The following is a 71,563-nucleotide window of genomic DNA, read 5'->3' on the forward strand; positions in this document are numbered from 1 at the left end:
TCAAAAAAAAAAATGTAATTTTAGCAGGTTTTCCTTTTTCGCAGAAACTCAAATGTTCCTCACAGCAAGCTCGGACACAGAGCCCAGCGAATACCATTACCCCCACTGGAGACAGACATCCAAATCCGGCTCGCGGTCCGTATTTAAGCACAGCCGAACTTCCCGCTCCCACGCTACTCTCCCAGCAGGCTCCATCCCGATGCTGCCGTGACGTCACATTGGCACCGCACCTTCTGATTGGCCGACGGGAGGGTGACGGCGCCTGCGCGTCGCGTCTCTTTGAGGGTCGTGGGGCAGACGCCATTTTGGCCCCAGAGGTGCTTCTGGGAAGTTGAGCGCCGAGCTTCACTTTGCCGGCCTGTGAGGTCCGGCCCTGGCTGCTCGTTGCTGGGCTCTCCGGGGCGAAGCCTCACCTTGGCCCGCCGCCGCCGACTTCTCCGGGGCTCCGGGACCGGGCGGAAGCGCGGCGCCGCCGAGGGAGGTCACCCCGCCAGGAAGGACGCGACGGGGGCGGCGCGTGTCGCGGACACTCCCCGCCGAAGAGCCCGCCTGCCATGGACTCCGAGTACTACAGCGGGGACCAGTCAGGTGGGTCGGGGCGGCTGGGACCGCGCTGCGCCAGCCGGGAGGGCAGAGGAGGCCCCCCCGGGGCGGGGGAGGGAGGATGTCCCCTTCCTGCCTCCTCCGGTGTCCCGGCGAGGCGGGGCGGGAGCTGGAGCCCCGCAGAGGGACGTCCTCAGGGGATGTGTCGTCCCGGGTTTTCGCTCAAGTTGTCGCGGCTGTCTCCCAGGGGGCAGGTCTGTCCTTTTACGGGGATTGTCAGGAGTTGAGGTTTTTTTTTTTTTTCCCCAGGATCCTAAGAAACTGCTCGGTGGGGGACGGGGATCCTTCCTAGACTCTTTTTTACCAGTTAGGGCTAGTTTAATGTCTCCCGTAATACTGGCTTCCCGGGAAGAAAGCGCAGGTTCTTTAAGTTACATACGTATTTTTAAAGCAAAGGGCGAGTCCCTGGTACTTAGAGTGACATTCGTGCCTTCTGCACTAAATCGGCTCCACTTTTATGCTAGGGCACGTTAAGTGTAAAGATGAACAAGGCAAGGGCCTGCCTGGGGTAAAACAGCTGTGTGCTGATTTCTTTTGGACTTTCTGTATGGAAAGTACTGCAATAATAGATGGTTAAGAATTAAGCTGTTCTCTGTTTTGACTTCAATTGCTAATGACCTAACAGTGATGACGACAGACTCTGTCGTCCTGGACCTCCGCTGCCGTTTTGCTTAAAACATTTTTTCACGTTTTCAAAATATTTTTCAGTTCATTGGCATTTTAAAATGAAGTTTAAAAAATTCAGTGTAAGCCGGGCGGTGGTGGCGCACGCCTTTAATCCCAGCACTCGGGAGGCAGAGCCAGGCGGATCTCTGTGAGTTCGAGGCCAGCCTGGGCTACCAAGTGAGTTCCAGGAAAGGCACAAAGCTACACAGAGAAACCCTGTCTCGAAAAACCAAAAAAAAAAAAAAAATTTCAGTGTAATATGGTTCGTAGGTAGGTTGTGTTAGAAGAAAAATTGAGGTAGCACAAAGACAGCAATTCCCTAATACACCATTCTTTGTTTTGGTTGTTGTTGGTTTTGTTTTTGTTTTTGTTTTTTGAGACAGTCTCACTCTGTAGCCCTGGCTGGCCTGAAACTCACGTTGTAGACTAGACTGGCCTGGAATCCTCAGAGATCAGCCTGTCTCCACCTCCCTAATGCTAGGATTAAAGCTGTGTTTTTAGCTGTTGTTATTATTATTAATTATTCATGTCTGGCTTTTTGTTTGTTTGTTTTTCAAGACAGGTTTTTCTCTGTGCAGCCTTGGCTGTCCTGGAATTTGCTCACAGAGATCCTCCTGCCTCTGTATCCACCTCCCCAGCACTGGGATTAGAGGCCTGCGCCATGCCCAGCTATAAACTTTACCCTTTAGATGAATAGACTATCTCATCAGTATGAAAGTCATCCATTTTTATACTGCAGTTTTGGCTTTCTTATAGTTGACTGTTTCATTTAATTTTTTTTTTTTTTTACTTATTTCTTAAACTGCTAATCAAGTCGTGTCTTTTAGTATCCCTAAATACCTCTCGGATACTTTTACTTTGTATTTTTAAGGTGTTGGTTAAGGTTAGGTGACAGTTCATATTTACTATTTATTCTATAAAATTATAGTTTATAATTAATTGAATTTTCAGTATTTCTGGGCTAAAGTTCCTTGTGCTCTCCATTTATAAATAAGCACTTCCTGTATACCATGTAACACAGTATTCTGGCCTCCAGAGATTCAGTTATGAATCAAAAAAAAGTCCATCGTAAACAAAATAACTTGTTAAGTCATATAGTGCATTAGAGCATGGTCAGTGCCCTGGAGAGATAGACAATAAAAATTGAAACTATTATTTAGATGATTTTGACTTGGCATTTGGTGGTTTTTCTAGACTTCGCCTTTATGAAATGTTTTCATTGCTCTATGTGCCGCATTACATGGTATTAGTTGTTGGTGTTTATGTGAGTGTTCTGTGGTTTTCTTCAGAACATTTGCTTCAGTAGCTATGCTTCTTCAATAGTAGTAACTTTTGGCTTTTATATTAGGTGTGCTCATCTTAACTGTGGATGTTCATTTTAACTGTAATCATAAACATTATTACAGATATCGTCTATCTTACACCCTAAGTGAGGTTTTATTTTTTTTTTAAGCAGATGATGGTGGTGCTACCCCAGTACAGGATGAGCGGGATTCAGGATCAGATGGTGAGGATGATGTAAATGAGCAGCAGTCTGGATCCGACACTGGAAGTATAGACCGGCATTCAGAGGTACAGTGTCTTTGGGGAGGCTTTTCCTTACATTTCTGTGGCACCTGTTTTATTTGGGAGTTTTAGAGATTGCCTCAGCCTTTAGGCTTTCATCCCTGAACGTAAAGGGTATAAATTAATAGAAGATTATTTTCAAATGAATAGGGATGGTCTGGTCACTGATAATCACGGGAAAAAGTTGTGGTGGGTCAGATTTTAAATACTAGGCAGTTTTTTCAGCTATGCCTGTTTATTCAGAGTATGATCTGTTAGTAGGCTTCACCATCCCTAAATAATATCTGGCAAGAGCAGTAAGCATTTGCAGTCAACAATACCACTTGAAATAGTCAGGGGAGATAAAATTTATTAGTTTGTGTCAGGAATTAGACTTGTTGGATCTTTGGCAAGGTTTAGGGCTGTAACTCAGATGTACTGTCTTACTGTGTTTGTTTTGTTTTGTTATTGTGTTGCTTGGGATTAAACCCAGAGCTTTGCATCTGCTAGGAAAGTAAACACTACCACTGAGTTACCTTTTTCTTTTTCATTGTATTTATTTAGGGGTGAGGGCTGGGCGTGCCATGCTGTGGAGGTCTGAGGACAATTTGCAGGAATTAGTTCTCTCCTTCCACCAAGTGGAATCTGAGGGTTGAATTTAGGTTGTGGCAAATGAATGCCTTTACCCATGGAGCCATCTCATACCAGCCCTATTTTTACTTTTAAGGCAGACTCTTACTAAATTCCCCAGGCTGAGCCTTGAACTCTCTTTATGTAACCCAGGCTGGTCGTGAACTTTTTGATTCTTCTGCTTTAGCAGCCTTCCATGTAGCTGGGATTACAGGTATGTCAACTGTACTTATGGCAAAAGTAGTTTTAAAAGCTGTTTTAGTTTAGTGACCAAATAGTGGTGAATTTTGTATACATTTTAATATTTGTCCCAAATATTTTTTGAAACTACTTAATATACCTTTCTAGTCATATAGCCTCTCTTAGTATTAACAACATAAAATTGTACCTTTCCAATAAATCAGTATAAGTCTTCAGTAGATGTACACTAAAAGAAATAGGAATGATAAAGGTGGATGTATTTTCCAAGAATTTTATGACTGACATTTGTTACATAAGCATAGAAAATGGTCTAATTTTACGTAGTAGATATGTCTTAGAAATTGTATTGACTCTCATTATAGTTATGTCATTTTTCAGTTTATACATTAACATTCATGTATACATTGAACTTAATTTGTTGAGCACTTGCTGTGTGTGATGCTTTTTTTAAAGGTGCTTTGGACATACTCATGACTAAAAGTCAAAATTCCATTATTGGGCTTATTTTCCAGTAGAAAGAGACATTAAACTATATATGTGTGTGTATACTCTATATGTATATAATGTGTATGTATACATAAATTGTATAGTTTGTTAGAAAGTGACAATTAGAACAGAATTAGAGCAATGTAGGGTACAAAAATGGAAGGTAGTCTTCCATGTTGAGTAGGTCCATGTAGGCCTTAATACAATGGAGTTCTATTTGAAGGGAATGGTTGGGGAAGGAGGCCAAGGAAATAGCCAGGTAGGCATGTGTCTCTAGGGGAAGAACATTCCTGCCATTGCCTCCAGTGACAGTATGTTTAAAGTCCTCAAGGGACACCAAGAGCAAGTGTAGGGATTGTAATCTCTAAGGGGCATGGAAGGTCAGAGAGCAAATTACAAGTTCTAGAATGGTTTCTTATTTAGGTATTTTGATGTCATTCAGTGTTTTAGAGACTATTAAGTAAGTTAAGTTCTATTTTAAATTAATGACAGGTAAGAATTATTAATAGTGTAGGGACTGAGAAGATGGTGCAGTGGTTAAAAGAACCTGCTGCTATTCTAAAAGGACCCAGGTGGCATACCCTTGTCAGGTGTGCCTTTAGCTTCAAGGAATCTGGGATCCTTTCTGGCCTTTAGAGGCGTGTGTGCACGCGCACCTACACACACACACACACACACACACACACACACACACACACACACACACACAAATAATAAAAGTAAGATTTCTTTATATTTTATGTGTATGGGTGTTTTGCCTCTGTGTATGTCCATGCACCATGTGTATGCTTGATGCTTTCAGAGGCCAGAAGGGGTCATCAGGTCCCCTGGAACTGGAGTTACAGATAGTTCTGAGCAGCCAATTGGGTGTTGGGAATTGAACCTGTGTCCTCTGGATAAGCAACTCATGCTCTTAACCACTGAGCCATTTCTCCAGCCCCTAAAAGTAAAAATTTTAACTTGTTTTGTTTGAGACAGGATTTCTCTGTGTAACAGCCCTGGTTGTCTGAAACTTGCTTTGTAGACCAGGGTGGCCTTGAACTCACAGATCCACCTGCCTTTGCCTCCCGAGTGCTGGGGTTAAAGGTTTGTGCCATCACTCTTGGCAAGATTTATTGACAGTGGGGCTGGAGAGATGGCTCAGGGGTTAAGAGCACTGACTGTTCTTCCAGAGGTCCTGAGTTCAATTCCCAGCAACCACATGGTGGCTCAAAAACCATCTGTAATGAGATCTGGTGCCCTCATCTGCCCTGCAGGCATACATGCAGGCAGAACACTGTATATGTAATAAATAAATCTTAAAAAAAAAAAAAAAAAAAAATTGACAGTGTAAATCTTTGCAGTACTTTTAACATGTGGCTTTTTTTCCATCTTAGTGTGTGTGTGTGTGTGTGTGTGTGTGTGTGTGTGTGTGTGTGTGTGTATGGGTGGTTTGCCTGCATGTATGTCTGTATACTGAGTGTGTGCCTGCTGCCTGCAGAGTCTGGAAGAGGGTATTAGATCCTAGGACTATAGAGGTACAGACACCATGTGGGTGCTAGGAATTGAACCCAGGTCCTCTGAAAGAACAACCAGTGTTCTTGGCTGCTGAACCATCTATCGTGGCGTTTTAAGTTTCTGCCTTGGGACAGTATTAACTGTGTCAGCTTGGAACCTGTTAAGATAGATATTCTCAACCTCATACTTAGTGGTAAACAGTGACAACTGCTTATCTGTACTAGTACGTATCCTAAATAAGTAAATGTACATGTGAAAACTTGGAAATTAAATCATTTTAAAGAAGAAATTAAGATCAACATGCTACTGTCTCAGAAGTGACTTGTAGAGATTTTTTTTTTTGAGGTTATTTCTCCTACATATTGGCCCCCTTCCTGTGCACATAAGTTACTTAAGTACTTTTAAGTTACTTAAGATATTATGTACATTTTGTGTCTGTATATTATCTCTTTGCTTAAGATAGCATATTAAGTAGTTTTCTATGTCATTAAGAAAATCTCACTGAGGGTAGTTTTAATGACTTCATAATATGGATATAACAGTACAGTCATCCCTTTGTCCATGGAAATTGATCCCTGCCATCAAGGATGCTCACATTGCTTATTATATAAATGACACCAGTGATGGGGATAGCTTAGTGGTGGTGTGAGTTCTTGCCATGCGTGAAACCTTGGGTTGGAGTTTCAGCTCCAAAAAGTAACATATTTAAAATAGCAAGCCAGGCCTGGTGGCTCATGCCTGAAATTCTAGCACTTTGGAAAAGAGGAAGGCTACTAGTCAGTTCCCCATCTCAAAAATAATTCTTTTTAAGGTATAGTTTTTGTGTAATAGGCACTTTTCTCTATGCTTTTGGTTGTTGCTAGACTACTTTCCATACCTATACAGTTGGAATGCTATGTTTGGGAAATAATGACAAAGGCCCATTCTGGACCTCGCTACATAGTACATATCCACAAGGTACTGTTAGTTTCTTCATGTTTGCAGTCGAGTGCTTATTCAGCGATCCTCTAACTGTTGGCATGTAGAGGGTCAAAGCTCCTTTTTTTCCTTCACTACACCAGGCTACTGAACTTCCTTGTTGTCCCTTGTTTACACTGTTTTGAATAATGCACTGTGGCATATATTGCTTTATAAAATAATCCCACCAAATTCTGGCTCTTTGGAATGAATAATTTCTAAGAACAGTGTGATTCCAGAATGACAACTCCTAGCTGTCTCTTTTTGTTATTATTTATGTGTGTTTTGCCTGCACCAGATGCATTCCTGGTACCTGCAGAGCCAGAAGAGTGTATCGAATCCCTTGGAATTGGAGTTTTGAGGCAGTCAAACTCAGGTTCTCTGGTAGAGCACCAGGTCTCTCATCTGCTGAGCCATCGCTTTAGCCCCACTTCCTGGCTGTAGTCCCTGGTGCAGCCCTACAAACTAACTGGCCTAAGTGTAGCTAGTGTAGCCTCTGAATCCCTTCCAAGTGCCTTCTGCCACAATTTCCTCAAGTCTGGTTATATATAAAGTCCATTTCTTTGGGAGTGACCAGGAATGATTTCGTTTAAGACTGTGTTTTCTCTAGGACTCTGAAACTAGTGGTGGGAAAATGGTGAATTTCCCCTGGCTGACACCACAGCTATGGAAGCTGAGCTCTCAGCAAGAGCCAGGGATGAGGTAGCTCATTGTCATATTCTTACAAGCTGGCGACAAGAGCCTTTATATTTTCTAAATGCTGTGCCAAAGGTATGGCCTTTGATTAATGATGAGACAGAAGATAGGACCCCTGATCTGGAATGCATTCACCCAGGATTTAGCCTCCACAAAGTCATCTTAAGGCAGGGTATCTTGCTTCCTCTAAAAAGAAAGCTGTCCCACTGAGGGTGGGAGTAGGAGGGCCTGAGTATGTAATTGGATGGTCTAGAATAGAATCTCTATGTTAGAATCATAAGCTTTGAGACTGGAAAGAAAGTGGTCTTGGTTCAGGTATTGCGGACTCTGGCCTCTTGCTGATTTTAGGAATTTCATGTCTCTTTGCCCTGGAGACCTTTTCCAGAGACTTTAAATTTGATCCCACTGCTTTCACTGGGAGGTCAGTAAAGTTTAGTGCCTTCTGGAGGTCCTCATTTGACTTTGTTTCTACTTTTTTTTCTGGCTCTCAGGACCTTTCCATATTAAAAATGATCTCTGCAAACATTTGACAGGAAATAAAGTGTCTGGTGTCATTAATGCTCATGGGCCTCCCCGTTCAGTGTTGGGCCCCAAACCTTCCTTACCTTTTACTTTTGAGAGTTGAGTGTATATCAGTAGCAACAGTTATCAACCAGTCAATGGGATTTAATCAGTGGTGACCAGATTGGTCTGACCACACCATGGAGTGGCCACAGGTTTCTGTGAAAATAGCCTTAGTTACCATCTCCACCATAAGATTTACTTTTTGCCTGATTGAGAGGAGACTGGAGATTCCTGGCTGAAGGTCATTGACCTCCACTGGCCCATTCTGAGGAGCGAATGAGGACACAGGGTAGCTACTGCTGTTTGAAACTCTTCTAGATCCATCTTAATGGCTTTCTGAAAAACCCGGGATATTTTCAAATTGTGTACTCCCTGGCAAGTTTGAGTGAACTTTGTATTTGAAACAGTCTCACTCTATTGCTAGCCTGGAACTTGCTCTGTAGAACAGGCTGCCCTCAAATCATTGAGATCCATCTGCCTCTTCCCAAGTGCTGGGATTAAAGGTTTGTGCCATCACCCAGCTTAAATTTTTTTTTCCCCTGAGACAGGGTTTCTCTGTGTAGTTTTGTTGCCTGTCCTGGATCTCACTGTGTAGACCAGGCTGCCCTCGAACTCACAGAAATCTGCCTGGCTCTGCCTCCCAAGTGCTGGGATTAAAGGCAGCATGTACTACCACCGCCTGGCCCTAAAAATTTATTTTTTAATTTTATGTGTATGTTCAACTTCCATTTATGTTTTTGTAACATGTATGCAGTGCCCTTGGAGGCCAGAAGAGAGCATCAGATCTCCTGGAACTGGAGTTACAGATAGTTGTGAGCCACCATGTGAGTGCTAGGAACTGAACCTACATCTCCAGGAAGTGCTGTTAACCATTGAGCCATCACCCTGACCCCCTTTGTGTGGTGTTTTATATAAGTACTGTTCCATGAATTTTATAAAATGTTGTCAAAATGGGTGTCTAGAGAGATGGCTCAGTGATTTAGAGCACTTAATTGCCTTACAGAGGACACAGGTTCTATTCTCAGGACCCACATGGTGGCTCACAGCTGCCTATAACTCCAGTTCCAGGAGATCTGATGCCTTCTTCTGGCTCTGCAGGCGCGCGCGCGCACAGACACACACACACACACACAGAGCCAATGCATATAAAATAAATTTAAAATTTTTGACTTTGAAAAGAGGTGGAGTCTCATTTTGGGTGATGTAGAAATAGAAGATACTGTAGGGGGATATGACAGGAATGACTAGCTCTACTATCATAAGATAAGTTTGTGCTGTGTCTTGAACAATTGTATAATTAATAATTGTAAGTAGTAAGGTTTTGTTATTAGCAGCTTTTCATGCATTTAATGTTCAGAGCAGCCCTTTAAAGTATAATTCCTGTTTCTGACAGAGACTCTGAGTCACTAAGCATGTTTTCTTGGTCACACGATGGAAATTGGCAGTTCTGTGGTTTCCCAGGTTCTGTGACTCTAAAATCTCTGTTCTTATCTTTCACATTATGTTGCACAAAATCTATTCTGTGCAGAGAGAAGGATGGAAAAGGCTTCATGAGTGTTTTTGCCAAACTTTATGGCTGCCAAGTTTTTTGTTTGTTTGTTTTGTTTTTCAAGACAGGGTTTCTCTGTGTAGCCCTGGTTGTCCTGGAACTCACTCTGTAGACCAAGCTGTCCTCGATCTCACAGAGATCCACCTGCCTCTGCCTCCTAAGTGCTGGGATAAAAGGTGTATGCCACCACCACCCGGTTGGTAAAACTTGAATTTTTAAAACATTGCAATTCTCCCTGGGAGCTTACATTGGATTGATAGAATTGTGATATTTAATAAAGACTCTCCCTTCTTTTCCTTTCCCTCCCCTCATATTACAAACCATTGCTTTACAGCTATTTTCTTTTCACTTTAAGAATGTTAATTCAGGCTGAGAGGTGGCTCAGCAGTTAAAGGCTGAGGCTCACAACTGAAATGTCTATTATTTCTGTTATGTGCTGTGGACCTAATCTGTAACAGCATGATTGCTATTTGAATGCTGAAATGAACAATATTGTTATGATAGATAACCAGTAGTTATTTATAAATGCAGTGTGAAAGGTTGCAAAGAAAACTTGAGATACAGACATTTCTAAAGCTTCGTAAGATCCTCAAAGTGCTTGGTTTTCTGACAGTTCTAAGTGGGAATTTTTTGCTTGTTAAAAAGATGACATTTGGTCTGGGGATGTAGCTCAATTGATAGAGTGCTTGCCTAGAACGTTATAATCCCCTCCGGTTCCTAGGAGTACAATTCCTAGTACTGTATAAACTGGATGTAGTTGTGTGCGATTGTAATCCCAGCCTTCAGGAGGTAGAATCAAGAAGGATTAGAAGTTCAAAGTCATCTAGCTACATAGTAAATTTGAGGCCAATCTTGGATACTTGGCCCTGGTTGGAGTGGGGGTGGGGTGGGGTGGGGGTGGGTTGTGTTTTAAGAAAATTTGGCCAGGCAGTGGTGGTGTACACATTAATCCCAGCGCTCAAGAGAGGGAGACAGGCAGATCTCTGTGAGTTCAAAGCCAGCCTGGTCTACAAAGTGAGTTCCAGGACAGCCAAGGCTGTTACACAGAGAAGCCCTGTCTCAAAAAATCAAAAAAGAAAGAAAGAAAAGAAACTTCGGTGACAATTTGTAATGTTCTTATACTTGTTTCTGATTTCTATTAAAAAAAAAAAAGTTTAAGTTTTCAGTTTGATTGCTAAAAATGGCCCAAAAATTTAAAGTATTTTAATAACTTTCAGACCTTTTAGCTATATAATGTTTAATACAGTCTTCTCAAATTCTGTAATGTCTTTACCCTCTGCTTGAGTCTGTTTACTAGTTCTTCCTCTTTTTTCTTTTTGGTTGTGTTTGTTTTGAGACAGGGTCTCACCATGTAGCTCTGGCTAGCCTGGAACTCCACTATTTAGATCAGGCTGGCCTTAAGCTTACAGAGGTCTGAGTGATTCTGCCTTCCAGGTTCTGAGATAGAAGATGTGTTGTGTGCCTATGGCCAAAACTAGCTTTCTTGGCTGGGGCTATTGCTCTTTTTCTTCCCTTCATGCTACATAATGAATGAATGCCCAGGTGTTTATGAAGCTAAAAATGATAGGAGCCAAGTGTGATGAAGCACACCTTTAATCTTAGCACTTAGGAGGCACAGACAGAAGCGTCTCTGAGTTCAAGGCCAGCCTGGTCAACATGGCAAGTTCCAGGACAGCCAGAACTACATAGTGAAATCCTGTTTCAAAAAAAATAAGTAAAATTTTAAAATGATAGTAATTCATGTTTCATAGTTGGTATCCTGTGTAATATCCTTGTAATAGTTGCTTATTTTGTGAGTATTCAGAGACGGGTAATTCCTGGGGGGCACTCACCAACCTAAGACAGAGCACCTGTGTGGCCTGGGCAGGCGTCTCCATGACAGGTAAGGTGACCTGCTGACATCCCACGCAACCCAAGTCAGAAGCTTATTTTTTAATAAAAGGGGACCTGCAGGGCCCTGGCCCCCGTTTTGGGTAACTGTTGCCTTGCTTGCACACTTTGACCCTGATATCCTCCCAGTGCTAATTCCCTACCAGGTTCCACCCTCCTGAATGCCTAAGGGAAGTTCCTTGTCTGTGAATAATGGGCATTAACAGCTTAGATGCAAGATTGTAAACCATCAGTAGCGAACTTCTGTCCTCCGGGGTCCTCCCATTGTGCTTTAAGCCTGTAATTAAGACCTCCTACACCCTTCAAGAAATGACATTTGACATTTAAAATTTTATATATATATATATATAATTGAATGAATACTGCGAATGTAATCTATGAATACCACAAATGTGATTAATACCATGAGTGTAATTTAAAAAATAAATAAATAAATAAAATAGTTGCTTATTTTGCAGTGCATATCCCATGTGTTAGGAAATCTAGGCTAGAGGGTAGCAGATATACTTTGGGAAGGCTACCCCACTCATGTTGTCTCCTAGTGCTTCTGTGTTGCCTGTTAACCGCTGTGAGTTAAGTCACATCCAACTTCCTTGGGCCAGTTAGCTTGTCTCTCTGAGGTATTTAAATTTTAGGCTTTTTATTTATTTATTTTCCCTCCCAAATCTCAATATGTAGCCCTAGATGGCCTCAAACTAACCACCCACCTCTTCTTCCTGAATTCTGTGATTAAAGGTACATGCCACCATGCACAACTAAAATTTGGGTTTTTTGTTTTTGTTTTTTACGTTGAAGTTTAGGGTTTAGTAGTTAGAGCCATGTCACACTATTGATGGTACTTCAGGGAAAGACCCAATTATCTCTGTTTTGAAATAACCTGTAGCATGTTAATCTTGTGTTAATGTCCTGTGGTACCAACTGCTACATCTGTGCACTTTAAGACCTAGCTCTCTTACCTCTTTTGGGGGATTTTGTTGTTATTGTGTGTGTGTGTGTGGGGGGGTATCTGTAGGTTAGAGGACAAGAGGACAACTTGGAGAAGTCAATTCTCTCCTACCATGTGGATTCTGGGGACCAAACTCAGAGTTACTAGGCTTGGTAGCAAGTGACCTTCCCATTGAGCCATGCTACTGAGCTTCTCCTTACACTTTTTAGGACAGAATATTTTATTGGAAATTGAGGTTCTAGACTATAAATCTTAAAATACTTGTTTTTGGCATGCTTAATTTTTATCTTTTCATCATTTTTATATGATGTATATATCACGTTTGTAACTTGAACCTTGTTTCTCTCTGTGTCTATTGTGGTTTGACTTATGGTGGTCCACTATAACTCTTCAACACTTGGTGCTCAGTTGGTGGCTATTTGGGAAGAAGTAGACGGTATGGCCTTCTTGGAGGTAGTATGTCACTGGGGGTAGGTTTTGAGGCTTCATAAGTCTCGTGCCATTTTGAGTTAGAGCTCTTTGCTTCCTGTTTGTGGGCAGAGATGTGAGTACTCAGGTGCTGCTCCAGTGCCTTGCATGCATGCCTGCTGAAGATGACGGTGCTGGAATCACAGCAGAAGAGAAGTAACTAATATATTGTTTGTGTCTCTCTGGAGTCTTGCTATGTAGCCCTGGCTAGCCTGTTCTTCACTGTATATCCCTGACTAACCTTGAATGTGTGGCTCTCCTTTACCCCTTAGTTCTGGGGTTTCAAGTATGTTCCACCATGGCTGGCTTGGACTTTATTTTGAAAGAGTTATTCAAAAAGAAATCCTGTTCTTGGTACTGGGTTTTTATTTGGTAGCATGTGCTAACCAGTTAGGGTATTGTCACACTGTTATATACTAGTTCCATTTAAACTCTTCTTTATATGTCTATATATTCTAGGAAGCTTCCACAGTAGTAGATTTCCATATGACTTTTTCTTTTTTTGTTTTAAGATCTATTTATTTATTATGTATACAGTGTTCTGTCTGCACATATCCCTGCAAGCCAGAAGAGGACACTAGATCTCATTACAGATGGTTGTGAGCCACCATGTGGTTGCTGGGAATTGAACTCAGGAACTTTGGAAGAACAAGCAGTGCTCTTAACCTCTGAGCCATCTCTCCAGCCCCTATATGACTTTTTCAAAAAGCCTTAAGTATTAGTTATCCCTCCCCATATTCCTTCCTCTTTACCATTCCTTCTCATCCCTGCCCCCCTCCTTTTTTTTTTTTTTTTTTTTTTTTTTTTTTTTTTTTTTTTTTTTTTGACACAGGGTCTCTTACTTTACTTTATAGCCCAGGCAGGCCTCAAGCTCATATCCGTCCTGCCTCAGCCTCCTGAGTGCTGACAGGTGTACACCACATCCTCTGTTTACAAGGAAGCCTGTTTTCTTGTTATGAAGAAAAAGTGAACCAACAGGAAACAGCCAGGTGTAATGCTGGCTTTTAGTTTGTTGAGATTTTCATGGGTGAATGAATATATTCTGTTTGACTATTTGAATAATTAAAGTTTTTATATTAAAGCTTTTTTCCTTAAAATAATGCTAATTTTATAAAATTCAGGATTATACCTTTGTGAAAAACTTGGTTGTATGTTTGCTTATATTTCTATGGGTAACTAGAATTATATGAGGAGTTAAGGCTGTTTTTAAAAATAGAGACCTCTCCATATAGGAGTATGCTTTACAGATTTGGTTATACTTCTTTTTGGGAATCAGACTATGACAATCCATTTCACAGACTGGCCTTAGGTTAAAGTGATGTTTCTTTATTGGTATAGGATGAACAATCTTCTTTAAGTATACACATATTCCTACATTTTAAAAAAACTGCTGAAGAATTTTAAGGTTGCACTACTTTTTTTTTTGACAGTGCTAATTTTTCCTTGTTTTCAGAATGAAACTAGTGATCGAGAAGATGGCTTGAACAAGAGACATAATGGAACAGACTCTGAGAATGATAAGCCCTCCAATCTTAATGCCAGTGACTCGGAAAGTGAGGAACTTCACAGGCCAAAGGACAGTGACTCTGAATCTGAGGAGCATGCAGAGTCTCCTGCCAGTGATTCTGAAAACGAAGATGTCAACCAGCATGGGAGCGACTCTGAAAACGAAGAGCTTCTTAATGGGCATGCAAGTGACTCCGAAAAGGAAGAGGTTAGAAAACCTGCTGCCAGTGACTCTGAAGCCGAGGACACTCTGCAGCCTCAAGTCAGCGAGTCTGACAGCGAAGACCCCCCAAGACCCCAGGCCAGTGACTCAGAAAATGAGGAGCCTCCCAAACCTCGGATCAGTGATTCAGAAAGTGAGGAGCTCCCCAAACCTCGGATCAGCGACTCAGAAAGTGAGGAGCTCTCCAAACCCCGAGTCAGCGACTCGGAAAGCGAGGATCCTCCAAGGCCACAGGCCAGTGACTCAGAAAGTGAGGATCTCCCCAAACCCCGAGTCAGCGACTCGGAAAGTGAGGATCCTCCAAGGCCACAGGCCAGTGACTCGGAAAGCGAGGATCTCCCCAAACCCCGAGTCAGTGACTCGGAGAGCGAGGAGCCTCAGAAAGGACCTGCTAGTGATTCGGAAGCTGAGGATGCCTCCAGACACAAAGACAAGCCCGAGTCAGATGATAGTGATGGAGAGAATAAGAGGGAAGATTCGGGAATGCAGAATGAGTCAGAGGGCCATACAGACAGAAAAAGACTCCACAGCTCAGACAGTGAGGAGGAAGAACCGAAAAGGCAGAAAATGGACAGTGATGAAGATGAGGAAAAGGAGGGGGACGAGGAGAAAGTAGCAAAGCGGAAGGCTGCCGTGCTCTCTGATAGTGAAGACGAAGAAAAAGCATGTAAGGAGTTATATCGGGCCATAGCTGTCCTTATTGTCTGTATTTGTAACTGAAATATTGGACCCTTTTCTGGTATATTTTATTAGCGTATATCAGTTGTAATGTTAATTTCATCCTGGCCTTTTCACATACAAGTATATAGTATATTAATCACACTTAACCTTGTTATCCTGTCTTGTCCCGCTCCCTGCTCCCTCATACCTTCTTATGGACATTTTTTGTTTTTGTCCTGTTTTTATAACCAAATGAGTTTTATTAGGTTTACTTTACAGAAGTCACGTACCTTACCAGTGGCTCCACCACTGAAGAAAATAGTTCTGAGCTGAGGTTCTCTGTGACTGCTAATTCACATTTCCCTTGGACAGGAAATGAGCTTCAGAAGTCCTTGTCTTTGTTAAATGTTAAACCTTGTTGAATACCCACATACAGGAGGGTTTGGAGGGATTCTGTTTAGAGACCATAACTTTGCTACCCCAGACTCCATTTTCACAAGTGACACTTAATACCCTTTTATGCAACTTGCCTTTAGATAAAGAAATACATTCCTCTATAATGACAGTTGTTAGACGAGAAAACACTGTACACACCATCATATTATTTGATTCACTGAGTTTGTGTTTCTAACATCCCCCCTCACACACCTAAAATCTCAAGTTTTCTTGCTTTTTCTTTTTCTGTATTGCTTTTTCCATTCAGATTTCTCATCTATTTTGTAGACTTTTTCTCCTGTGTGTTGCTGACTCAGCTCTCTGGGAGTGGATTTAATTTATCTGCTTTGTATCCTTTCAGGTTATTGATCATTTTTACCAGAAAAGTTTTGAAATTTTTGTCTGGCATTTTAGCTGCTTCAGTATGTGTATTGTATTTCTGTAGTGATTTACGGACTTATTGGTTTGGATGTCTTTCTTAGTCTGGGGACGGCAGTCATTTTACTGAACAGTCTACTCTTGAAGGCTCAGTCCTGTATCAGTGAGTGAGAAGGGGACGGACTGCTGTAGCAGTGACATCATCAGACCACATGAGATCTAGAGAGAGGCTTGAGATTAGCCATTGCACCTAATACACCAGTGGGCGGAGGGTCTGTGAAGTGGGAAACTCCGTAGGGCGAGTGTGGAGGGAGTCAGTGAGGTGAAGGAAGGCATAATAGACAACACTGAAGACAAAACAAACGCTTCAGTAGTGAGAACGTTCAAAACAAACTCAGATCAATGGAAGAATGGGAATTTTAAAGGGTGTTGGGTTTTCTTGTTTGTTTGTTTGTTTGTTTGTTTGTTTATTTAAGCCAGCGAGGTAAAGCCAGAGCACTACTACTGATGGGGTAAGGAAAGGCCGAGACACAGGGGCCAAGCGGAAAAATAGGAAACTAAGGAAAAGAAGAAATGCTGTTCAACAGTGGTGATAAAAATGCATAAACAAATTAAATGAATATGTAAAGGAGAATAACCGAAATTAAAAATTCAATGCAATAAAAAATCCTGCTTAAATGTGGAGGAAAAAAAAATTACATGAAAAAAGATGCCGTATGGGCATAGTTTTTTAATGGCTCCTTAAAAATTGAAGATTGCTTGAACTTAGTTTATGGTGTGTGTGTGTGTTTGTGTGTGTGTGTGTGTGTGTGTGTGTGTGTGTGTTTTGTGTTCTATGATTTGTCTGGGTATCCGATGTCTGCCAGAGTTATCTTCAGTTTTTCATTTTGGTTTATCAGAGCCTCTGATTGGCCACACTGAGCTTGGCATACCACATAGTCTGTAGACTGGGCAGGTTCTCTATCTTCACCAGATTCTCCAAACATTCCACCTAGATTGGCTGCCTGTTCTGGCTTGGAATGGGGAAGGCTCCATGTTCCTTGGCAGTGTAGAAAGCAACCACAGCACTGACATTTTCTGTCATGGTTTTTGTTTGTTTTTCAAGACAGGGTTTCTGTGTAGCCCTGACTGTCCTGGAACTCTCTCAGGCTGGCCTCAAACTCAGAGCTCAGGTCCACTTGCCTCTGCCTCCCTAGTTCTGGGATTAAAGGCATGCCTCACCACTGCCAGGCCAAGTTCCTATTTTTAAGGCCTCCTGAGTACTGATCACACTGCTGGACAGATGCAATTGTGGCTCTCAAGTTCTTGGCTTTCAGAGTTCTTGGACTCTAAAGCAGGGAACAACAGATAAATGGTTCCACATTTGGATCTACTGCTGGCCTCTAGCTCAGAGCTATCATACTCTGGGGCAACTCTCACAGATGAGATCTGTTCCTTGTCTTTTCTTATGCACTTCCTACCCTGATGCAGCCTTCTGCTGCCTGCACCCTTTGGTCCATTACGATCCAGCTCTCCTTTCCACCACTGCCTCTCTGGGCCCTCCCTCAGCAGGGGTGGCGGCAAGCCAAACCGCAACTCCGAGACCTATGGGTCTTCCTGATTTCAGGCCCCTGGGGTAGCTCAGTTTTTTAACAAAGATTCTCTGAAGATTATGCCTGGCTGTTGCCCTATGATTCATGTGTTCTCTTCCTCTGGAAGAATCATTGTCTTAATAAACCCCAACTGATTTTGGGGCTCATAAGAGCTGTAGATTGCCCTGAGGGTATGGCTACCTGGCTTTCATCTAGCTTGCTTTTTGGAAGTGTTTGGCTGGCTGCTCTGTATTCTTTGTCTTTGTTCCTGTTCCTTCCAGAGTCCTGTCTTACCTTCAAGGATTTCCCAAGCTTTCCTTTATTTCTCTTGTTGAGGTACACTCGGCTTTTTCTTATGTAAATCTGGGCTTCACTGGTTTTCAAAGAAGCAGCCTCAGGTCCACCATCTGACCCAGAAGTCTGATACTAACAGAAGGAACATGGGGAATTGGCAGTTTAGATTGAAGGCTGCACAGCACAGAAAGGGTGTACATTCTGCCCAGCAGACTGTATTCAAGTTTTCTCAGTCCCCAAAGGAAAGGTGCTTACTGACGCTCACTTACATTGATGATTTATCATTTAGCCTCTCCTTCTTAGGTAAAGTAGCAGAAAATGTATAAAATGACTATCATTGTGCCTTTTTACATGTTTTTGAGCCAAGAATAGAACCCCAGGGCCTTGTGCTTGCTAGGCAAGTGCTTTACTACTGAGCTACACCAGTTGTTAGCTATTTGATTTTTTTTCCCCAGTGCTCACATTTTCACAGCACATTACAATTAGTAACACATAACAAAATAATGTGAATGATTGTGTTTTCTAACAGCGGCAAAGAAGAGTCGAGTTGTCTCTGATGCTGACGACTCTGATAGTGATGTTGTATCAGACAAATCAAGTAAAAGAGAGAAGACAGTAGCATCTGACAGTGAAGAGGACGTGGGGAAAGAAGAATCGTCTGTAAAGAAGAGTGAAGAGAAGGATCTGTTTGGGAGCGATAGTGAATCAGGCAATGAAGAAGAGTAAGTGAGAACGGGGTTTCTAGGGCTCTTCAGTAGTAAAGAGGGGCTTTATGAGGTGCAAAACCTCAGCTGCCTAACTGCTTGGCTTTGACTTTAGGACTTCAGTGCTGAAGTGTTACCACACACTACACCATGAGTGGGTCTCAGTTAGGGTCAGGGTCAGTGCTGAAGTTTTACCACACACTACACCATGAGTGGGTCTCAGTTAGGGTCAGGGTCAGTGCTGAAGTATTACCACACACTACAACATGAGTGGGTCTCAAATAATATGTTGACTAGAGGGGATTGAAAGGAATCTGTTATGGCTCCAAATACATGACATTTAAGAGCTGGCAGAATTCATGGTGCTAGGGTCAGTGATCGTATTACCTCTGGGTGTTGGTGGTGGAGGCTCATTTAAAAGGGCTGTAAGGATGCCAGGCGGTGGTGGCGCATGCCTTTAATCCCAGCACTTGGGAGGCAGAGGCAGGCAGATCTCTGTGAGTTCGAGGCCAGCCTGGGCTATGAAGTGAGTTCCAGGAAAGGCGCAAAGCTACACAGAGAAACCCTGTCTCGAAAAACCAAAAAAAAAAAAGGGCTGTAAGGGGCTGGAGGTGTGGCTCAGTCAGTAGAGTATTTGAAACAACAAAGCAAAACACCCTCACCTGTGGGTTGAGTACTACATGAGAAAAGGCTGTGGGGAAATGGGCTTCTTCGATTAGGGCACTGGTTATGAGTGTATACATTTGTTAGAGCCTGTTGAATTTGATGCCGAAGGTCGCTCATTTTATGACCCATAAATAATACCTGGTTTGTAAAACAGTACATATGCAAATATAAGAAAGCTGATGAGTGCTTTTATATTTGGTTTTCTAGAAATCTTATTGCAGATATATTTGGAGAATCTGGTGATGAAGAGGAAGAGGAATTTACAGTAAGTATAAGACTGTTCCTTTAACTGTGAATTGTTTCGTTCTGTGGTAGCAGTTCTCTAATACTGCAGTGAAATAGTACAAAGTGAAATAGCCTTACAAAGAATAAAAGTATTTCAGGTTGTAGAATTTGGAAAGTGCAGGACCGTATCTCCTCCTCTCTGTGAATAGTATGCTGACCTCTGCATACTAAAAGGAGACACTAAAGCATGAAAGTGCTCACATGAGTATGGGCTTTTCGAGAACCAAGCAAACTCCCCACACTGGTGCCTAAGGAGGGAGCTTTTGCTACGCCCCTTTTGATACCTAATCAGTACTCGCTGTCCTTTGTGGATATATTATTTAATGTGACAAATCGGGAGTTGTTTGCAGAAGGAGATCTGTAGGTGGTTATGGTAACTGGGCTAACTCACTACTGTACCTTTAGGGGTTTAACCAAGAAGATCTGGAGGAAGAGAAGAGTGAAACACAGCTAAAAGAAGCAGAAGATTCTGATTCTGATGATAACATAAAGAGAGGAAAGCAGTGAGTGTTTTTGTTGTTAGTTTTTAGAAATTTCAACCCCAGAAAGGTCTTGACGGTAGAGACTATTGAGCTTTCCTGTTTCTCATCTAGGTTTCCAGACTTGGAAGTGTTGTTTTTTTTTTTTCCCTTCACTTCCTCAAATAGTGTCAGGGAGTTGTTTGCTGTTATTTGCTGTATGCTCAGATGTCTTAAATTATAGGTTATATGACATTTCTAATTTATTTCTTATAAGATAAACTCTACTAAAAAATAACAATATAAAAATTTTTTCAGGGAGGGGAAGAAGTTCATTTTGGGTGGCAGGGGAAATAAATCTAAAGTTAATACCAAAATGCTTTTTAATTATAATTGACTTACTTTTGTTAATATAGTTGTGAACCATGTCCAGAAAAAGATGATGCCATGAATAGGGTAGTTTTTTGTTTGTTTGTTTGTTTGTTTTTGGTTTTTCGAGACAGGGTTTCTCTGTAGCTTTGGAGCCTGTCCTGGACTAGCTCTGTAGACCAGGCTGGCCTTGAACTCACAGAGATCCACCTGCCTCTGCCTCCCGAGTGCTGGGATTACAGGCATGCGCCACCACCGCCTAGCCAGGTGATTTATTCTTTACAACTGCTCACAGTTGTAAAGCTTATACTTTAAGAAATGTATGAAATACTTTCAGTGATGTGCAAGAATTAAGAAGCAGGGTGCTGCTTTTAGAAGTTTGAATTTATTAGCATGTGGCAGAATGAGGTAACATCCTATCAAGTGTAAGTAACGAGGGCTGTAAAGGTCAGGCACTTAGCATGCCTATAGTCAACTTTGTTTTGAGTTGTGCTCTTTATTACTAAACAGCAGCAGTTGATTTTTTTTCCTTTTTTTTTTTCCTAGTCATGGTTCATAAGACAAAAATATTCAAATAATCGAACATTTTCTATTCCTAAAAAGCAGTATACCTCAACTGAATATGCTCCTGACTGAGGACTTGAAATGTTCGTTCTCAAGCTAATAGGTGACAGATGTAAATGTGGTGTGTGGAAAACTGAGACCTATTTGTGATTCATATTTATCAGTATTATAGAACAGAAATTGGATATAAAGTGTAAGGTTCGTTCACTATTCTTGTGGTACTAAGTTATGCGTATTTGAGCTTTTTTAAAAAGTAGCACTTCGCCAGGCATGGTGGCACATGCCTTTAGTCCCAGCCCTCAGGAGGCAGAGGCAGGTGGATCTGTGAGTTTGAGGCCAGCCTGGTCTACAGAGTGCGTTCTAGGATAGCCAGGGCTATGTAGAGAAACTCTGTCTCAAAAAAAAAAACAAAGTAGCACTTCTTTGACTGAAGACTAGACAATTGGGTGTTCTCGGTTGTAATTAAAGGTGAGTGATTAAAGAGCTTGATTTTGTGTTTCTGCCTAGTATGGACTTCCTGTCGGATTTTGAGATGATGTTACAACGGAAAAAGAGCATGTGTGGCAAACGCAGACGGAATCGAGATGGGGGCACTTTTATTAGTGATGCAGATGACGTTGTAAGTGCCATGATCGTAAAGATGAATGAAGCTGCGGAGGTAAGATGTCCCTTCTAGGTTACCTGCTCTTTCCCCCACCAAATGGATGGTGTGGCATCTTCTTTCTTTAAATGTTTAACCTTAGGCTGCTGTAAAAAGTATGTATTGCATTCTGTAATAAAGTATGTACTTGCTAAATTTTAATCCTGTAAATAATCTTAATTTCCAAAATTTAGCCACATGGTTAGAAAAAAAAATGGTAAGTAAAACTGAATCTTTTTTAAGTGAACGGGAGGTTTGTTGTCATAGCTCCTGGTCCATTACCAAGGTTGATGTCTATTCAAATATAAAATATGCCATAAAGTTATTTGTTGGTTTGCCCCTGATCAAGAGATTGCAGCGGACTCAGTGTACTGGGAAATATATATCTGTATCCATCCAAATTATTAAAAATTGGCAAATATTTTTAAAAACTAAATTCTGATCCTTGAGAAACATTTGCAGAGGTACTTTTGTTTTTTGTTTTGAGGCGCTGGGGACTGAACCCAGGCACTTGGCCGCCAAAGGCAAAAGGTCGATGACTGAGCTTCACCACCAGCTCCTTGCTGAGATAGCCCAGTGTTTTGATGATTTGTCTTGTATTTATTTGAAACAGTTCAAGGGTGAAGGGAGAAATAGGTAGACGTATAGTTAAATGAAGACCAACCCTGTGTTTGTTGAAATGAACATTGGATACGCTGTTGTATATTTGTAGAATATAGTATTTTATGATTTTTAAAAAAAAGTAGAAATTACCCAAGTAATATTTTTGGCAATAGGTCCGTCCTACCCTCCTACTTATGGAAAGATAATTCTTGACGATAAAGCAGACTTTCCCAGGTGTATTTTGTTCCTTGAGTGAATTCCAAAACCTTGAAGACTTGTCAGTACTATCAATGAAATTGTCCCTCTCTGTTCTCATAGTTAAAAAAACAATGTAACTATGGGTTTCATTGACTAGACAGATAAGGAGTTTGGCTTTGTGTAAAATAGCTCATCCTTTTCTTTCAGGAAAATTATACTTTCTTTGAATAACTATTTTGAGGTCCAGAATTGTAGTGGTTGTTATAATTGCATATTAAGAGTAATGCTGCTTTATTTTAAACCTTTTTTTTTGTGGGGGGGGTGTTCTGTTTTCTGAATAGGAAGACAGGCAATTGAATAATCAAAAAAAGCCAGCACTGAAAAAATTAACTTTATTGCCTACTGTGGTTATGCACCTTAAAAAGTAAGTATTTTGTTTTCTTGGGGAAAAAAAATTCCTTTTAATAAAATGATATTCAAGTTGGATGATTGTGGTGCCCTCCTTTAATCCCAGCACTCTGGAGGCAGACAGGTAGATCTCTGATTTTGAGGCCAGTCTGATCTATGGAGTGAGTTCCTGGGCAACCAAGGCTACAAAGAGAAAAATAACAAGAAGAAAGCAAACAAATTCTGACCTATAAAATTATATTCAACCTGTACACTATTGTTTTAGAACTATTGAATAATTATGGCCTTCTGTTGGACCACAGAAAATTAGAGATGGGTAAATTTTCCTCAATTATGGTTCTTCATGAATCTTTGTTTTTTGAGACAAGATCTCTCTATGTAGACCTGGCTGTCCTAGAACTTCCAGACTGACTTCAAACTCACAGATATCTGCCCACCTCTGCCTCCTGAGGGCTGGGATTAAAGGCATGCTCTGCCACCACCCAGTTCATGAATTTTTCTTAAGTCTTAGTGCTTTTTGAACAAACAGAAAACTGGTTATATTAAAGAAAACCTGGAAATTTACTAATTTTATCATTTATAGACAATTGAGACCTTGTAAACTTTCATGTATTTTTCCCAAGGTAGTAGGAAACAGCAAGCCTTGGGAGCTATTGCTTGCAGCTTGTCTGTGCTGTAGATTTATCTGACCCTGTTCCTCAGTCATTGCTCTTCTTTAATGGCACTCTTCCCAAGTCCTTGTTGGGCAATTCTCTATAAAGTCACAGCCTTGTTTTGATAGTTGAAGAAATGCCTTGGCACATTGGGGATCCAACTAGAAAACTTCTCCATCGCCAAATTTTCTAATTCATTCCATTGCATAAAGCAGAATTTAAATATGGTATTCGATTGAAATATTGTTCCCCCTGCTAGGAAAACTATATTTTCCTTGTTTTCTGTCAGAGAACAGCACAGTTCTGTTTTCCCCACTCTGAAATGAACTATAGGTTGATTTTTTTTTTAAATAATTTATTTAATTCTACTTTATGGACATTAGTGGGAGGGTGTCAAATCCCCTGGAACTGGAGTTACAGACAGGTGTGAGCCACCATATGGATGCTGGGAATTGAACTTGGGTCCTCTGGAAGAGCAACCCGTGCTCTTAACTGCTGAGCCATCTCTCCAGCCTCTTTTTTTTTTTAAAGTTGTAATAATTGGGCTTTTTTTTTTGACTATCTGTATCATTGATACCAGTTTTAATCTGTTTTGTAAAACCTGCATATCTTAGTGAGTTACCTTTGAAGTGTAAGCTAACTTTCATGCTGCTTTTGAAACTAGGAAAGGGGTTAAGTAAATATTGAGTATATAAATAATTTTTTTAAAGCAGTTTTTTTGAAACATCACTATGTAAGTAAACTCAGAGGGTGATAGACTTGGCATTATTATCACGTTTGTCGTCATTATTTCAGACAGGACCTTAAAGAAACATTTATTGACAGTGGCGTGATGTCTGCCATCAAAGAATGGCTCTCACCTCTACCAGATAGGAGTTTGCCTGCACTCAAGATTCGGGAGGAACTCTTGAAGATTCTGCAAGAGGTTAGCACAGATGATCTAATTCATTAAATATCTAATGTGGTTGCTTTTCTGTGGTCAAGACCTGTATTTTGTACCATTTCCTTATAAATTTGTTTAGCTACACTCTGCCAGAGAGGGGGTTTTGGGAAAAGAGACTATACATAATAAAATGAACATAAAAAGAAAAACCTTGTAAAATTTGGTTAATGACAGTTTTCAAGGAAAGAGTTCTTAGTGTAGCCATGGGTTTCTTGGTAGAGCAGTCCAGTAGTGAGCATGTAGAGAGGTCATTGAAGTAGAAAGTGTACTACATTTAGAGATTATAAACTTGAATTGGAATCTCTAATTGGGTTCCCTTTTTGTATGATTAGGATACCCTGCTTAACATCTGAAGAAACTTGAAAGGACCTCTGTGTGTCAAACACTGTGTTAGATGCTTTGTGTTTGTATTGGCTTATTGGTCTTTCACAATAAACTTGTAAGATAGGGATATTGCCTCCATTTTGTAGATGAGGAAACTAAGACAAGGTACATGATTTATCTAAGGTCATGCAGCTAGCTGGCGGTTGTGCATAGATTCAGGCTTAGGTATGTTGGATTCCAAGGCCTGGGCAGAACTGCTGTCCTCTTAAGTATTCGTAGTTGGTATTTCTTTGCATTATTGTATTTTACTTCACTAATACTGAAATCTTGACTTTTGATGTCAGCACAAAGGATGTTCCATGTCTTTATAGATCCTGAAATTGGAATTTTGTGTTAGTTCTAATATGAACAAATAAGGCCTTGAAGATCTCTAAATTAGCATGCCTCCTAGCACCTGAGTAATTAATATGCATGTATTTTGTTAATATTGTGCATGTTTTATGTTAATATGCATGTTTTTGTTCCCCAGCTACCTAGTGTGAGCCAGGAGACCCTGAAGCATAGTGGGATTGGACGAGCAGTGATGTATCTGTATAAACACCCCAAGGAATCAAGGTCCAACAAGGATATGGCAGGGAAATTAATCAGTATGTAAAGTTTGCTTTTTATTTGTCTATAGAGGGAGAGATGTACATGTGTAAAAACTATTTTTACCAGTGTTTGTTTAAAATGATTTAGTAAAGTGGAATGGAAGAGTTTTAGTGCCTGTGTACAGGTACTAACTTGTCTCTCTTAGACTTACAATGCTCTTAGGTTTATTTAAATATGCTTTCCGGTATTAACTACAGCAATTAAAAGCATATGTCTTCTAGCTGTGCAGCAAGAACATGGGGAGAGGAAAATGCAGGCCCTGGAATTAACCATGCCTAGTTCACAGTCTTGACTCCACCGCCTTCCTGCAAATCCTCGGCTAGTGACTTAATCTTCAAGCTTGGCCTCCACCTCTGTAATAAAGAAGTTTTAGTAATTCTTTGTTTTTTTTGGGGGGGGTTATTATAAAGATTAAATGAGAGGCTATATAGAGAGCACTACTGTCAAGAAAGCCATTGTTGCTGTGGGTTGCACCTGTTTATGCCAGAGAAGTCTAGGTCCTAACTGAAGTACATATTGATTTTGAACTCTAGGTTTGTTTTCATCCTTCCTGTGCTCCACATTTTAAAAAGGAATGCTCTATAAATGCCTGTAATACTGCCCAGTACTAGGGTGTGATTATTTAACAACCCAGGAGAAATGCTGTTTTGTAGACTAAATAATGACTATTTTCCTTACTGCAGACGAGTGGTCTCGGCCTATATTTGGTCTCACCTCAAACTATAAAGGAATGACAAGAGAAGAAAGGGAGCAGAGGGATCTAGAGCAAATGCCTCAGCGACGGAGACTGAGCAGGTATGAGGGAACAGGTAGGAATGCACGCGTGGAATCTCATGTAGTGTGTGGGGGAGGACCTTCCTGGGACACAGTGCTGGAGTGCTAGAGATTGGAGTGTTCTAGCCATTTGCAGAAAACAACTTTCTCAGTCCCAGTTCCAAAACTCTAGGGGGGAAAATGTTGGTTCAATTTTTCAGTTTTCTGGATACTTCCTTGAGGGCAGGGTTATCAGTTACAAGTATAGTTAGTGTAGATCACCCAGAATGAAACCTGCTTCATGAATGAGTATTAAGGTGAACAGTACTTTAAAATGATTACAAGTTTTCAGGCCAGCAAGACAGCTTAGAGGGTAAAGGCAGTTGCTGTGCAAGTCTGGCAGCCTGAGTGATCCCAAGAACCCAAGTGAAGTCAGAAAGGAAAGTTGCCCTCTGACCACCACTGCACTCCCGCACATGCACACACGTTTTCTGTGATTCCGTATAAAGGCACTTACCTTGGTATGGATTTGATAGTTGGATGTGCTTTTCCTAGTTGTGAGGATTTAAGATCCCCGTATCTCACTGTTTGTTCTTTTCCCAGCACTGGTGGTCAGACACCACGAAGAGACTTGGAGAAGGTGCTGACAGGAGAGGAAAAGTAAGGGTTTTGCCTTGATTTTCCTTAGCATGTATAGAGGATCTCTGGTTTTACTTCATTGTAAGAACAGTATTAAATTATGTGTTCCCATTGATAAAGGGTGATTTTTTTCAATTTATATTGGGTGCTCTGAAAAATTAATAGTTCATTTAACAAGTATTTTGTGGCTGCTTGCTAAGTACTAGAATTCTTTTAGTTTAAAGCTTAAAGAATACAAAAGAAACTTAAAAATTTCCCGTGTTGTCACGTATAGTTTCATGAAGGGAGATAGACCAAGATTTGTAGGCATATGTGCCGTCCTGGTTTCAGAATGGCGGGGGTGCTGAAGCAGCGGCAGTGTGAGGTAACAAGTGTGGTAAGAGACAGTCCTGGAGATGCAGGTGTGGACCAGCAGGAGCCCAAGGTCAGGCTGTGGAAGGTTTGCTTCTCTTTATAATTCAGCAGAAGGTTTTGAGCCTTTGTGAGAAACTGTCACATTTGATTAGAAGGCATCGTTTAGACAGCTAGAGCAGTGGGCTGAAGGCAGTGATACAGCTAAATGGGGTTAGTCAGAGGGTAGCAGAAGGCTGAGAAGACATTCTAGAGGCAGTGCTTAGAGTTGGTGACATGTTTAGGGAGAAGTTGGCTTACAATTGAAGATTCTAACCAAATATTTAAACCGGAGTATGGAGACAGTGATTCTACTGATCACTAAAACTAAGGATAAGTAGATTTGAAGAAATCAGTAGTAAGTTATTTTTTTCAAGCAATTCACTGTGAGTGAGATATTTAATGAGATACTCTTCAACACCATAGGGTCTAGTCATGCTAGACACGACACAGATTTGATGGTTATCTCCATAGCTGGGGGGAATGTTCGATTTAGAGCCTAGAGTAAGAAATGAACTAAGCAGTTTGGCTGAGGAGTGTAGCCAAGAGCCAGTAGAGAAGATGTGTTCTTATACGCTGGGACAGCCTGGAGGTAAGAGGATAGATGTTTGCTCCCTACTCCCAGCAGGTGTAAGTCTGCTCTCCATACATTTAGGGGGAGTTCCTAAAGATTGAATGGCTTAAATGCCCAGGCACTGACAGAAGGGCTTTACTTACTAAGAATTGTAATCTTAGTGTGGCATGGTTATTTTCAATGTTGTCTGAATATAAGCATGAATGAGTACAAGAAAAACTGAGAAATGTGAAGGAGATAAGATAAAAGTGTCAGTGTCCTCACTGTGATACACTATAGTTTGGAAAGTTGTTACTATTGAGAGAGACACTGGGGTCTCTATTACTTCTTATAACTGCAAGGGAATTTGTAGTGACCTCAAAAAGTTTTCTCCATTAGGTTGTCATTTAGACAACCTAATTTTTCCTCATCACCTAGTGACTCTTGAGACTAGGTTAGAGAACTTAGGATTTAGAGTATTTGCGTTGGAGAGATGGCTCAAGAGCGCTTGCTGTTATTGCAGAGGACCTACGGTTGGTTGCCAGCTCTCACATTGTGGTTCACACGGTCTGTAACTCCAGTTCCAAGGGACCTGACTTCCTTTTCTAGTAGTACATGAACATATATGAAGGCAAATGCTCATACATAGAAATTTAAAAACGAAGTTTTCTTGAGACTAGCCTTGGAAAGGACAGGGCATGATTACATCTGAAGCCAAGGAGAAGCAAGAATTCATATAAAAAGGGAATTGGCATTGAAGAGTGAGTAGTTCACACACTAGCAGTATGATGGTGGGATGACAGGGGATGGAAACATTGCAGCTGAATGTGGTGGGCCTGGCTTTACAAGGGTGAAATCTCGCTTAGACTCCTGTGGCCAGCTAAGTAATTAGTTTTTCTTCCCTTCCTCAGGGCTCTTAGACCTGGAGATCCTGGCTTCTGTGCCCGTGCTAGAGTTCCAATGCCATCAAACAAGGACTATGTCGTCAGGCCCAAGTGGAATGTAGAAATGGAGTCATCCAGGGTGAGTGAGCAGAGGAAGAGCAAAACCATTTGAATTTTCCCCTTTCTTTATGTTTAATAATGTGTGTAGCAGTTATGGTTTATTTCATTCACAAGATCTGTTTTAGGATCTTTTAGGTATTCATTCACTTAAAGAATCATGAGAAATAAAGTTTACCTGCTTTCTCAGAGCCTTCTCTCTCTTTCTCTCCATCTGCTGAAACGTTTGTTGTGAAATTGTCAGAATAGACACTTGCCCTGTCATCAGTGAAGACATTACCCAAATGCTGTTTCTTGGTAATCTTTTTCTCCCATCAAACCACTCTCTCTAGCCTGGTATTCTTAAAAAGGGCCTAAGTCGGTTGGAAAAGCATAAGAGGCGGTTTGCAGAACAGAAGAGGCTCAGCAAAATGCACCGTGCTGTCAAGTTCAGCATTGAAGGCAACAGAATGCCCCTGTAGTCCTGGCCCTGCCAGAGTGTATACAAGAGGTATTCCCAAGGAAGCATGAGCTATGCATGGGCTTGAATTGCCAAGAGAGTGTGTGCTTTCTTAGCCAGAAAAGGCCTGGCCTGAATTCAGCTTCTGAATTAATGCTCTTGGGCAGCATTCTAAGACATTAAGGCCTCTGAATCCTTAGGAGTTCACACTGAGGTCCCCTTCTATATTAGTATCCTAGAGACTAATAGATCATTACTTTCCCAGTAAACATTTTATTTTTCCTGATTGTTACCTATTTTTATGAAAAAGTCCTTAAAAATTTGTTTGGTTTTTTTGTGACAGGATTTCTCTGTGTAGTCTTGACTGTCCTCGAACTCACTCTGTAGACCAGGCAGGCCTTGAGCTTGGAGATCTGTCTGCCTCTGTTTCCTGAGTGCTGGGATTAAAGGTGTGCACCACTGCTGCCTGACTGAAAAAAAGCCTTTTTATTTGGGCCCAGAATCTTAGTCTGCATTACAGGCATACAAACTGCTTAGTGGGTTTTTTGTGGATGGGAAGTGACTTTTCCTGTAGCATTTATCAAGAATTCTTTATATAAAACATTTTGCTGGGTATGCAGATGCACAGGTATCCATCACCTGGCCATAAGCCGCTGACACTGAGGCCGGAGTGACAGCTTGCTGCTGAGTGCAGTGTCTGCTGCTGCCTTTTGTGCTTCTCCCTCAGCTTCCTTCAGTCCACTCATGTGCTGCCACTTGACATTGCTGTGATGTGCAATTAACTATAAACAAGTAAAGGACTTAGTTTTATGCAGAGGACATCTTCCTCTACTTGTACTTTCCTTTTTTCTGGTTTGTTCCATATCTAAGTCAGTGTTCATTTCTCCTTGCTATCCCTTTATTAACATTTTTTTTTTTTCCAAGACAGGGTTTTTCTATGTAGCTTTGCACCTTTCCTGGAACTCACTCTGTAGCCCAGGCTGGCCTTGAACTCACAGAGATCCACCTGCCTTGAACTCACAGAGATCCACCTGCCTCTACCTTCCGAGTGCTGGGATTAAAGGTGTGTGCCACCACCGCCTGGCAACTGTTTTTTTAACTTTATATTTTCTCACTGTACCCTCCCTCATTTTAGCTACTTCATTCATATTTCCTTTCCTAGTTCTTTTGTTTTTGAAAATTGGAAATGACAGTGTAGCCACAAAAATGTAATAAAAATTTGTTGGCCAGTCTGCTCTGAAAGCAGACTCCATGTTTCTAGGGGCCGTATGCCCATCTACTGTTGTGGCTGGCTGTGAGCCCATATCCTCAGGGGTAGGAGAGCTATCTGTCATTTTTCTCCAGTGTAAGAGAGAGCTTCCTCCTGTATTTCCAGTCATAATTTGCTGGTTTTTATCTAGGCTGCCAAAATGTAGCTCTACCAGCCAGACTGACATATCATTTTATTCGTTTCTCATTAATCCACATTGGAGATTTATAATTTTTAAGTGTAATAGTCTTTGTGATTTATGTGACTATATACTAATTTGTTTATTTCTGATTTTTAAAACTTCTTTATTTTGAGATACAAAAATTTTAGCTGGCCCAAAATTTGCTATGTAGAGCACGCTGGCCTCAAACTCACAGAGACCCCTATCTGCCTCTGAATGCTGGAACTATTTACAAAAAAAAAAAAAAAAGTAAAATGGCAGAGGCAATGCATATTTTTATCTAAAGTTTTAAAATACAGGCATTACAAATAAAATTAATATAACATATTCTCACTATAAGTTTACATTTTGGATTATAGCTTTTTGCTCCTTTTTATGCATGCATGAACATTAGCCTTTTTAAGAATTTTTCAGTCTGCAATGTGATCATACTCATAACTTGAGTTTAAAGGTTTGGTTTTAACTTAACATGACAAAAAAACCATTTGACTCCCATTCTTAGTGACTTAATGTGTTGTCATATAGTTGTAACCCCCCTCCCCCCATTTTTGTTTTGTGTTTTTAGCAGACATTCCTTGCTAGTCTTCTATAGGCTTTTTTTTTCCTCTTGATAAAAACATTATGGCTTTCCTAACGTCCAAAGGAATGTTACAGAACTGATGAATCAGGAAATGAAGATCATTGGATTTGACATGTTAGGTACTGGATGTCTGTAATGAACCTTAGATCATTGAGCAACTTTGCAGGTTACATATATGCAGTGAGCAGATGTAGTCTGGCACTAGCCTGGTGTGTCCTTGGTGCTGATGCCAAACAGATCCTGTAGGGTTCAAGCTGTTAGAGAAGATCCTAGGAGTGAGCAAAGAGAAGTCCAGCTTGGTATGTAGAGCTTTAGGGAGTCAGGTAATTGTCAGAGATTGGAGCAGTAAGGCCTCCAACTCCTTGTACAAAAATGAAAGGGATGTTATGCTGGTAATACAACATTTTCTCATCTGACAGTGAATTTTTATGCTGAGAGTACTAGTGCCAAGTATTGAATAATGTGGAATTGGGATATTCCTAGAAAACTTTAAGAATGCCATAGAAAGTTGGTTCCTTGGCTGGTAAAGAAATAGCTTCATATGAGGGTGAGGCTGAGACCATGAGAGGACTAAGAAGGCTCATAGTACACAACTTCAGGAGAGTCTTTAGCTTACCTTCTTTGGTGTTTCTGAGACTATAACTTTAGAGGTGATTTAGTAGTAAATATTTGGGGAGAAGTAAAAGAAAAACACCTGTCACTAATCATTCACCATTCTTTTTTATTTTGTAATATTCTTTGCCAATTCATACATGTATACAATACATCTTCCTCCCCCCACCCCAACCCCCCAATATCCTCTCCCTTTCTGGATACCCATACACCTTTCCTGCATTCATATCTTCTCCTTCTGTAGATTTTTAGTTTTGGATTTTAATTTCCTTGTTTGTGCATGTGCTTGCACGTGTATGGGTGTGTGTGCCACAATGTACCTCTGGATGTCAGAGTACAACTCTTAGGAGTTGGTTCCCTGCTTCTACCACTTAGGTTCTGAGAATCAAACTCAGTCATCAGGCTTGGCAGAAAGTGTCTTTACCTGCTGAGCCATCTCACTATCCCCAATTTATATATAGTTTTTGTAAGTCATTGAGTCCAGTTTCTGCTATCTGCTGGAATGCTGGCTGATCCTATTGGCGTAATCTTGGGCAGGTAACCATAGCTTCAATGAGCTTATGAATGAGTACAACGCTCATGTCCACAAGACAGCATTTCACAGCACTCCTCCCCATCTTTTGACTCTTAACATTCTTTCCACCCCTCTTCCTCTGTGTTCCCTGAGCCTTAGGGGTGTTGATACAGTTATCTATTATATGGCTAACAACTGAACAGTCACTCATTCTCAGCATTTTGACTAATTATAAGTCACTACATTAACTAATGCCCACTGTAGAAAGAAGCTTCTCTGACCAAGACTGAGAGCAGGACTAATGTTATGAGTATAACCATGGATGTTTAAAGGCACTTTGACAACATGACAGTGTAGCAACACAATAGTAATAGATTCCCCTCCTAGGGCATATGGCCTCCCAAGCTGTGGGTTTTGGTCGGGTTTACAGTACCACGAATAAATTCTCTCACATGGACTGAGAAAGTGGTTCTGAGAAAGATAGTCATGCCGTTATTGCACCAGTGGCAAGTCGGTATTGTAGCCCTCAGGTTTACGGCTGGATAACACCGTGGGTGACTGTTTCTCCTCTTCCCCACTGCCCCATAACCCACACCAGCCTTCATGGCAATGTCGCCAGCAGGGAAGGTCACTCTTCTGTTGCTATGAAGCGACACCAAGACCTAGGCAACTCTTGTAAAAGAAGGCAATTAATTAGGGGCTTGCTTACAGTTTTGGAGGGTTATTCAGTCCATTATCATTATCATTGGGGGGCATGGTGGCACTCATGGCACTGGAGCATAGCTGAGAGGTAGATCCTAATCCACAGGCAAAGAGAGAATCTGGGCCTGGCATGGGCTTTGGAAACCTCAGAACCCCCCTGCAGTGACACACTTCTTCCTCCAGTAAGGCCACGCCTCCCAATCCTTATAATCCTTTCAAACAGTTCCACTTCCTGGGGACCAAGCATTCAAATACATGAACCTGTGGGTGCCATTCTCATTCAAACCACTACACTCAACCATTCTCAACATCTGAATTTTTAGCTACAGTTAGCAAGAACTCACACTGGTCTTTGACATCAGTGATAGACTTTTCCAGATTTATTTTATAAAAGCTGTCAGTTCCTTGGGAACCACATATAAGACATGCAATATTCAAAATATTTTTTAAATATATGTTTTTAATAAAGCAAAACAACAACAAAAAACCTCAATTAAGCCTTTAACTGTAAAAGCAAGTAGGAGATGTCCTGTTAGTAGTAGAGACCACCAGGTATAGTTTGCATAGGATTCTGGATCCTGCTGAAGCAGAGCAGAGACTCACCCCACGGCTGAATCTAGAACTTCAGCACCTCAAGATTTGCCTGTGTTGGTTATGTTTAAAGTCTTTCTCTAATGACTTTGTGTTTTTTAGTACCAGCACTGTTTGAAATCATATGTTAAGTAGTTAGCACATATAGTCAGATGTCAATGATGAAATTCTGTCATCTAGAACTTTCTATGGGCTGTGACAAAATTAAAAATAAAGCATAGACAACAACACAACCAGTTGTCATCACTGAGAGGTCGATAGTTTTTTTTTTTTTAAACACTTGCTCTGTTCTGCTGGTCACCAAAGTATGTTCTGGTTGTTGTTAAGCTTCAGGCTCTCTGACTGCTAGGTTTACATATTTCAATAATTTGTTCTTCAATTTTCCCCAATCTTAGTTTCAGGCAACCTCCAAGAAAGGTATCAGTCGACTGGATAAACAGATGAGAAAGTTCACAGATATCAGGAAAAAAAGCAGATCTGCACATGCAGTGAAAATCAGCATCGAAGGCAATAAAATGCCATTGTGACCTTGCCTGGGACACATCCCCATCTCTAAAAAATGCACAATGGACTATCAAGAAAGAAGATACTTTTCAATGTTTTAGTGTGTCTCTACCTGTGGTCGTAGGACTAACGTTTTTCTCCGTTGTATTTAAGACCAGTTGTTGTCTACTTTGTACAGAAGAGTACTACTCCTGCTTCTATAAACTGTACGTAATAAAATTTCATTCTGGTTTTGGGGGGTTGTCTCATCATTGTCTTAGAGAAATTCTCTGTGAGGACAAAAAAACAGTCCTTTCTGTTGTGTGTGATATGACGAGGAATTTGTCTGGGCTTTATCCCGGGCTCCCAACAAGGAATATCTCAAACCCTTAGGATTCTTGAAATATCTTTGTTATACTCTTGATTTGGTTCATTGTAGGCCCCTGAGATTGCTCTGTGGTGGAGGCTGGTCACCAGAAATACACTTGGGGTAGTCACATTGCCTGTTTGATTAGTCAATCATGCCTTTGAAGTGAGGCCCCAGTAAAGAACTCTGGACGAGCCAGGTGCCATGCACGCCTGTAATTCCAACATTTGGGAGACTGATGTCGAACTGAGGATCATGAGTCTGAGGCTGGCCTGGATTACATGGCAAGACTTAAATGCTCTGGACACTGCAACTGTGTTGATGTGCCAGGAGAGCAAGGGCACAGAAGCTCTGCATTACCCTCTAGACCACTCCTGAATTTTCATTGACCCGGTTGGCCGAATTTGTGTCTTTTTTAGTAAGACTGGTCATAACTACAATTTTTTATTGAAAGACATAGTACTTTTCTGAGTTATGTGAATCATTCAGCAAACTGTTAAACCAAGAAGTTCTTGGGAACGTCCACTTTACAGCCATCCCGGAATGTTGATGGCCTGAAGATATGACTTGCAGCTCATGTCTGAGGTCGAGACAGTCTTGTGGAGGAAGCCTGATTCCTAGCACTGTGGATTCTTACATTAACCCTGAGCATTTGGTATCAGAATTGAATTGTGTAGCATGCTGGAAGTAGAGGCAGGAGAATTGGGAGTTCCCCCACCAGCCTGACACTTAGCAAGACCCTGTTCGAATAAAGATTATGGTATCCCAGTTGGGGTTGAAGTACAACAAACTTACTTCTTGTTTCTCTTAGTAGGGATTTTTTTTTTTTTTTTTAATCTTGGGAGTTAAGCTGTGGAAAGAAAAGGTTAAGAAACTCTTAAAAGAAATACAGATATAATTGAAAGTTACTCAATTACATATAGCAATTGGGCAAATAGAAAAGGGAGAAACACAGTTTGGGGTTCTTGTTCAATTTTTAGAATTCTTAAAAATCATGAGAGATTTCTGTAGATCAAGGAAGTTTTATCAGTAACCCATTAATTACAAAAAATCCTTTTTCTGATACAAAGTGAGGCCTTGATTTTTTAAAAACAGATTATTATTGGCCTCAATGACCTTTGGACAGTTGAAGGAATGTGGATTTCATGGACTAAAACTCTGTAAGAACCTCTCAAGCCAGGTGTGGTGGTGCACACTTTTAATCCCAGCACTGGGAGGCAGAGGCAGGAAGATCTCTGAGTTCAAGGCCAACTTGGTCTACATAAAGAGTTTTAGGACAGCCAGAGCTATACAGAGAAACCGTGTCTTGAACCTCCTCCCCCAATAAAAAAGGGGGGCTAGAAGAAAGGACTCTGATAAAGAGCACTTGCTGTTCTTGCAGAGGACCTATTCCCAACACCCATGTTGAACAGCTCACAGTTGCCTGTAATTCCAGCATTAGGGGATCCAGCACCCTCCTCTGGCCCCTGCACCTGCACACACATGACTCAGCCGTTAAAGGCGAGGCTCACAACCAGAAAAGTAAAATCTTAAAGCCAGGCCCTATGATTCATGCCTTTAATCCCAGCCTGGTCTACATAGAGAGTTCCAGGACAGCCAGCGTGACAGAGAGACCCTGTCTCAAAAACCCAAAATGGTGTTGGGGGTGGGGAAGAGCCTGTCAAAGCCCATGAGTACTTTGCATAGGAGAGCAGGTGGGCTGACGCAGAAGGACCTCACAAAGCAGCTCAGCACTAGGTGGAGGCAGACCACCCCCAGCATTGTTTGATTCCATTAGCTAAAAGTGATAAAGAGTATATAATGAACCACAAATCGGTTCTAAACATGAACAGAAGGATTTTGAGAATTATTCGAGTTTTGGTGTCTTGGGATGAGCTCCACTTACCACAGTGTTAGGTAAGGTAAATACAGCAAGCAAGTGATGAAACCATACCCTGGAGTTCAAGGGGATGGGAGGTTCTACACTGTTTAAAGAGAAATTACTAAGTTTAAATTATCTTTGCTGTGTGTCTTTTTTAGGGGCGTCCCAAGCCTGACCCATTGCCTTTTTAATTCCTATTTACTGAATTTTCAGAATACTGAAATAGCTTCCATATAATAAGACTCTGCAACATTTCCCATCCTGCCACTTTCATTATGTTCTCTCTCTATGATTTCTTTTGCAGCCCATGTGAGTAGCTTATAGGCAAGTTTTCCTCTTAAGTTCCAGATATCTAAGCATAACATGGATTTTAGGGCCTGAATAATGCAGCTCTGTTGGTAGAGTGCTTGCCTGGCATGTACCACAGACTCCTGGCTACCTAATAAGTACAAAGCCAGCCTGGACAGTTTGTCTCAGGACTGGCCATGTTAATTTTGACCTCTTGTATGGAATGTTGCCTAGTCACTCAGGTTTTTTTTTTTTTTTGTAAAATATTTTCATTTTGGCAAAAGATTTGTATCTGAACTGTACAGTTGAGGTGCATTGGCTGAATTCATATTGTGAAAAGCCATCTCTAGAAATCATCTTAACACAATTTAGCTGTAGGCTGGGCATGGTGTCAGGCACCTTTAATCCCAGCACTAAGGAGGCAGAGGCAGGAGGAGCTCTGAGTTCAAAGCCATCTTAGTCTATATAGTGAGCTCCAGGACAGCTAAGTCTGCGTAGATCCTGCCTCAAAATGAACAAACAAAACCCTTAGCTTCTTCCAGCTCTTGACAACTTCATTCTGCTTTCTGCCTCTTATTTAGACTATTCTAGGAACCCACTTTTTAATTTATTATGAATGGGGACACATGTACCATGGTATGCTTATGGAAAATCATGAGTTTATGGAGTTCTTGCCTTCCACTTTTACGTAGATTCTAAGGATGAAACAGGTTACAAGACTTGCAGCAAGCACTTTGACCACTGAATTATCTTACCAGCCTTTTTAGATATACATGTATTAATGCCTTGTCAGATGCATGATTTACAAATAGTCTCTCCCGTCCTTTTGACTCTTGATCATGTTCTTTGGTACAAAAGTAATTTTAATTTTGATGTAACTTATTTCCTATGCTGTGGTATCACCAAATGAGTTACATAGCTTTATGTAAGGGCTATGTAAAAAAGGTTTTGATCCATTTTTGAGATAATTGTTATAAAAGGGTCTGCTTTTATTCTTAGGAATATGGATTTCCTTACATCATTTGTTGAAAAGATTGTCCCTTCCGCATTGATGACCCTGGATCCCTTCTCAAAACTGATTTGGCTGTCTGTAGGAGGGTTTATTTCTGTATTTTACTTCATTCCTTTTGATGTTTTGTTCTTTCTAAACCCATGATACTGTTTTGGCTACTGGAGCTTCATAGTAAATTCTGAAGTAATATATGATCTATTCACTTTTCAACATTGTTTTGGTTGGGGTTCCTTGAAATTAAGAGAAAAAATTGTATGGATGTGTGCAGGCATATGCCACAACTGCATGTGGAAGTCAGAGGATGACTTTTGGGAGTAGGCTCTTCTGCCTGAGTTCTGTGGTCATCAGGCTTGCACAGCAGACACTTACCTGAAGAACCATCTTCTTGTCCCCTCTGCTTTTCTATTCGGTATTGTTTTGGCTATCTGGGGTTCCTTGAGGTTTTATATGAATTCTAGGGTGACTACTCTGTAGCCATCAATGGATTTTTAACAGATTGTTTTAAATCTGCCATTTGAAGTAGTACTGAGTTTTAACAATTATAAGTATTCTGGTCCTCAAGCAGAAAATGTCTTTCCATTTGAAGTCCGTGGTTGAATTTATTCCTAAGTGTTTTAATTCTTTGTGATGTTATTCTAAATTGAATAATTTCCTTAATGTCCATTTAAGATCATTGTTCATTAGTATGAGCAAATGGAACAGGTGATTTTATCTCTTCCTTCCTATTTGGATACCTTACTTCCTCTTCTTGCCTGATTGTTAGAATTTCTAGTAGAACGTTGAATACAAGTGATGAAAATGGACATTCTTGTTTTCTTGGCTTTAAAGAAAAGGCTTTGTCTTTATTCACTGAGTATTGTAGACTTTTGTGTTTTTGACTTTACTTCTACTTTTAATTTATTGAGTTTTTATCACGACAGGATATTGAATTTTGAGAAATGCTTTTTCTGTATTATTTGAAATCATTGTGGATTTTTCTTCATCTTGATACCATGTATTTCACTAATGTGTGTGTGTGTGTGTTTTCAATTATACATATGTATTCATGAGTGCCTGTTGCACAGGTGCTCATTTCTTGTTTTCTGAGTCAGGGTCTCTCACTGTCCTGGAACTCTCCAAATAGGCTTGGCTGGCTGGCCAGTAAGGCCCAGGCACCCACCTTTCTATGCTTCCCTGTGTTGGGATTATAAATGTACACCATCACATGTGACTTTTCCTAGATCCTGTGGGCTCAAACACATGTCCTCCTGCCTATAAGGCAATCTACTTTTACCAACTGAGCTGTCACCCCAACCCATCCTCAATTTTTGTTACTGTTGTTATGCCACATCATCCTAACATTCTGTCAGCAGTTCCTTTTTAATTGTGACATAATACCTAATACTTTTTGAAAAAGTTTTATTTTATTTTATGTGTGTGGATATCTACTTACATGTATATATGTGTGTTCACCGTATGTGTGCCTGGTGCCCATAGAGACCGTAAGCGGTACTAGAGTTGGAACTAGAGTTAATAAGATGGTTGTCATCTGCCATGCAGGTGCTGGGAATTAAACCTGGGATCCTCTACAAGAGCAGCCAGTGTTCTTGACCACTGAGCCATCATCTCTCCAACCCCACATAATCCCTTTAATGTGTTGTTGAATTCTGTTTGCTAGTAATTTTTTAAGTTACGTTTAGTGTGTGTGTGTGATTGTGTAGCAGAGGATAATATGAGTCAGTTTTCATTCTACCTTGTGGGTTCTGAAGATCAAACTCAGGTTACCAGGCTTGGTAGTCCCTGTTAGGCTTTTTTTGTTGTGATTATGGTTTTGTTTTGTTTTTAAGGATTTTTGTAGCACTTTGAACTGTAGTTTTATTGTTGTGCCTGTTTGGCTTTGGTATCAGGGTAATGCTGGCCTCATACTTTGGAAATGCTTCCTCCTTTGCAAGTTTTCAGAATAATTTGTCAGAATTAATTTTAATTTGGCCAGGCATGGTAGTGCATGCCTTTAATTCCAACACTTGGGAGGCAGAGGCAGGAGGATCTCTGAGTTCAAGGCCAGCCTGGTCATCCAAGACTCTATGTCGAGAACCTGTCTCAAATAGAAAAAAAATACTGTTCTTTAAATGGTTGGTAGAATTTACTGTCATGTGGTCCTGAGCTTTCCTTTGCTGGGAAGGTTCTGATAGTAGATGTAATCTTACTAGTTAGAGGGCTGCCTATGTAGATTTATATTTCTTCATGAATCAAAGTTGGTGGTTTTTCTATTTCATCTATTATCCAATGGATATATTGATGAGATACAGTTTATAGTGCTTCATTTTCATTCTTGGAAAACCTGTCATGATATCCCCACCCCTTTTAAAGGTACATCACTGTGTGTATGTGTATTCACGTGTGTGCACATATATGCAGGGAACAGGGTCTCTTCCTTTATCTCTACTTTATTTATTGAATGTAGAGCCCCCGACTGGCTAGACCAGTTAGTCATGTTGCCCTAGGGATCCCCCATCTCTGTCTCTTAAGTCCTGGGATTACAGAGAGCCATACCCCTGCTTAGATTTTTCCAAGGATCCGAACTCATTTTATCTACTAAGCCATCTCCCTAGCCCAGTGTCCTCATTGGTTTTTAACTTTAGTTAGTTGAGCTTTTTCCCCCTTTCCTAGCCAATCTAGCTGAAAGTTTGTCAGTTATGTCAGTTATTTGAAAGACCAGTTGTTGATTGTGTTATTTTTCCTCTGATCTCTTTGCTTGCTTGCTCTTTTCCTTGTTCCTTGAAGAATAAAATTCAGCTATTGAGAACCTTGCTGCATAGCCATAAATTTCAGCATTGCTTTTGGTGTACCCCAACACTTCTGCTATTTTGTGGGTTGTTTGTTTGTTTGTTTGTTTGTTTGTTTGTTTCAGGGAGTGTTCTAATTTCCCTGGTGATTTCTTCTTTCAACCATCAGTTGTTTAAAAATGTCCTATTTAGCTGGGTGGTGGCGGCGCATGCCTTTAATCCCAGCACTTGGGAGGCAGAGGTAGGCTAATTTCTGAGTTTGAGGCCAGCCTGGTCTGCAGAGTGAGTTCCAGGACAGCCAGGGCTACACAGAGAAACTCTGTCTGGGGTGAGGGTCCTATTTATTTAACACGTTTGTGGGGTTTGTAGTTTCCCTTAATGTGTTAAGGCTCTTTGTGGCCCTGATGTATCTGGGGAAGTGTTCCATATGCACTTGACAAAAATGTGTTTTCTGCTTATTGGGTGATGTGCTCTGTATATGTGTTTTGAAGTCCAAATAGTCTGTGGTGGTGTTCAAGTTTTGTTTTTTCTTGTTTATCTGCCTTACTATTCTATATGTAACCCTTGAACAGTTTTATTTCTTCCATAGTTCTTTGTCAATATTTCCTTCATACACTTAGCAATTTTAGTTGGCATGTCTTTATTGATAATTGCTGTGTCTGATTGGTGATATAAATATCCTTATTTCATTATGTAATTGCCTTTGTCTCTTGAAGCAGCTTTGACTGAAGTCCTTTTTTTTCTGTGTCTTGTGTGCTGCTTCCCTCTTTGGGTTACTATAGTTGAATGGGACATACTTTTCATTCTATCAATTTAGTGTGTTTACTTCTAAAGTGAGTCTCCTGTATAAAATATATAGTTGAACCTTGGGTCTTGAACATATTCTTCCAAGCTGTATATTCTACTTGGTAACTAAATCCATTGACAAAGTAACTATTGTAACTATTAAAGGAAAGGGCTCACTCTTGCCATTTTTGTTGTTCTCTATGTCTTACAGTTTTTTGCCCTTCATTTCTTCTTTTACTGGTGTGTGTGTGTGTGTGTGTGTGTGTGTGTGTGTGTGTGTGTGTGTGTAGTTGATATTTATAGTGGCTTGTTTGATTTACTTTCATTTCTTTTTGTGTATATTATATATGCGGTTTTTATGAGGTTTACATGAAACATCCTAAAGTTACAACAATCTATTTTAAACTAATAGCTTCGATCACATACAAAGCTTCTTCTCTTTATAGCTCTATCCCCCTTTTTTACATTATCAATGTCACAAATAGCATAATGTGTGTCCAAGAACCAGTTTATAACTTTCTATGCTTTTCTATTTTAAATACTGTTAAAGAATAAAAAGAGTTGTGAACCAAAATTACTATAGTACTAGTTTTTCTGTTTGTGTGTTTATTATTATAGGAAAATTTTATATTCTTATATAGTTTTGAGTGTATGCCTGGTATTCTTTCTTTACAACTTGAAGGATTCCCTTCTGTATTTTTTTTTAAAGATTTATTATGTGTACAGTGTTCTGTCTGCATGTATCCCTATATGCCATTAGAGGGCACCAGATCTCATTACAGATGGTTGTGAGCCACCATGTGGTTGCTGGGAATTGAACTCAGGACCTCTGGAAGAGCAGCCAGTGTTCTTAACCCATGAGCCATCTCTCCAACCCCTTTCTTCTGTATTTCTTAAAGGTAGGTCTGGTGATAATGAACTTCCTCTGCTTTCTTCATTTCTCCCTCACTAAAAATACATATTATTTCATGTGTGTGTGATGTATGTATGCAAGGGCACTGCATAGCATATGTAAAAGTCAGAGGACAACTTTGTAGAATCAGTTCTCTCCTGCCTTTCATGGATTCTAAGCATTGAACTCATTGTTTTAGGCTGTCACAGTTAACACATTACCTACTGAGTCCAGCAGCTCTCTGTTTCCCCTGTCCTCTCCTTTTTGAAGACCAGTTATTGTGTGACAGATGTTTCTGGAAAGATGTAACACACACCTGTCTGCTCACCACAGATAGAGAGCCCATGACAGACCAAAAATATGGATACCACTGAAATCCAACTTGGTGAACCAGTGAGTTTTATTGGGGTCACAGGAGCAGAAATGACTCAAAGACAGCTGCATGACCAAAGCCCACTCAGCATGGGTGACAGCTCACAAAAGCTGAGAACTCAACAGGTTAGAGTGTGTCCTTACCAATCTAAAACCCTTCTTCCAGACAGCTCAGCCAGTCTCTACTCCAGACAGCTTGTCTGGTCTAAGTCTTCTTTGCAGCTTGGCCTCTCTCAGTCATCTTTGCAGCTTGGCTCATCCGAGAGTGACGCTCAGCCAATCTTATTTATGCCTGGAATGAAAGGGCCTAGTAAATCTGGTCAGTCTCAGGGACTTCTTGAAGCTATTTTGAGTTATTTGCTTTCTGTTTTAAGGACCTTCCCTGGGAGATGGAATGTGTCAATCTCAGAGGAAACTGCTACGCAACACCCATAAATCTGGGGCATTTCAATACTTGGTCTGCAGTTGGTGGCTGTTTGTGGAAGGTTAAGAAGTGTGACCTTGCTGGAAGTATATTACTGGAGGTGGGCTTTGAGGTTTCAAAGGACTCATGCCATTTTGAGTTACCACCCTCTGTTTGCTGCTCATGGTTCAAGATGCACACTTTCAGCTGCTCCTCATGCCTGTCACCTGCTGTCCTGACTTTGTCATCATGGATTCCAACCCTCTGAAACCGTAAGCCCAAAATAAACCACCTACAAGTTGCCTTGGTCATGGAGTTTTATCACAATAGAAAAGTAATGTAGAAGTTGGTACCAAGAGTGGGGTATTACTGTGATAGACTTTGACCATGTGGTTTGGAGCAATGTGGAAGCCTTTGGAACTCTGGACTAGAAAAGCCATTGGATGCAGTAAGCAGAGCTTAATGGGCCATTCTAGTAGGAACTTTAATGAAAGTAGCGTGAACTATAGTGGCCTACCTCACAAGTTCTCAGAGGGGAACAATATAAGCAACTGAGTTGGAGACCATTCTTTTAATATTTGGCAAAGAATATGGTGGCCTTCTGCTCTTTTTGTAAGAACTTTCCTGAGGTTAAATTTAAAAGTAATAGACTAATGTCTTTGACAGAGGAGATTTCAAAACAGCCTAATAAACTAACTCTGTTTTGTGGTTATTAGAAATTATTTTTTTGCAGGTCTACAATGAAGAGCAAATAGGGCAGAAAGAAATACAAAATGTAGAGCTTGGAGAGGAAAAGGATACTGGCAAAGATAATGTTACAGTCAAGGCTTGTGCTAGAAGACAGACTGTAACTGTTAAGGGAGGCCAAATCTGTGTTGGAATGGATGCCCTCTTGCCAAGACCTCACTCAGCTGAACTTCCAACTTGTGAAAGGAAAAGACCTAAGGAATTAACAAAATGTCAGTGTCAGCCATCGAGTTCTGGCTTAGAGTCATGAAGGACACACATGTAAAGGAGTTGTAGAATCTGCCTCCACAGTCATGGAGAGCCACTGGGGCCAGGCATGTGGAAGTCAAGTGTGAATTGCACGGAAGACCACAAGATGTTAGAGGTGCCAGAGCCAAGGCATATCTGCCGAGGAGAGCTTCATACAAAAAGTGGAACCCACCTGAGAAAGAAAGATCTGTCTTAGAGGCAGCAAAGCCAAAAGGGGAGGGCCATTTAAGCCCTTTGACATCAGACATGGAGCTACAGGATTTGGAGGTTTGCCCTGCTGTGTTTTGGCCTTCTTTTGGTGCAGTATTTCTTCACTATGCTGTGATTCCTCAATTTTGGAATGGTAATATATATTCTGTGCCATTGTATGTTGGAAGTATGTAATTGCTTTTGATTTTGCAGGGGGTTCCAATTAAAAAATTCCCTTGAGTCTCAGAAACTTTGGACTTTTAAAGTGTGTTGAGACTGGAAGACTATGGGGACTTTTGAAGTTTGACTAAATGCATTTTTGCACTATGATGTGGCCATAAGCCTGTGTGTGCCATGGAGTGGAATGTGGTGATTTGAATGAGATGTCCTCCAGAAGCTGAAGGCATTTGAATATTTGGTCCACAGTTGGTGGCTGTCTCTATAGAGTTAGGAGGTGTGGCCTTCCTGGAAGAAATATAGCACTGGGGTGGGCTTTGAGGTTTCAAAAGATTGATGCCATTTTGAGTTAGCTCTCTCTTGTTTCCTCTTTGCAGATAAAGATGTGAGTTCTCAGCTGCTGTTTCTGCCTGCCATCTGCTACCTGAAAAATTTCTGTACCCTGATATTAAGCCTCTCTGCTGACACCGTAATCCAAATCAAACCGAATTAACAATTAAAAGTCTGGGTTTAATGAATAAAATACTCTCAGATGATTTTTCGACCCCCAGAGAGGAGACGGGAAGAAGAGACCAAAAAAACCACATGGCCGTTCTCTGGGGGACAGTTTACACTTACCCTGTAAGTGTGGTCTTGAGCATCTCCGGGGAAAGAGCCAACTTCAGCAGGTTTTCTGAGATGGGGGAGGGTTTGGAGATAGAGCTAGAGATGGGGGAATGGACTGAGGTGGAGCTTCCACCTGAACATCCCACACTCTGGGTATATGGATGCTGGTTTATGTCTAGCTACTTCCTGCAGTCATTGGACGATGCAGGGAGGGGGAGTTGGGAGTCAGTGGGAGGTATAGGTTTCGAGGGATCTAGTTAACTGCCATCCTGGAGACCTCAGGAATCTGTTTCTTGTGGAAGCAGGAAAGGCAAATTGCTAGGAAAAAATAAATTATTAACACCTGCTCTATGACTGCTTTAAGAATCCTGGTTCTTACCGGGCGGTGGTGGCACACGCCTTTAATCCCAGCACTTGGGAGGCAGAGGCATATCTCTGTGAGTTCGAGGCCAGCCTGGGCTACCAAGTGAGTTCCAGGAAAAGCACAAAGCTACACAGAGAAACCCTGTCTCGAAAAACCAAAAAAAAAAAAAAAAAAAAAAAAAGAATCCTGGTTCTACTGACAAAGTTGAATGCACAAGGCAGAAGAGCAGATAGGCCCTTCCCTGGGACATCTTAGGTAATCGGAGGCTGGAGGGTTCCAGCTGCTGGATAGACCAGGTGCCCTGAATAGGTTTCTGCTTGAGCTGAGAGAGATGGTACCAACATTTGCGTCCGAAGAGCTTGGCAGCCAAAAGGGTGGTGAGGATCACAGTGTAGGGTCCTGTCCATCGGGGCTCATGAGACTTAGGAGCTAGCTGCTTGAGGAGTACTTGGTCCCCCCAGGAGAGTGGGGCAGGCTCAGGGCTAGTTGGGTCCATTGGTGTGGGGGCAGAGAGTCAGCTGTCAGCATGTGAATGGAGAAGGGACCTCAGGAGGGAGAGGTAGGGGAGGTACCTGGCTAGTGGAGGGGTCCAGGCCAGGAGGTGGTGATTGAGGAGGAAGAACCTTCATAAAGGAGCTCAAAAGGGCTTAGGCCTGTTGGAGAGTATGGGGTGGCCTGGAGGCGAGTAAGGGCCATGGGGAGAAGGGAGGCCAATGTTCAATGAAGAGTCCATTGGCCTTCTCAGCCTTTCCCGAGGATTGTGGATGGTAGGGGATGCGGAGCTTCCAGGAAATGTTGAAAACTTCCAACCTTGGAAGTGAAGACTGGCTCATTGTTCATTTGTGTGGTCTGTGGCAGGCCAAATAGAGGGATGATGTGGTCTAGGAGTACTTGAGCCACCACATCTGCTGTTTCCCTGAAGGTGGGGAAGGTTTCTATCCATCCTGTAAAGATGTCAACAAAGGTTAATAACAGCTTTTTATCAGTGAGCATGTGTCCTCAAAGCTGGTGCAGAGGCTGACATATCTGGAGGGACCCCTGTGGGTTGGCCTTGGCACAGGTCTGGCAGGAAGAGTGAACCTGTGAAATACTAGCTCAAGGATGGGTGGGGTCAAAGAGGGGCTGTAAGAAAAGGAACAAAGCTTTGGGGCCTATGTGTAAAGTCTGGTGGATGTCTGAAATGATGGACAATGCCTGGTCCTGAGGGAGGATGGGCGGTTATTTAAGTAGAACCATCCATCCTTTGTCTGCGTGGCCCCTTTTTAGGAGTTTGTCCCTTTCCTCTGTTTGATAACAGGGCTGATAGGAGGGTGTCAGAAACAAAATATGTTCTGTTGGTCCAGAGGGGCTGGAGGCCAATTCCTGGGCTACTGAGTCAGCCTTGGCATTGCCTAAGGCCACTGGATCCTTGGAGGACTGATGTCCCTGGCAATGAATTTTGGCTACTTCTGCAGGGAGCTGGAGGGCTCCAAGAGCTTGGGTCCGTTAACTATGGGAGTGCCCCTGGTAGTGAGGAAGCTCCTTTTCCTCCACAGTACAGAATGAGTATGAGGTATTAAAAAGGCATAGAGTCAGTATAGATGTTAGCCCATTGACCCTTGACTATTTGGAGCACTCTAGTCAAGGTGATTAATTTGGCCTTTTGTGAAGAGGTCCCAGTTGACAGGTGGGTTGCTTCAACTGTTTAGTGGAAATGACCACTATATACACTACCTGGCTATTTCCTTATCTATCTGTAAGAGAACTTACGTCAACAAAGAGGGTGAGTTGGGGATTTGTAAGGGGTTGGTCTAGGAGACCAGGCTGGCATGAGTGTAAGGCCTCCACAGACTGGGCAGGAGTGAGAGGAGATACCAGAGGAGGAAGGGACAGGAAGGAGGGTTGCAGGGTTTAGGACAGGGCTGGAGGCCATGGTAATTTGGGGCGGGGGAGGGCGGTTCTAGAAACAGTGAATGAAAGACTTGGACTAGTGAGGGTCCAAGGAGCGAGAGAGAGGAGTGATTTGGAAGCTCTGAGAGGCGGCGGATGGAGTATATCATGATTGGCTGGAACAGGGTGATCTTGAGAGCCTCTCGTGTGAGTTCAGCCGCTGCGGTTAGGACTCTCAAGCATGGCTGCCATCTGCAGACGGTGGGGTCTAGTTGTTTGAACAGAAATGTGATGGCCCAGTTGGAAGGCCCAACCAGTTGGACTAGAACCCCGGTGGCTACTACCAACCTCTCATCTGTATAGAGGTGATAAGGTTGGGAGTGGTCTGGAAGAGCTAGGGTGGGGGCCGTTAGAAGGGCAGCTCGCAGTAAAAAGGGGCAGTGGACAGTGACTGGGTGCGTGAGGAGCCCCTTGGGAGTCTCTCTGGCTGCCTGGTACAGGGGCTTGGCCATAAATGGTAAAGTTAGGGATCCAGTGATGGAATCCCACAGGCACAAAAATTAGAGAATCTGGTCTGCGGGCTGTAAATCCCTCAGGGCTTGGACCCTGTCAGAGGTGAGGGTCTTAGGCCCTGGGCTGAGTTGAACACCCAAATACACCACAGTGGGAGAGCATAGCTGAGCTTTAGGTGGGGAAACATGGTATCCCAGGGAGCCGAGGTAGTTCAGGAGCGAAGAGGTGGCCTGTTGGGACAGAGGCAGAGTGGGGCTGCAAGAGAAGGGGGTCATCTACCCATTGGAGGAGTGTGCTAGGACCAGGGTCAAGGGCGGAAAGATCCCGAGCCAGAGCTGGGCCAAAAAAAATGAGGGTTGTCCTGAAAACCCTGGGGGAGAACAGTCCACGTAAGCTGTCTGGAGGACCCGGTGTCAGGGTCCCAGGTGAAGGCAAAGAGGAAGTGTGAGTCAGGGTGTAGAGGGACAGTGAAGAAGGCATCTTTCAGGTCCAGAACAATAAAGTGGGGGGTGGCAGGAGGGATGCTAGACGGGAGGTTGTATGGGTAGTTAACTACTGGGCGTGTTCAAATAACTGCCTCATTGATGAGGTGGAGGTCTTGAACTAAATGGTAAGCTCTGGCCGGGCGGTGGTGGTGCACGCCTTTAATCCCAGCACTCGGGAGGCAGAGGCAGGCGGATCTCTGTGAGCTCGAGGCCAGCCTGGTCTACAGAGCGATTTCCAGGAAAGGCGCAAAGCTACACAGAGAAACCCTGTCTTAAAAAAAAAAAAAAAAAAGGTAAGCTCTGGAGGGCTTACGTATGGGGAGAATGGGGGTGCTGCAGGGTGAGTTGATAGTAATTAAAAGTCCCTGATGTAAAAGTCAGGTGATAATGGGCTTAAGGCCTCAGCAGTAGGTTTCAGGGGAAAACCAACAAACAAACTGGGGTCTGGAACTGGCTGGTGGTGAGTAGTCACTACTGAAGTGGAGGTATCCCAAACTTGGGGATCTACTGGATAAGGGAGGGTAGGGACAGGTAGTCTGGGGTAGGAACCTGTGAGGCTATTAAGGGGAGAAGAAGGTGGGAATCAGGACAGGGTGTGGGGGCCAAGGTGAGTGTAGTCCCAGAGTGACTGAGATTATCATGACCAAGTAGAGGTACAGGGCAAGTGGGTATGACTAGAAAAGAGTGTGAGAAGAATCATCCTGTAAGAATACAGGCAAGTGACAGGGTCTTAAGTGGGAAGGAGGAGTCCCGTCCACCCCTGTGACAAATCGGTGAGGGAACTGTGGGACCCGAGTGAGAGGTTAAAATAGACTAGGTTAGCTCCTGTGTCATAGAAGAAAGTCAGTGGACTTACCTGCTACCTGCAGCATTACCCTAGCTAGGCTCAGAGAGGGTGATGGGAGTCACCAAAGCCAGGCCACATAAGTCCTCTGCCAGGCTGAGGAATCTGAAGGCTAGAAGAGTCTCGGATGCCAGTGTCAGTGAGGCTGTACCTCCGTAGCTTGACATAGAGGACAAGCCTACGTGGGGGCATTCGGATTTCCAGTGTCTAGGCTGTCAGCCAATGGGACATGGCCTCCACAGTGCCTCTTCTCGGGCATTAAAAACTTTAAAAGCCGTTTTCATAATTCCTATTTGGGGCTTTGGGGACCCTCCTCTGTCCTTTTTAATTTCTTTCTAATGTCCAGCAGTGACTGAAATGAAAAGGGTGGCCAGGACCGTGGCTCCCACTGGGGAGGCTGGGTCAAGGTAGGTATTACTGAACCATGGTCTCTTGTAGTCAACTTAGAAAAATGACCAGATTTTCATCAGCATGCTGCGTAATCTCTCAGAGCTTACCAAAATTAACGGTTTTGTCTGAGACCGTTTCCATACCCTGGAGGAGGCAGCTGCAAGATGAAATCTCACCTCTGGTGGCTGCTCTGACCCGGTTGGTAGTCCCAGTAGGGCTCTGTAGCTGGCATTGCCACATCACCCACAGGGACTGTATTGTCCTCTAAGTAAGTTTGGTCTGCAGACTGCCTCACTGCTGCCTGAACTCGACCTCGCTCCTGGGGAGTGAGAGTAGAGGCCTGAATGACATAGGGGTCATGCAGACCAGGTGTGAGAAGATACCAGAGAGGATTGCCAGGCCAAGGGGGGAGGGGGGAGAAAGCCAGTGACTTGGAATGGGCAACTCACTGACCAAAAGTTGATCCATTCTGGCGGAGAGCAAGTGTGTGGGGGAGAGTGAGCGTAGCTTTCCACAGCCATGCCACGTGGTCACAGGAAGCCTGGACTCACCTCAGCACCAGATGAAAAGTTTCCATACTTCGATATTAAGCCTCTCCCCTGGTGCAGTAATCCAAATCAAACCAAATCAAACTGAATTAAGAATTAAAAGTTCAGGTTTAATGAGTAAAATGCTCCCAGGTGATTTCTCAGCCCCCAAAGAGGAGATGAGGAGAAGACACCAAAAAACCACACGGCTGTTCTCTGAGAGACAGTTTAAATACCCTGTAGTGTGGTCTTGAGCATCTCTGGAGAGGATTTTCTGAGATGGGGCAGGGTTTGGAGAGGGGGAGGGGGAAGGGAGCTGAGGTGTAGCTCCCACCCGATCCCTATCTTCACTCCGCCATTGTGGATTCTAACCCTCTGGAGCTGTAAGCCCCAAATAAACTCTTGCCTTGGTCCTGGTGTTTTATCACATCAATTAACCGATGTAGACACCAATTGTCAGTTAACATAGGAGGTTTTCTTGTGATACAGAATTCAGTACCCATGGTTTGAGCATCAGAGAGGGATAATCACCTGCCCTTTGAGTTTGCAGAAGGCATGATTCCTAATTCTCTTTGGTGCACATTTTGTGAGCAGTAAGAAGGGTTTTGACTAGAAATAAGAAGGAAGTAGAGTGAGTGTTCCCAGAGAAGTTCCGTATTAAGACCATCAGAGGCTAGTAAGCACTGGTCTTGTGGAAGTCAGCAAGTATAGTCATACACAGCTATTCCAAGCCTCTTTTGAAAGTCAAGTCAGGGAAGAAGAAAGGCCAAGCCAGAAGAATGAGCTCCTGGTTGCTGTAGAACTAACTCACTGTGTGGACCAGGCTGGCCTCAAACTCTCAGAACCGCCTGTTTTTGCTCCTTGGGTGCTGGGATTAAAGGTGTGCACCACTACTCCTGGCTCTGTCTGATTTTCTTAATTCAGTTGTTGAGCTGAGCTACTGTGTAACATTTCACTTTTGACATTGTGGCAGGTTAGTTTTAATCATCAACTTGACAATCTAGAATCACCTGGGAGGGGAGTCTCAATGAGGATTTGTCTAGATTTAGTTGGGCTGTGGCATGTCTCTGGGAAATTGTCTTGGTTATGTGAATTGAGGCTGGAAGGCCTGTCTACTATGGGCAGCACCATTCCCTAGGGGTGGGTCCTAGACTGTAAGAGTAGCGAAAGCCAGCAGAGCCCAGGAGGCATGTGTACATTCATTCTCTTTGTTCTTGACTATGAATGCTGCTAGCTATTTCAGGTTCCTGCCTTCTTCACCTCACAGTGATGGACTGTAACCTGGAATTATAAGCAAAAATAAACGCCTCTTCCCTAAGCTGCTTTTTGTCAGGGTAATTGATCACAGAAACTGACACACAACTAGGACAGAAATATATTCTAATTCTAGATACTATTCCTGCATCACAGATGAGGAGAATGGCATCAAGACTCCGCTGTTCCACCCATTTAGTCGCAGAGCAAGTGTCGAGACCAAGGTCTGATTCCAGAGCCTTCCTGATTCCTGCTCCCTTGGCCACCTTAGTAACTGGATCATTTCTACATGAAGTAGAAAGTGTAATGTGGATTTCTTTTAATTTATTTTTATTTTTTGTGCATGGGTGTTTTGCCTGCCGTGGATTTTTTTAAATTTATTTTTATTTTTGTGCATGAGTGTTTTGCCTGCCTGTGAGTCCATGTGAGGATGTTGGATTCTGGAGTTACAGGCAGTAGCCATCTCTCCAGCCCCATTTTTAAAAAATGTATGCCAGCACATCTGAGTCACTTTCCTTTTTGTTTGTTTTGTTTTGATTTTCAAGACAGGGTTTCTCTGTGTAGCCCTGGCTATCCAGGAACTCACTCTGTAGACCAGGCTGGCCTTGAACTCACAGAGATTCTCCTGCCTCTGTCTCAGTGCTGGGATTAAAGGTGTGTGACACCACCACCCATGTTGTAGCATGGATCTTAACATGGAGTAGAAAGTGCATTCACTTTCCTTATTCAGATTTTACATTCCTTGGCTTTTACCTCAAGATTTTTCTTGTCGGACGGTGGTGGCACATGCCTTTAATCCTAGCACTCGGGAGGCAAAGCCAGGCAGATCTCTGTGAGTTCGAGGCCAGCCTGGGCTACCAAGTGAGCTCCAGGAAAGGCGCACAGCTACACAGGGAAACCCTGTCTCAAAAAACCAAAAAAAAAAAAAAAAAAAAAAAAAAAAGATTTTTCTTAATCATTGCTGTTATTGATTTATTGATAGAAGAAAGAAAACCCCATGTCTTAGTTAAATACCTAACAAGACCATCTTAAAGGAAGGTTTATTTTGGCTCACAGTCTGAGGTGCACCATGAGAGGGAATACAGGGAGGCAGGGTCGTATCACATCCACAGTCAGGAAACAGAGAGGTGAACGCTAGTGCTCAGCCCCCTCTCTCCTTTGACTCAGTTCAGGACTCCAGCCTAGGGAATGGTTCCATTCAAACACATTCAGGGTAGGTCTCCTATGAATTAACCTGAACTAGATAATCCTTTACAAATATGCCCAAAGGTGTTGATTCTGATCTCATGGGGATTCTAAATCCCTTCAGGCTGACAATCAAGATTAACCATGGATGAAGCTACTCAAACATTTCTTGAGAATGATGTTTAAGGTGAAGTAAGAAGATGAGTGTAGTTGTATATTCCTGTAATACCAGCACTTGAGAGAGTGAGACAGAACGATCACACACAGACCAGCCTGGGCTATGAAGTGAATTCCAAGATACAGTCTAAGCTGCATGGTGAGACCCTGTCCTAAATGAGACAAAATAATCTGCATAATTATGTTAACCTTAAATTCAGAATGAAATCGATCTTTTATCAATAAACTCTGTTTTTAAAAACCTTTTCGGGCCAAATATGGTATGGTGGCATACACTTTTAATCCCAGCACTAGGGAAGACAAAGGCAGGTGGATCTCTATGAGTTCAAGGCTAGACTGGCTGTTCTACCTAGTGAGTTCCAGGCCAGTCAGGGCTATACATTGAGACCATGTCTTTAAAAAAAAAAAATCCAAAACTTTTAGGGCTGGGGATATTGTTTCCCCAATGCTTGCCTAATGAGTGTGAAGCTATGGGTTCAATCCCTATAACAACAAAAAGCTTTTAATGGAAAACCTTGCAAGCCAACCCCACGGCAGAGATGCATGACAGGAACTATCTCACCCCAGCAGAGAGAGGAAGCAGAACTGCCTCCTGTGCCTGCGTCACACCAGGTCCATGTGCTGGAGCGGATGCAGCTCCATAAGCAGTAGTTGTCATCACCTTTTTAAAAGTAAGGAAGAGGTAAGTCCAAAGTTAATTACTCCTGTCAAAAGCCCCACAGTAAGTAGACACTCCATAGACCAAAAGTCAGTTCTTTGAATGGATTTAGTGCATGTATGTATATAGTAGCAAAGTGCACATGAGCCACAGCACACATGGAGGGTGGAGACCAACTTTGTGGAATCAGTTCTCTCGTTTGTTCTTTACGTGGGTTCCAGGGATTAAAATCAGGTTGTCAGGCTTGTCTGTCAAATGCCTTTATGCACTGATCCATCTCACTGGCTCTAAGGCTAATTCATTGTCTCCAGAGTTCTCGGTTATGTTGTATGTTTTGTATAAAATGCTGGTATTTAAAATGCATCCTTAGAATTGTTCTTAGATGGTGTGAACTTTTACCATCTAAAGTAATATCTATTTGTAGTCTTTACCAGTTTCTTGCCTTTTTTTTTCCGTTACTGCTCAATACACTCATTCCTTAAATGACAAATGGAAGACTTTACATTATCAATAAAGCTAATAATCCTAATGAAATTCCTCTGTAGTGTACAAGTGGGCAAGAGATAAGATTCAGCCATATGCTGGGAGTGGGGGTGGCTCACACCTTTAATCCCAGCACTTGGGAGGCAGAGCCAGGTGGATCTCTGTGAGTTTGAGGCCAGCCAGACACCAAAACTACATGAAGAAACCCTGTCTTGAAAAAAAAAAAAATCAGCCATATTCATACATGGTTAGGCAGTTGTCTTCAAACAAACATCAAATTCAGAGATTTTTGTTAGGACCTGAGTATTCTTAAACCCTTTCTGCTGTTGGGTTAAATTATCCACAGGTTGAGTTCATTGCAGTAGCCCTGGCACATGTAAAGACTGTGGGAATTCCCAGAGCAAACACAGCATTGAGAGAAGGGCCAATCCAACAGTCCCAATGCCTAAGGAGAAGCAACTGTGTAGGTGGGCTGTAGTTGCAGGTTTGTTCTCACCCAGCCAATTCAGAGCCTGGTACACTCCAGGGAAAGGAGGGATGTAGATGTGAGCCTTGATAAAGATACTTTAATGGGGTTCAGAGTTGTGCTGAGCCCAGAAAGAGCTTTCTCACCTGATGAGAGTAGGGCACAGTGGTAGCCTGGATCCATACCTAGTGATGCTCTGGGACACCCCAGACATGCAGAGTCTCTGGCCAGCCTAGGAGGTGGGAACATGAGTAGAGCTTCCTGTGGTGGTATCTTGAGGAGCTATCAGATCCTGAAACAATAAAAGTGTGACCTACCCAGCACCAGGGGACAGGCACACATCCTTAGAATTCTCGGAGAAGGCTTTTCTTTGCTGTGCAGTATTCTATGCTGTGCATAGATGAGAATGCAAAAGCCCTTGAGAATTCCGCCCTTATGTGAAGTGGTTTAAGACCGAAACAGTTTTTCTTTCTACTGCGTCTTATCATTTGTGTGTTTAAATCACGATCTCCCTGTGCTGCCCTGAACTACTGAATGCTGGAATAGCAGGTGTATACCATCAGACTAGGCTTTTGCTGCATTTTAAAATAGACAAATAGAGATTTTTCAAGATGCTTAAGAAAAATAGTTTACATCTTTTTGTTATTTTTTGAGACAGAGTTTCTCTGTGTAACAGACCTTGCTGTTATGTAGACCAGGCTAACCTCGAACTCACAGAGATCCACCTGCCTCTGCCTCCCGAGTATTGGGATTAAAGACATGCAATACCATGCTTGGCTAATAGTTTGCATGTTTATTAAAGAATGATGTAGAGGCCAGCAAGATGGCTCAGTGTGTAAAAACACTTTCAGACAAGCCTTTCATTTTGAGTTTGATCTCTGGGACCCATATCACAGGAGAGAACTAGCTCCCAGAGTTGTTTGTCCTCTGCCATTTAAACATGCACTGTGGCACCCACACCAACAGAGTATGTATATTTACAAAGGGGGTGCTAGAGAGATGGTTCAGTGGATAAGAGTACTTGCTGCTCTTCCAGAGGACACAAGATTAGTTCCTAACACCTAGTATCAGGCAGCTCACAACTGCCTGTAACTCCAGCTCCAGAGGATTCAATGCCCTATTTGAGCTTCCACAGCCACCTCCATGCAGTGCGTGTGTGCACACTCACAAACACATATACTAAGTAAATAAGTAAAAATGAATTTTATTCTCAAAAAGTGATTTAGCGGGTGTAGTTGGTACATTGGCGAACACCTTTAATCCCAGCTCTCAGAAGGCAGAGGCAGATGTCAGTTTGAAGCCAGCCTGTTCTATATAGTGAGTTCCAGGACAGCCAAGGATCTATAGAGATATACTGTCTCTGAATGAATGCATGAATAAATGAATTGAAGAATGATTTACACTGGAAGTGTAGGTTGGTGAGAGGACCCTTGCCTAGCATGTGCAAAGCCCTTGGTTTAATCACTAGTACTCCAATTAAGTTGTTAATTCACCCCCTTGCAGCACATGATCTGTATCCCTATGCCTGTTCTACCCCACTGCTTCTCTGATCTCGCCTAAACCCCTCCAGTTCCACCAACTCGCTCTCCAGCTTCCTGCTCACCTGCGCCCAGAATTTCTGTACATCAGGACTCTTGTACTTGTGCATTTTCTTGATCTGGATGATAATCTTTGCACCCAGCACCCATCTCTGCATTCTCAAACGCCCATGCATCTTGCTTCCTCCAGGTCTCTGTTCTAATGTTACCTTGCCTGTGCAGCTTTCCCTTACTTGGTTACTCCTTAATCTGCTTTATTTTTCTCCAAGGCATTTTGCAGCATTGAGGATTCCCCATGAGGGCAGTAGCTCCATCTGCTTTTCAGTGATGTGCCCCACATCACACTCAATAAACTTTATTAATGAATAGTGTTCTTTTGGTAGTTCATTCACTAATTAGTTCTGCTAGGTATGAAGCATTACTAAGTAGCAGAGAATCAAATATCAATAAGACCTTAATATAGTCATGCTTTGAGGAAACGTTGATGAGCAAAGGTAGTTTAAAATGTAGGGTGGTAGGCTTTATAGATATGTGACTGGAAATCCAGGAGAGCTTTGTGGAGGATGAGTGTCATGACTTGCTGCCACATACTTAATGGCTTCTCCTTGTTAAGCAATTGAATATAGTGTCATTGATGCTATTAAATTTTATAGTGTAAGTACTGGTGTAACTTTTGGGGATAAGTGTAGTTGGAAGTTTTCCTGTGTCTTGGCTGGCTGGTGGTCGGAACCAATCTCTCCCACTCATGTCCCCCAAGTAAACACACAGAGGCTTATATTAATTACAACTATTTGACCATTAGCTCAGGCTTATTACTGACTAGCTCTTACACTTAAATTAACCCATAATTCTTATTTATGTTTAGCCCTGTGGCTTGGTACCTTTTCTTAACTCTGCCTTGTCATCTTGCTTCCTCTGTGTCTGGCTGGTGACTCCTGACTCAGCCCTTCCTCTTCCCAGCATTCTTCTCATCTGCTTGCCCTGCCTGTACTTCCTGTCTGGCTACTGGACAATCAGCATTTTATTTATCAACCAATCAGAGCAACACATATTCACAGCATACAGAAAGACATCCCACAGCACTTTCCCTTTTCTTTCTAATCAAAATGGAAGGTTTTAATTTTAACATAGTAAAATTACATATGATAGAACAGTTATCAAGCAAGAATTACAGTTACAATATCTAGTCTATTTGTATTGGGCAAAATTAAAGAAAATATTCTGTCCTATATTTGTGAGTCTAAAGTTTCATATCTAATTTATCTTTTATCATAACCAAGGAAAATTATAATTGTAACTATCTAGTCTTCAACTACATCAAAGAACTCAGAAGGATATAATATTACCTAAGTAAACAAGAAATGCGTGGGAAGCAACTTCCAAAATTCTGGAAATGACAGAGACAGCTACCCGCCTGGTCAGTCACCCAAAGTTCCTCTGCAATGTTGGGACATCCTTTTTCAGCCCATAGGCCTAGAGTTTTTTAGTCGCTTCTCCCTGTGTCCTGTAGAACGTCTGTCAGTCTCCTCTGTGAAGCAAGAACCTGAAGGACCATCTCGCCTTGCAAAGTTCAGTAGTCACCTTCCCATGGGTCCTGCATGTCCAGTTGATACAACATTTTGTCAAGCAGTTAAGGCAAGAACAGTTTCTTGACCAAATGGCTATTTTTGCCAAGAAGAAGATAAATTCCATATAGTGTGTCTTCGATGCCCATCTTTCTCTTTGAAGTAAATTGGTGCTGCCAGGAGCAGATGTGTTTTACTGTTGAGAAAGTCTAAGTTTTTAAAACATCGAAGATTATCTACCTAACTGAAATAAATCTATGTATACCTAGAAAACTTTACTGACATTACTAATAAGTTTGACTATCATAGATGACTAATTATTAATCTATATTTCTTAATTCTACATTACAATTTCAAATGAGCTGCACAAACAATATGAGTAGAAATCTACATACAGTATAACAAAATTAACTTTAAATTTGTATCAATAAACTAAAATCCATAGCAATGTAAAACATTTTAAACAAGTTGTTGATCTTTATCCTATTATATCTATAATCTCCTCTTTTTTGTCTAATCAAAAAGGAAGGTTTTACCATAGTAAAATTACATATAATAGAACAGTTATCAAGCAAGAATTACAGTTACAGATAAGGAAGCTGATTCAGAAAGGACCAAGATCATAGAACTCACTCACACTTGGTGGATCTGAAATTCAAACATGGTTCTTTCTGGTTCTAGCTTATTCTTTAACTAAAAGCTGGGCAGACAAAAAGAACTGTTAACATCTCAGAGCAGATGCTGATCCTGTTACCTACAGCTCTCTACCTTCATCCCCTAGATGATTCTGGGATCCCTGCTGCCTACAGACTGAGAGCCTATAGGTCTGTAAATAGACTGCCCACATACCTAGATGTCACTTTCCCAAGTTTACAGACAGAGCAAACTGGTGTGGTGGTGCATGCCTATTAATCCCATCACTGTGTCCAACACTTACAAGATTTTTCTAACAGTCTCAGAAATGGGCCAGAGTAAATATCATTTGGCTAAATAGCAAAGTGGGACTAGCTGGAGAAGCATTATTAGCTGTAAACACGAGATACTCAGTGCTAAACAATACTTGTCTGCAGAAGCAATGTCACTTTTACCTCATGTCAACTTGGCTTTCTCTTTTTTTTTTTTTTTGCCTTTCAACATTTAAACATTTATCTTTTAGACTTCTCATAGAACAGAGAGGCCTTTTACCCATAACTGCTTACATAGGGAGTAGTTTTTATAATTGCCAGAAACATGGGTTACTTTACATATTTTAGAATCCAATACAACTATTTTAACTAACCATCCAATTCTTCACTTTTCATTTACATGAAGTTAAGTAAAGCTTTGTTTTAGCTATGATACACACTGATACCTGTGAATAAATTTCTCCATATTAAAAAGAACCTGCTCAGCATCCTGACCATGTCATCTTATGTAAAGCCCCCTTTGAGAAAAAAACCCTCCCTCTACTTCTCTCTTCCTTCCTCTCTCTCTAGTTATGAGGTAGTGTGCATGTCCTCTCATCTTTTATTCCCTTTTTTCTTTCTCTTCTTCCTTCTCTTCCCTTCTCCCTTCCCCCAATAAAACTTTCCACATGGATGCCATGTGTATAAGGTGTATCTTTCCCAGAGCTTCTCAACTGCTATGACTGCCACATGCTGTTTTAACATCCAGTATGTGTTCTTTTATGCATTTGAAGATCACTGTGATGTGTAAAGGTTTTCCAACACTGATTACATCCATAGGTTTTCTCTCCAGTATGTGTTGTCTTATGAACTTGGCTTTCTCTTTAGGTAAACACAGTCATAGGCTTAAGAGAAAAAGCAAGATGAAGTTATTTTAATTGAATTAACTCCCTGTACATGGTAACTTGCTGTCTTAGAAAGAAAGATGGAAGATGGCTCAGTGGTAAAGTACGTGCTTAGCATCACAATTCCTGGGCCGGATCCTTAGTGCAAAAAAACAAAACAATAGCATCCAAACTGACAAAAGTCAGATCCAATAGCAGCTAGCTGAAGCTTGGCAAGAAGAGAATAAAGTCAGGTATGTGGATTTCCACCTCAGTGTATGGAATGCTGGGTGCTTTAGGTTAGGAACTGGAGTAGCCGATGCTCTACGAGGTATTTATACTGTATATGAAAAGTCACTTTCTGTAATTTAGAGGGAAGGTAATGACTTAACCAAACTAACTCTCTCTCTCTCTCTCTCTCTCTTTCTCTCTCTCTCTCTCTCTCTCTCTCTCTCTCTCTCTGTGTGTGTGTGTGTGTGTGTGTGTGTGTGTGTGTGTGTGTGTGTGTCCTTTGGCACAGAGGCCCAAAAACATCTGGTATCATGCCTAACCTGGCTGTCAACTTGACTACATCTGGTACCAGTTAAAACGAAAGCAGCTGGGTACACCTGTGAGGGATTTTTCTTGATTGGAGAAGACCCACCCTAAATCTGAACCACTCCTTCTGGTGGCAGCCCACATAAAAGGACATGGAAGAAGAAAGCATTGCTTTTTGCCTGCTTGCCCCCACTCTGGTAAATTCATCCATCCTGGTGCTGAGGCATTCTTTTGCTGGTGTTAGAACCTACTTCTTCAGGATTTCAATGTAGCCTGAAGACCAGCAGCTCTTATGCATACTCTGAGACACCAGCACCAGACTGGGATGGCTGAGACATCCAGTCTTATGAATAGACCATATTCTCAGGCTTTCTGTCAGGAGAAGCCATTGCTGGACTAGCCAGACCACAGCTTGCAAACCATTCTATTCCTTTAGAAAAACCTGACTAACACTATATAATGCATTTAAATTTAATTTTAATTTAGCTGGTTTATAAACAAGCAGTCATATTGATCTACTGTAAAACATTCATTGGTAATGTGTTTGAATTATAAAAGGTATTTCAAGTGTTGAAGGGAAATAGGAATTCTGTACTGCCTGGCATGTGCAGTAAAAGAATCTTTATAAAGACCATTTCCCCATGATGCAAGCTTGCGCCAGACTTCTCATTGAAAATTCTTTTTTCTTTTTGAGACATGGTCACAGTATCTAGTCCTGGCTGGCCTGGAACTCACTGTGTAGAACAAGCTGGTCTCAAACTCACAGAGATACACCTGCCTCTGCCTCCTGAGTGCTGGGGTTAAAGGTGTGCACTACAACACCTAGGCAATATGATGGACAATTCATATTTGAAAACCTATTTCATGTAAGACCTAGAGCATGCACCACCACACCCTGCAGTCTAAAGCCCTGAGTTTGATCCCCAGCACTGCCTAACACAGGTGTAATTAAAAGTTTGTTTTATATTATAAAACCATGGACTTCCTGAAGCTACAGGCATGGCTGCATGAGAATGCTCTGCTCAGCAGGGTGTGTTTAGCCTGGGCTAGCGGGCAGCAGGGTGCAACACAAGATGGAGTTAGCTAAAACCAGGACGAAATGGAAATTATCTGGGCAGTTCAACTTAAAGTTTCCCTTTAGCACGACAGTTTTCATAACAAACTGAAGTCAGCAAAAGTATGTGTGCGTTCATGTAAGTAATAAAAGCATTTAAACTGTCAGCATCTTGACAACACTGATAAATTCCACTGAAGGCTGAGCAATGGTGGTGCACAACTTTAATCCCAGCACTTGGGAGGTGGAGGCAGGTAGAGCTCTGTGAGTTCAAGGCAAGCCTGGTCTAAGTAGTGAGTTCCAGGACAGTCAGGGCTACACAGAGAAACCCTGTCTCGAAAAACCAAATAAATAAATATAAATTCCACTGGGTAATTAATTTGGAGCATTTGGTCTTTTATTAGTATCTATTGGTTATAATTGGTTTCATTATGACATTTCATATATATTCATATATATAATGTGTTAGATCATATTCACCTCCCTCCTTTATCCTTTTTACTTCCCCACCCTCCTAATTTCACTTCCATTGCTGTGATTAACACCATACCCAAGGCATTTTGGTAGAAGAAAGGGTTCTGAGTTGTAGTCCTATCCTGGGAAATCAGGAGAGGAACTGAAGCAGAAACCATGCGAGAATCTGCTTAGTAGTTGGCTCACTGGTTTATGCTCAGCTAGCTTTCTTAATCAACCTAGGCCCACCTGCCTAGGTGCACACATGGTAGGCTTGGCCCTTCCGCATTCAATCATCAATCAGAGCGTGACCACAGGCCAATCTGATCAAGAATTCAATTGATGACCCCTCTTCCCAGGTGTCTCTATGTGTTAGGTTGACAATAAAGCTAATGAGGACAGCCACCTCTTCCCCTCATCCATCTTCCCAACTAGTCCCCTTCTACTTTCCTGTCTCTTCTTGGGTAGGGTAGAGATGGGGTGGGGGGTGACCTAATGAGTTTTGTTAGGGTTTTTTTTGTCTGAGCTTGGGTAAGGGGTTATACAGGAGCATGGGCACCTACCAGTGGCTACACCACTAAAGAAAATGCCTTGCCCCTGCCCCCAGCAATAGTTAAAACTACCTTGATTAAACGTTAACACGAGTTAACAAATCCTTCATTAGGGGCGGGGCCTTGTGAGCCCCTCCCTCCTATACGATCAGATTTGGTGTGTGGTGGTGCGTGACTAATCCCAGCACTCAGGAGGCGAGGCAGGCGGATCTACACAGTGAGTTCCAGGACAGCCAGGGCTACACAGAGAAACCTTGTCTTTAAAAAAAGAAGGGAAAAGATAAAAGCAACATCCATGTCATGCCTGGAAGACAGCATTCTACAACATTCCACCGCTTCCTCCAGCTCTCACATTCTTTCTGCCCCTTCTGATGTTCCCTGAGCCTTGGAGGGGGTGATATGGATGTCTCACTTATGGCTGAGCAGACAATAACTTATCATTTTGACCAATCTGAACTTGAACTTAAGAATATTATCTCCTTTTCCTTACATGTCATTGACATTGCTAAGAAGGACAAGATTGTGCAGAAGCAGGAAAGTCTGGTCAGCCACAGGCGTGCGCTGTTTCAGAAACCACGGTCAATATTTGCCCAAACTGCTTTGGAAACACTCCACGGATCTACTGAAGATGAAAGTACGAATCTGTGTGTTTATCTGGCAGCTTTGTTCAGGGAGTGATAAATGCACTCGTCATTACCAGCAGCATATTGCTTCACACTTAAACGTCAACACACGCTGCTCCATAAACAGCCCCAGTATCATCATGTAAAATGAGACGGTTGCCGGGATCATTCTGGAATAAGCATTCCAGCACCAATGAGAGTGGAAGAGAGATCTCACTGGTTGGTGGTTCGAAGCCAGGATAGCTCCTGGAAGGCTTCAGTCCCGGGGCCAGTTTGCATTCTCATTTTATACTCAGACCATAAGGCGAGGTGAGCAAAGAAGGAAGATTTGACGGAAGCATATGTGGCAGTCACCAGCTTGTTAAGGGCCATGAACTTTCAGCTGTGTCTCCAGGTCATTCCGTTCCAGGTAGCCAGTGAAGTCATGCTTGGCAAACAGTGCAAGCAACGCTTTGAGTAAGTCACTGAATAAACTGATAAACCAGTACCTAATAATTGGTCTTTTCTGCTTTAGTCTACTTCAATATAAGCAAACATTTAAAATGTTTTACTGTTCTGTATGTGTCTGTTTATATATGATGTATATGTGTGAGTGGACATTTGTGTGCCATGGTGTATATGTGGAGATCAAGGGACAACTTTCAGGAGTTGGCTTTGTTTCACTTTGTTTTGAGGCAGGGTTCCTGCCATGCTGTATACTAGAGGCTAGCTGCTCCACAAGCTTCCAGGCAGTTCTTTCTCGAAATGGGAGTGTTGGAATTATAGACGCACACCACTACATCTGCTGTTTCACATGGCTGCAGGCGTGGGGTTCGGGTTGCCAGCCTTGTGCGGCAAGAGTTCTTACCTGCTGAGCCATCTTGCTGCCCTGTAAACATTTTTGAATGGAAAATTCTGTTAAACAAATTTCCCATTTGGGGCTGGAGAAAATGCTCAGCCATTAAGAGCACGTGTTGCTCTTGCAGGAGACCAGGGTTCAGTTCCCAGAATGCACATGATAGTTCACAACCACCCATAACTCCAGTTCCAAGAGATCCGATGCTCTCTCTGCCCTCTGCAGGTACTAGGCATGCACCTGGTACACATATAATCATGCAGGCAAAACACTCCACACAAAATGAAATAAATCTTTAAAAATTAAAAAACAAAACAACAAAAATAAATACACCACCACTTAATAAATAAAAATGTGGCCGTTTGTCTCCATATAACTATTAGAATAAACCTTGAACAAACTCAGCCAGACCCTGACCAAAGTCCTACACTGAGACTCCACAGCCCCTCCCCCATCGCTGCCATTACCAAACCCAGGCACCCACTGTGACCCACATCCTGATAGCTGGGGTAAGGCAGTTTCTAAAGATAAAATGTTCTCGTTTGGACAAACAGCTCCAGGAGAGAAAAACTGTGGGCTTCTAGGTCGCCCCAGCAGCTGTATTTCCCAAACCTCCCGTATAAACCCAAAGTCTCCCCTCCCCCTCTGGCAGACACTCCTTACCGCTGTGCCTGCCCACTGATGTTTGAAATCACCAGTCCAGCTGAGTCGGTCTCTCTGGTCTCTTTTCTGTGTCCTGTGTCTTTTAGCTGCCTCCAACCTAGTGAAACAGTGAAGGTTTCAGTGGTGGTTTGTGGTCTGTCCCATATTCAGTTGTTTTGTGACGGGGCCTCACTGTGTAACCTTGACTAGTCTAGAACTTGCTATGTAGACCAGGCTGGCCTCAAACTCACAGAGCTCCACCTGCCTCTGCCTACCAGTGCTGCAACTAAAGACGTGCATCAGTAGGCCTGGCTAACAACAAAGATTTTCTTTTTTTTTTTAAATTAATTTATTTTTTTTAAAATTACACTCATGATATTAATCACATTTGTGGTATTCATAGATTACATTCGCAGTATTCATTCAATTTTATATATATATAAATATAATTTTAAATGTCTAATGTCATTTCTTGAAGGGGGTAGGAGGTCTTAAATACAGGCTTACAGCACAATGGGAGAACCCCGGAGGGCAGAAGTTCGCTACTGATGTTTTGCAATCTTGCATCTAAGCTGTTAACTCCCATTATTCAGGATACACAGCAAGGAACTTCCCTTAAGCATTCAGGAGGGTGGAACCTGGCAGGGAATTAGCATAGGGAGGATATCAAGGTCAAGGTCTGAAAGCAAGGCAACAGTTACCCAAAACGGGGGCCAGAGCCCTACAGGTCCCCCTTTTACTAAAAAATGAGTTTCTGACTTGGGTTGCATGGGATGTCAGCAGGTCACCTTACCTGTCATGGAGACGCCTGCCTGGTAGATCTGTCTCTTGGTGAGAGTGGTGTGTTAAAATCTCCCACTACTAATGTGTGGGGTTTGATGTGCATTTTAAACTTTAGTAGTGTTTCTTTTATGAATGTAGGTGCTTTTGTATTTGGAGCATAAATGTTTAGAATCGAGACTTCATCTTGGTGGATTTTTCCTGTGATAAATATGTAATGTCCATCCTGATCTCTTTTGATTAATTTTAGTTTGAAGTCTATTTTATTAGATATTAGGATAGCTACACCAGCTTGTTTCTTAGGTCCATTTGCTTGGAAAGCCTTTTCCCAGCCCTTTACTCGGAAGTAGTGTCTGTCTTTGAAGTTAAGGTGTGTTTCTTGTATGCAGCAGATGGATGGGTCCTGTTTTCTTATCCATTCTGTTAGCCTGTGTCTTTTTATAGGTGAGTTGAGACCATTGATATTGATGGATATTAATGACCAGTGATTGTTAATTCCTGTTATTTTTTGTGGTTGTGTTGTGTTGTCCTTCTTTGGTGTATGTTGGTGTGGAATTATCTATTGCTTGATTTTTTATGAATGTGTTAGCTTCTTTGGGTTGGATTTTCCCTTCTAGTACTTTCTGTAGGGCTGGGTTTGTGGACAGGTATTGATCAAATCTGGTTTTATCTTGGAATATTTTGTTTACTTTTCCTATGGTGATTGATAGTTTTGCTGGGTATAATAGTCTGGGTTGGCATCCGTGGTCTCTTAGTGTCTGCATAAGATTTGTCCATGATCTTCTAGCTTTCATAGTGTCTATTGAGAAGTCTGGTGTTATTCTGATGGGTTTGCCTTTATATGTTACTTGGTCTTTTTCCTTTGCAGCTCTTAATATTTTTTCTTTGTTCTGTGTGTTTAGTGTTTTGATTATTATGTGGTGAGGGGACTTTTTGTTTTGGATCCAGCCTATTCGGTGTTCTGTAAGCTTCTTGTATCTTCATAGGTATTTCTTTCTTTAGGTTAGGAAAGTTTTCTTCTATGATTCTGTTGAATATATTTTCTGTGCCTTTGAGTTGGTATTCTTCTCCTTCTTCTATCCTTATTATTCTTAGTTTTGGTCTTTTCATGGTGTCCCAAATTTCTTGGACGTTTTGTGTTACGACTTTTTTTATCTTTAGTGTTTTCTTTGACTGACGAATCTATTTTCTCTATTGTGTCTTCAGTGTCAGAGATTCTCTGTTCCATCTCTTGCAATCGGTTGGTTATGCTTGTTTCTGTAGTTCCTGTTCATTTAGTCAGGATTTCTATTTCCAGCATTCTCTCAGCATGTGTTTTCTTTATTGTCTCAAATTCATTTTTCAGATCTTGGAATGTTTCTTTCATCTGTTTAATTGCTTTTTCTTGGCTTTCTTTGATTTCTTCCCATTTTTTTGTTCGTTTTTTCTTCCATTTCTTTAAGGGGGTTTTTTATTTCCTCTTTAATGGAGTTTTTCATTTCCTCTTTAAGGGAAGTTTTTATTTCCTCTTTAATGGCGTTTCATTTCCTCTTTAAGGGAAGTTTTTATTTCTTCTTTAAGGGCCTCTATCATCTTCTTAAAGTCATTTTTAGGATTGATTTCTTCTGTCTTGGTATGTTCAGGTCTTGCAGGTGTAAAATCACTAGGTTCTGATGTTGCCATATAGGTCTTTATGTTGTTGCCTGTATTTTTGCACTGGCATTTACTCATCTCTTCCTCTGCTCGGTGCAGGTTGTGTCTGTGTCTGAGAGTGCCTCTCTTGTTCTAAGTTTTAGTCTTGATTCACTAGGAGTTCTTGGTTAAATTGGTGCTATTGGGCTGTTTTTTCAGGGGCAGCTGATCTCAGTTGGTGAAGTATATACTTATGATTCTGGTGATCTGGTTTGGTGGCTGGGCAGCGCCTTCTTCTGTGTTCCCAGGTCACGTTTTGTTCATTCGTCAACTCCTCAGCTGATCTTGTTTCTTCAGACTTCAAACTGTAGGGATCTGTATCCTCTCCCAGATGGATTTCAGCTGAGCAGGGTAGTCTCACCAACACCTCCAAGTTGTTTGGTTTTGCAGGATCAGCAGCTGGGCCCTGGGTTGGCCTCAGACGGAGTGTTCAGATTCATTCTGGTTCCGTCCCACGGAGATAGTTTCTTCCCCGGGTGTTGGGATTAAAGACGTCCCTGTTCCAAGCTCTTAATGATTAAGAGCTTGTTTTCACTAGCTCTTCAGTGGGTAATAGCTCATTTTCTGGTCTTTATTGCAACTGTGTTTTGGCCGCCGCCTACTGGGCCTGCCTGCCTCCTCACCGGGCTTGTCTGCCTCTGCCGGGCCTGCCTACCTCTGCCGGACCTGTCTACTTCTACGGGCTGCTGCCGGGCCTACCTGCATCTGCTGGCCGCCGCCAGACCTGTATGTCTCTGCCAGCTGCCGCCGCCGCCGCCACCGTGCCTGTCTACCCCAAAGATTTTCTTAACACAATGTGACTTCTGCTTAGTTCATGGAAAAGCACTCCCATTTCTAGAGTGTGGAGAAATCCTCTCTTCACAATGAGCCAAATGTTAGAAAACCAGAGGAATGTGTTCTTTGTACCATTTCATTCTTTCCACAAATGGATAAACATCAGAAAAAGGATTTTAAAAAAACATTCCAGCCAGAAATGGGTGTTAGTGATCACACTGGTGTCTTCTCCCCTTTTCCGACTGTTGCCTGTTGCTTCAGTTTCATATAACTTGGATCTCTATTTTCCTTTGGAATGGTAGTCAGGGATCACTACATAGAATATTAATAAATGAGAATGTCTGAGTTCTAGAAACCAACATAGCCCTGTAGCATAGTGTAAGTCCAACCTTTTCAGAAACTGTCCCTGGACACTCCTAGCTATTTAAATCATACTACAAATTGACATCTCCTATAGCAAAGCTGAGTTTTTGCAAGGTCTTATCTTCCATCCAACCTGATGCATTAGCTACTTAGCGTGGTGAGCAGGTCATTCATGAAGTACAGCTGAATGTCTTTTAAAACAGTGAGAGAAAGAGGCAGCAGTAGGCTCCTTTGGGCAGATGGTGAATGGCCGTGGAAAGGCCAGGCAGAAGTCTGATGTCAGCTCCATTGGGAAGCTGTGGCCAGGGGAGAATGAGCAGGCTGCTTCCTATTGTGGAATAGTATTTTAAGATTGTTACATGTGTTTATGCTGTGGAATGCTTGTTTAATGATGCAAAGATGTGTTGCATTCTTTTATGTTGCATATTTGTTTAACTCTCTAAAACTGTGTTACTTTGCCTGTCTAAAACACCTTAATGATCTAATAAAGAGCTGAATGGCAATAGCTGGGCAGGAGAGAGAAACAGGTGGGGCTGGCAGGCAGAGAGCATAAACAGGAAAAATCTAGGCCTGGGAGAAGAGGGAGGCGCGAGAAAAGGAGGAGAGGAGGATGCCAGGGGCCAATCACCCAGTCACACAGCCAGTCACAGAGTGAGAAGGAAAGAGGTATATAGAACAGACGTAAAGCCTAAAGGCAAAAGGTAGACAGGATAACTTAAGTTAGAAAAGCTGGCTAGAAACAAGCCAAGCTAAGGCCAGGCATTCATAAGTAAGAATAAGTCTCCATGTATTTATTTGGGAGCTGGTTGGTGGGGGGCGGGAACCACTACATTTTGGCATTCCAACCTGGGCCCTTATTTCCATGTAAGGCCTGAGAAAGTTGGGGAAAAAGTGTGTGGGGGTGTGTGTGAGTGTGTGGGGGTGTGTGGGGGGTGTGTGTGAGTGTGTGGGAGTGTGTGGGGTGTGTGGGGGTATGTGGGGGTGTGTGGGAGTGTTCTGGCTCCATGAGCTACCACCACGCCCAGCTCATAACTCCATTCTTTTTTTTTTTTTTTTTTTTTTTTTTTTTTTTTTTTTTTTGAGTAAAACTGAAATTTATTATATGCCACAGTCGTCCTAGGGACCTCCATGCTATATATATATAGCCTTTATGGTTCTCTGGGTTGTGGTCTGATTGTTCATTTTATATCTAGAATCCACCAATGAGTGAGTACATACCATAACTGTCTTTCTGGGTTTGGGTTACCTCACTCAGGATGATTTTTTCTAGTTCCATCCATTTGCCTGCAAATTTCATGCTTTCATTGTTTTTCTCTGCTGAGTAGTACTCCATTGTGTATATGTACCACATTTTTTTCATCCATTCTTCCGTTGATGGGCATCTAGGTTGTTTCCAGGTTCTGGCTATTACAAATAGTGCTGCTATGAACATAGCTGAGCATGTATCTTTATGGTATGTATCAGCATTCTTTGGGTATATGCCCAAGAGTGGGATGGCTGGGTCTTGAGGTAGTTCAATTCCTAATTTTCTGAGAAATCGCCATACTGATTTCCACAGTGGTTGTACAAGTTTACATTCCCACCAACAGTGGAGGAGTGTTCCCTTTGCTCCACATCCTCTCCAACATTGGTTGTCATTGGTGTTTTTGATCTTAGCCATTCTAACAGGTGTAAGGTGGTATCTCAGAGTCGTTTTGATTTGCATTTCTCTGATGATTAAGGATGTTGAGCATTTCTTTAAGTGTCTTTCAGCCATTTGTAGTTCTTGTTTTGTGAATTCTCTGTTTAGCTCTTTAGCCCATTTTTTAATTGGACTGTTCAGTACTTTGATGTCTAGTTTCTTGAGTTCTTTATATATTGTGGAGATCAATCCTCTGTCAGATGTGGGGTTGGTGAAGATCTTTTCCCAATCTGTTGGCTGTCTTTTTGTCTTATTGACTGTGTCTTTTGCCCTGCAAAAGCTTCTCAGTTTTGAGAGGTCCCATTTATTAATGGTTGTGCTCAGGGTCTGTGCTGTCGGTGTTTTATTTAGGAAATGGTCTCCAGTGCCAATGCGTTCAAGAGTGCTTCCTATTTTCTTTTCTATTAAGTTTAGTGTAACTGGATTTATGTTTAGGTCTTTGATCCACTTGGACTTGAGTTTTGTGCATGGTGACAGATATGGATCTATTTGTAATCTTTTACATATTGACATCCAGTTATGCCAGCACCATTTGTTGAAGATACTTTCTTTGTTCCATTGTATAGTTTTGGCTCCTTTGTCAAAAACCAGGTGTTCATATGTGCATGGATTAATGTCCGGGTCTTCAATTCGATTCCATTGGTCTGTATGTCGGTTTTTATACCAGTACCAAGCTGTTTTTATTACTATAGCTCTATAGTAGAGTTTGAGGTCCGGGATGGTGATGCCTCCAAGGGTTGCTTTATCGTATAGGATTCTTTTAGCTATCCTGGGTCTTTTGTTTTTCCATATAAAGTTGAGTATTTTTCTTTCCAAGTCTGTGAAGAATTGTGTTGGGATTTTGATGGGGATTGCATTGAATCTGTAGATTGCTTTTGGTAAGATTGCCATTTTTACTATGTTAATCCTACCTACCCATGAGCATGGGAGATCCTTCCATTTTCTGATATCTTCTTCAATTTCTTTCTTTAGAGATTTAAAGTTCTTATCAAAAAGGTCTTTCACTTGTTTAGTTAGTGTTATCCCAAGGTATTTTATATTATTTGTGGCTATTGTAAAGGGTGATGTTTCTCTGACTTCTTTCTCAGCCCTTTTATCATTTGTGTATAGGAGGGCTACTGATTTTTTTGAGTTGATCTTGTATCCTGCCACTTTACTGAAGGAGTTTATCAGCTGTAGGAGTTCCCTGGTAGAGTTTTTGGGGTCACTTATGTATACTATCATATCATCTGCAAATAGTGAAAGTTTGACTTCTTCCTTGCCAATTTGTATCCCTTTGATCTCCTTTTGTTGTCTTATTGCTCTAGCTAGAACTTCTAGTACTATATTGAATAAATATGGGGAGAGTGGACAGCCTTGTCTTGTTCCTGAATTTAGTGGTATCGCTTTGAGTTTCTCTCCATTTAATTTGATGTTTGCTGTTGGCTTGCTATAAATTGCTTTTATTATGTTTAGAAATGTTCCTTGTATTCCTATTCTTTCTAAGACCTTTATCATGAAGGGGTGTTGGATTTTGTCAAAGGCTTTTTCAGCATCTAGGGAGATGATCATGTGGTTTTTTTCTTTCAGTTTGTTTATATGGTGTATTACATTGACTGATTTCCGTATGTTGAACCATCCTTGCATCCCTGGGATGAATCCTACTTGGTCGTGATGGATGATTGTTTTGATGTATTCTTGGATTCGGTTTGCCAATATTTTGTTGAGTATTTTTGCATCAATGTTCATGAGGGAGATTGGTCTGTAGTTCTCTTTCTTTGTTGCATCTTTGTGTGGTTTGGGTATCAGGGTAATTGTAGCCTCATAAAAAGAGTTTGGTAGTGTTCCTTCTGTTTCTATTGTGTGGAACACTTTGAAGAGGATTGGTATTAGTTCTACTTTGAAAGTCTGGTAGAATTCTGCACTGAAACCATCTGGTCCTGGGCTTTTTTTAGTTGGGAGACTTTTGATGACTGTTTCTATTTCTTTAGGGGTTATTGGTCTATTTAAATGGTTTATCTGGTCTTGATTTAATTTTGGTATTTGGTATTTATCCAGAAAATTGTCCATTTCTTCCTGATTTTCCATTTTTGTGGAGTACAGTTTTTTGAAGTATGATCTGATGATTCTCTGGATTTCCTCATTGTCTGTTGTTATGTCTCCCTTTTCATTTCTGATTTTGTGAATTTGGGTGCTCTCTCTTTGCCTTTTGGTTAATTTGGCTAGTGGTTTGTCTATCTTGTTGATTTTTTCAAAGAACCAACTCTTTGTTTCATTGATTTTTTGTATTGTTCTCTTGTTTTCTATTTCGTTGATTTCAGCCCTCAATTTGATTATTTCCTGGCGTCTATTTCTCCTGGGTGAGTTTGTTTCTTTTTGTTCTAGAGCTTTCAGTTGTGCTGTTAATTCATTGGTATGGGATTGCTCCATCTTCTTTATGTGTGCATTTAGAGCTATGAATTTTCCTCTTAGCACTGCTTTCATAGTGTCCCATAAGTTTGGGTATGTTGTACTTTCATTTTCATTGAATTCTAGGAACTCTTTAATTTCTGTCTTTATTTCTTCCTTGACCCATTGATGTTTCAGGTGGGCATTATTCAGTTTCCATGAGTTTGTGGGTTTTCTATAATTTTTGTTGTTATTGAGTTCTAACTTTAAGGCATGGTGGTCTGATAAGATACAGGAGGTTATTCCAATTTTTTTGTATCTGTTGAGATTTGTTTTGTGTCCAAGCATGTGGTCAATTTTTGAGAAGGTTCCATGGGGTGCTGAGAAGAAGGTATATTCTTTTGTGTTAGGATGGAATATTCTGTAGATATCTATTAGGTCCATTTGAGTCATAACATCTGTTAGGTCCTTTAGTTCTTTGTTAAGTTTCAGTCTGGTAGATCTATCTTTTGGT

General features: G+C 41.7%; 1 protein-coding gene across 6 annotated transcripts; it reads left to right on the top strand.

The window, feature by feature from the left end:
* The first annotated feature begins 296 nt into the window (after window positions 1–296).
* Iws1 (interacts with SUPT6H, CTD assembly factor 1) lies at window positions 297–44,549 on the top strand. Of its 6 annotated transcripts, XR_003734245.2 has the most exons (16): window positions 297–588; window positions 2,726–2,841; window positions 14,152–15,094; window positions 18,295–18,487; window positions 19,343–19,400; window positions 19,826–19,923; window positions 21,319–21,469; window positions 22,594–22,676; window positions 24,109–24,238; window positions 25,110–25,227; window positions 25,915–26,026; window positions 26,588–26,644; window positions 28,478–28,589; window positions 42,636–42,936; window positions 43,398–44,003; window positions 44,404–44,549. XR_003734245.2 is itself a non-coding variant. In XM_028867070.2 (15 exons), exons 1-14 carry the CDS (start codon window positions 555–557, stop codon window positions 29,026–29,028), a joined length of 2,334 nt encoding a protein of 777 aa, XP_028722903.1. In that variant the 5' UTR covers window positions 297–554; the 3' UTR covers window positions 29,029–29,057; window positions 33,831–33,909. The 6 variants fall into 6 exon arrangements, 4 of the variants coding, with proteins under 4 accessions (XP_028722903.1, XP_037052924.1, XP_028722904.1 ...); XR_003734244.2 differs by having other exon boundaries at window positions 42,636–44,003; XM_028867070.2 differs by lacking the exons at window positions 42,636–42,936; window positions 43,398–44,003; window positions 44,404–44,549 and adding exons at window positions 28,900–29,057; window positions 33,831–33,909.
* Window positions 44,550–71,563: the final 27,014 nt, after the last annotated feature.

Source organism: Peromyscus leucopus, chromosome 19 (genome assembly GCF_004664715.2).
Source record: "Peromyscus leucopus breed LL Stock chromosome 19, UCI_PerLeu_2.1, whole genome shotgun sequence".
NCBI classification, from domain to species: domain Eukaryota; kingdom Metazoa; phylum Chordata; class Mammalia; order Rodentia; family Cricetidae; genus Peromyscus; species Peromyscus leucopus.

What these genes read in the sequence shown, in the direction of transcription:
- Iws1 (XM_028867069.2), top strand. Translation starts at nt 555, where the DNA reads ATGGACTCCGAGTACTACAGCGGGGACCAGTCAG. An exon ending in AAGAGGAAGAGGAATTTACA is followed by an intron (nt 19,401 to 19,825) that starts GTAAGTATAAGA and finishes CTGTACCTTTAG; the next exon opens with GGGTTTAACCAAGAAGATCT. An exon ending in AGATGAATGAAGCTGCGGAG is followed by an intron (nt 21,470 to 22,593) that starts GTAAGATGTCCC and finishes TTTTCTGAATAG; the next exon opens with GAAGACAGGCAATTGAATAA.